The sequence below is a fragment of the Hyperolius riggenbachi genome, chromosome 8, assembly GCF_040937935.1.
Source record: "Hyperolius riggenbachi isolate aHypRig1 chromosome 8, aHypRig1.pri, whole genome shotgun sequence".
Classification (NCBI taxonomy): Eukaryota; Metazoa; Chordata; class Amphibia; order Anura; family Hyperoliidae; genus Hyperolius; species Hyperolius riggenbachi.
The window spans coordinates 266,732,739-266,804,827 of NC_090653.1; the positions used below are offsets into that span (position 1 = coordinate 266,732,739).

Consider the following 72,089-nt stretch of genomic DNA (forward strand, 5'->3'; position numbering starts at 1 on the left):
CACTCTGTATGTTTCTCTCTGCACTCTGTCTGCATGTGTCCCTCTGCACTCTGTCTGCATGTGTCTCTCTGCACTCTATCCGCCAGTCTCTATCTGCATGTCTCTCTTTATTATATCTGCCTGCCTATCTGCACTCTGTCAGCCTGTCTCTCTCTGCATTCTGCTGTCTGGGCCTGTTTCCACCACCAACAAAAGCACAGTGTTTTTCCACATGCAAGCCGGACAATAGGCTTGCCGTCCGAATCGCATGACGGTGCGATATTGGATAGCATGCCACAGTTTTCTGTAGCATGCATTCGAATCCCTATAACCGTGTATGGTTATAGCAAGCATGGGTGCCATGCCAAAGGGACATAACACCCAATGGAAATAGGCCCTCACTCTCTGCACTCTCTCTGCCGGGCTCTCTGCACTCTGTCTGCCTGTCTTCATCCGTACTTTCTCTCCCTGCCTCTCTGGACTCTATTTGTCTGACTCTCTCTGCGCCCTGTCTGTCTCTGCCATTAAAATTATAATTACAATTACAGTCTGGGCTCAGCCCACATTAGCTGGTATCACTCATCACCAGCCCCCTCATTATCCATCTTATAAAAACAAGGAAAAGCCACACAGGTCAGCATTTTATGGTTTTGGTGAAAATGTGCCAGCGAAACTCACCATAACAATGAAGACTGGTAAGAAGTTATTCCACAGAAAACACACAAAGTTTTCCCATCATAAGCTTGTGAAAGCGTGGAGAACAGGTTGGGTGCCTTTGTGTCACACTCACCCCTCCAGCATTGGACTCCTCGGATCCCACAGCGATTTCCGACGCTGCTCCTCAAAGTCTTCAGGGACTACCATGGATGCCATCAGCTCACCTCCCCACCAAGCGCACTCCTGGGCATCAGGTCTTTTGAGCATGCGGGGGCGATGGGGGATATAGTTCTGGGGGAGGGGCCAAGCAACAGCACTGGTGTGAATGCCTGGGCTATTTAAACCCCATTATTCTTGTGGGGGCACACCATTTTGACTTCCGGTAGTTATTCTGCCAGTCTGCCCTGTCGGTCCATCCCGCCAGTCCTGTCCAGCCTCCCCTACACTGCACTGTTCACTCTCCTGTTCTTCCCTTCTCCAGTGGGGCAAACCCAGGGGTCAAGACCTGGTGGATACCCAGCAGCAAAGTAATCTGGCCCCCACTAGGGGTGGCGACCCATTACCCCTTGCAGGGTGCTCTGGTGAAGACCCTTGGCCACTTAGACTTCACGCCCTGGGAGTGCCCACACCAACCACTGGTGCTAAGTACAAGGCTCTCACACATTGCTTTTTGAGATAATGGAACACAAGGGACCTGAAATGTAACTTACAGTATCCACACCACAGCTTTGTACAGATGCTCAAATACTGCTACCTAAAACAAATATGTGTATGTGCACCATGAACCAATGAGAATCCTTCCTGGTGCTAAGGAGGATTCCCATTGGTACTTTGCAATCCAATGGGAGCCCTATGCTTCTGACTACATGTTCTCATAGGCTTTCATGGATTCCATGAGCATTTGTAGCATCTGTGATCTCCGGAAAACAAAAGTGTCTCATCAGGAAAGTATGCTTTTGCTCCCCCTCTAAGTGTAAATGGATCCTATGCTTAATATAGGATGCAATTACACATCTGCTTTTGATAGCACGGGGTTGGGGCTAGAACTTCTGACAGGTCCAGATCCGTGTACCATTCCCCCCTCACTTCCTGCTCCAGTCACTGTAGAGCAGGGGTAGGGAACCTATGGCTCGGGAGCCAAATGTGGCTCTTTTGATAGCTACATCTGGCTCACATACAAATCAGTAGGGGATTCAGATTCACTAAGCCACTGAAGCAGTGCAGCTTAGTGTGGCAGCGCAAGTAACATGTTCAAAGTAGGCACGCTAGTGTTGTAGCATGCACCACTAACTTACTTGCGCTACCCCAAAACGAAGAAAGGCTGCTCCAATTGTCCCACTCTGGACCCTGTCAGGTCCAGTGACTTTGTAGGACGAGATCCACACACTTTGATTGGGCCAACAGGCTGCCTGTCACTTGACAGGCAGCCTATTGGGCCAAAGTGTGGGGATCTTATCCTACAAAGTGAATCAACCACCAAGTCAGCTAGCTAATTGTACAAGCTGTTAGTCGGTATTTCTCCTCTCTGGCTCTCGGGGAAATCGCTGATGTTGATGAAACCCAAGAGAAGCTAAAGACGTGTCTGACACTGTTGCTGACCAGAGGATCAACTCTATACACATCTCCATGGCAAAAGGGATGTGAGCCCTAATGCCCCAGTTTGAAACATATTGGGTATCATTCATAAAGCATTTCCGCATGCGGAAATGCTAAAAACAGCTGACTTTACCGATCACTCGGCAAAGTCAGCATTCATAAAGGCTCTTTCCGCATGAAAAAAAGACATACCGAGCAGAGTGATAAATCACCGCCTTGTGCGGTGATTAACGGAACAAATGTAGCAAAATGTTAATTCATAAAGAATACCGCCAGCGGTGTCAGGTCGGAAAGTCCCGCTCCCTCTGATGTGGCGATACCAATGCAAGTGAATGGAGACACACAGACCTCCCAGGCAGCTGCAGCAGAGCGGAACACGGAGAAATGTATCAACTCGGCAGCTTCCGTGTCTCCGCCTGCCTACCGCCAGCCTAGTTCGGGGAATCTCCGCACTGCCACCGCACCTACACACTTCTTTATGAATGCCCACCCAGAAGTCTAAAGTACCGGTTGCGGAGAAGAACGGTGTTTTCCCCCACTACCGACAGCCTCTTTATGAATGATACCCATTGTATGGCTTTCACGGAATTACATTTTAAAATATGTGGCGTTTATGGCTCTCTCAGCCAAAAAGGTTCCTGACCCCTGCACTAGAGGAAGTGAAGGGAGTGTTTCAGTATAGGAAGAAAAAAAGGTCACAGTCAGTTTCACTTTTACTGGGTCAGGAAGGAAATTAAACCGTCACTAAAGGAGACACAGACAGCAATTAAAACCTTACAGAATTTCTACATCTACACATTATCACCCCCAAAAATTGGATGAAGCCACACTTACGGTAAAATGGTTTTGCTTCCATTTTGGAAGGTAGGGTTATGCCTGGTACACATGATGTTATTTTCCTATCAGACGGGAAATTAACCATCATATGATCACTTCCAGCATTTTCGAACTGCTTCTGATAGAGAAATAGATTGATTAAATGCAGATCTCAAAATCAATCCCTTCGTCGATCGGATTCAGATCAGATATTTTGGGAAATTATCGAATGACAGGAGACTTCCCATCCATCGATCTGGCGGTAAAATTGTATTGTGTGTACTGGGCCTTGTAAGCTATGTGAAACTCCAGTGGGGAGAAATCCACCTACTTACCTGCACCAGTGACACCTAAACCTGAATTATGCCCATGGGTGTCACAAGGGAAGGAAGTGAGTGATAGCAGTTAAAGCATGACAGACCCCACATCTTCTGCAGTCAGTACAAGCCATATGTAGCCTCATTACTAGCCATATTGATATCTTCACGCGTCCTGTTTAGAAGTGAGGGCACAGGCAGCGGTAAAACCCACAAACTGATGCCTTTTACAATATATTAAAAACTAGAAAAGAAAAGCTGTGCTTCCCTGCCGCTGACAGCCACACAGGTTCTCTTTAGTGGAGCGCATGCTCCTTATGGTTGCCGTGGCTACGCGCGCCACCTGCTGGACAAGCGACCGCGGAAGCAGCCTGCTGCTATAACAAATTCCTGTCATAGGTTGCCATGGTGCTCAGCTCCATCTACACCCGGCTGGTGGAACGCAGAAGTGACTCAGGAACTCGTCAATGGTTGTCATAGCGCCTGACTCCGCCCCGTTCCAATCCCTGGAATGCGGAAGCCGACGTGAAGAGAATCTCAATTGGTTGTCCTACCGCTCGGCTCCGCCTTCCACTTGGTCCCTGACACCCGGAAGCCGCTGACAGCTACTGTTGCCATGATGCTCTCTTAGGTCCGCCCTCTCGGCGCTCCAGCTGCTGGCGCGACTGACGTCACCGGAAGTGAGCTGGCGCTGCCGCTTTAGTGTGGCGGACCCGGAAGTGCGGCAGTGCCGGGAGGGTATGGCGGCTGCGGCTGCTGGAGTTGGGGACGAGGAGCAGGAGATGAAGCAGCTGCAGGCGGATATGAGGGAGCCCGGTAGCCCCCCGGGGAGAAGCCCCGCTGACAGTAAGTGTCATGCACTACAAGTCCCAGCCAGTCTCCTGTGTGGGGGGCGTGATAATGGGGGAGGGACTCCTGAATAGAAACATTGTGTCTCTTGCAAGTGACAGCAGCACCTCAGTATCATTATATGATTGCAATATTGTCACTGTTCTCATTTTCTGCGGATTTTACTCATTTTGTTGCAATGGTTGTATTTCGTGGCAATTTATAATATTTTATACTGAAAAATCTCAGTAATAAAGCCAATGTCAGGTGACAGAAATAACACTGATCATGCCACAATGGGCTCTATTTACAATAACATGTGCAATAACTTTTTTTGGGGGTGAAAAATTACCTCCAGTGATAATTACCGATTTTTTTTTTTGTAAAGCATTCACTAAAAATGTATGGAGTGTGATAAATGTTTAATAAAAGTGCGGTAAAAAAGCAGGTGATAAAACAGTCAGTTATAGCCTCAATTCACTAAGCAGTTTAGACTAGTCTACAGATGGTTGTTAGTCTTCTGATAAATTGGTGTAATGTTTTAGACCTGGTCTAACATTCAGTAATTACACAATTCTGAAAGGCAAACAAGGAGTAACCACGCCCACTTTTTCTGACAGAGATTAGACCAGCTGATTTCTGTAGGTAAAGTAATTATGTGAGGTATTTTAGATGTGAGGATGGAACCTTTTGGATTAATTATGCAGGAGTTTAATTGTATGCAGAGGAGAGCTCATCAGAGGAGAAGGATGTCAGTCATAGCTACCCGTTTGTGAATTGCATCTTTTGATCATGTTCCCTGATTTACCAACCTAATTACCAAATGGTTTAGACCAGGTCTAAAACATTTGGCAATAGTGAATTCCCCTTTGATGCAACTGACCAAACCATCAGTAGACTAAAAACCATTAGTAGACTAGTCTAAACTGCTTAGTGAATTGAAACAATATGTACGGAAATAAAGCTTTTTTTGACCATTGTAGGGCAGCCCATATACTTGCCACCCATTACACAGAGACGACCCAGGAAAGCCTGGCACATGTAAAGTGGGACCTCAACTCTTGCGCAGGACAGAAGGAAAACATATAGAAATACACCCCGTATGTATATAATTTAGCCTGTCTAATTTCCTCACATCTGTGAATAAACCAGGGCTGTGGAGTCGGGACAAAAATCTTCCAACTTCGACTCCTCAGTTTATGAAACCACGACTCCGACTCCAGGTACCTAAAATGGCTCCGACTCCTTAGCCTAATACTTAACAGGGCTGTGGATTTTGTACAAAAATCACCCGACTCCGACTCCTCAGTTTATGAAATCAACGACTCCGACTTCAACTCCGGGTGCCCAAAATGGCCCCGACTCCAACTCCGACTCCACAGCCCTGGAATAATCACAACTGTAATTTGAGCTCTCAGCTGTGCCGCTGGCTGCCTCAGCAGAGTACCTAATTTGTAAACACAGGATGTTAACCCTATGTCTGCTTCCATGAAAGCAGGAAATGCATACACTGGAGATTTTTTTGCTGGATTTTTATCAGCTGTAACAAAGAAATGTTTTTCTTTAACGCCTCTTTCACACCTAGACGTTGCGTTTTAAGGGACGTTAAGGTCGCATAAGGTGCCCCTAACGCAACGCATGGTGGTGTTGAAGTTGGACGTCAGATTGAGCCGCGTTATGAGGCTCTTGGTGCTATCCCGGGAAGTCTGGATCTTTTCAATGATTCGAATCGATTCATTGAAAAGATCCGGATCTTTGAACAAATCTTTGAATCATTTTACTAGGGAAGCAGGAAGCAGGGGTGCAGCAGAGTGAGAGGTGCAGGAGAATGAGGGCACATTGAGGGTGCTAATGGGGAAGGAAGAGATGCAGCAGGAAGATTGTGCTTGTGCACAGAAGCTGCAGTTCCTGTTACTTCCAGACATTCACTGTGAACCGAATCCTTCATTGTGATGATCCGGATGATTCGACTCACAAAAAAGATCCAAAGATCCGAATTGTTCATGATCTGGACAACACTACAGTGCAGTGAATATTAATTAGCCATGTGGCTAGGAACAATAGCGACTCTCCCCTTACTGAGCATGTGCAAACACAACGCAGCTAAAACCACCTATAACGCACAGCATGCTGCACTTTCTTTCAACATGCAGCGTTACACTGTAACACAACGTGGGCACTGTGAACAGCCCATTGATTTTTTTCATTACTGTGAGTTGTGCTGCTTTACAGGCTGCTCTAACGTGCGCCTGTAACGTCCCACTGTGAAGGCAGCCTTAAGGTTATTACAGGGCTGTGGAGTCGGTCCAAAAATCCACCGACTCCGACTCCGACTCCTCAGTTTAGGATTCCACCGACTCCGACTCCGACTCCTCTAATTTGCATATTACAATTTTGTTGATTAAAAGTATGTAACATGAAATTCGTCTCATAACTGCCAACGCTTAGGAATTTTACAAGACAACTGAAGTGAGAAGGATATGTAGACTACTATATTTATTCCCTTTAGACTAAAACTAGTCCTTAGTAATAGTACTTGTAAAAGGTACAAACCGGAACAAAGAACATCTATCAGGCCCTAGGCAATGTAAGTGTGGGTACATGTAAGAATGATGTGCAGGTACTCTGCAGGGGAATGAGGAGATTGTAAACAGACAACACCTCTGTGTTCAATGTGCACAGCATTCTCAGTGGATTCCCTGCAGCTCTGTGAGGAGTGCATATGTAGAGTATAGTACTACTGTGTAACAAAGTAAACCTGAGACAGATGAAATTAAAGTTTTGTACATACCTGGGGCTTCCTCCAGCCGCCTTCAGGATAATCAGTCCCTCGTTGTCCTCCTCCACCACCTGGATCTTCTGCTATGAGTCCAGGTACTTGAGCCAGTCTGGCGTAGTGCGCATGAACACACTCCACCGCTAGGAGCATACTACACCTGTGCAGCACTATTGCGCAGGTGCAGAATGTTCCTGGCTGTGGGAGTGGCATGCGGCCGGACTGCGCTGACTGGCTGAATTACCAGGACTCATAGCAGAAGATCCGGGTGGTGGAGGACAGTGAGGGACTGATTAGCCTGAAGGGGGCTGGAGGAAGCCCCAGGTATGTATAAAACTTTACTTTTCATCCGTCTCAGGTACCCTTTAATTTGTAGTCACCAAACCAAATTTTAATAACATATCAAATTATTTGATTTCAGTGCATACATTTGCATAAATCAGCATCAGTGCAGAATTATTTCCATCTCATTGACCATCTCTATTAGTGACACAGCTACACATCAGGCTTTATTCTTACAGCATAGATGTTATTTAGTATATATAAGAGATTCCTGTGTACTCATCATATATACAGTCACAATCAGATATGTATATCTGACCTTAACAATACGGGGACTGCTTTATTGAAGCAGCACAAGTAACTAATTTTTATTGGTTTATTTCATTTTTGTGGACTAAGCACAGCTATTACTGTATATATACATTATTTTTAATGACTATTATCTGAGAAATAGAACATTTTATCATATTTTCTATTTTAATTACAGTTACAAATTCATTAGGAGTCGGAGTCGGAGTCGGTGCATTTTTTCCCGACTCCGACTCCAGGCACCCAAAATTGCCCGACTCCACGACTCCGACTCCACGACTCCGACTCCGACTCCACAGCCCTGGGTTATTATGCTGTTGCTTATCTCTTAGAGCAAAGAGGAGTTTCCTTATCGGCATCTATTAAATCATCTAAAAGACTGTACGAGGTCTGAAAGTGCGCCTTGAGATTAGACACACTCGTCTTCTTTGCTTTATAAGTAAAATTGACATAAACTCATGCAAACAAAGCTTAAAAGGCTCCATTCTGAAGGCCAAAAGCAGAGAAGTGAAAATTATCACCTACCATTTGTAGGTGATAAAAAAAAAATCCTTAACACCAACTATTCAATTGAGAATCTCAAACTAGAGATACATTTTGAGGTAATTACCACACTTTTACCGCATGAGGTAATTTAGGGAGAAAAAAATGGGTGAATTTCAAAATGGAGATATTTGGTCGGTATTTATCACTACCTAAATTACCTCATGCGGTAACTCATTGTGAATAGAGCCCATTGTCACCTGTTAAGCTGGCCATACACTGGCCCGATTTGCGCCCGTTTCGACAGCAGATTCGATCACTGGGATCGAATCTGCTGCCAATTGTTCACGCTACACGCCGAATTTCGATCCATTTCGTCCGATCCCGTCGATCGCGCCGTGCGGAAAATAACCGTCGATCGCCCGCGGGTAAAGAGCGCATCGCTAGCGGCGCTCGATTGCCCGATGACCGACGCAATAGGGCCCGCATACATTACCTGCTCCGCCGGCGCGACTCCAGTCTCCCGGTCACCGCTGCTCTGTCTGCGCTCTGGTCTCCAGGTCCGGCATGCCTCACTTCTTCTAGCCCGGCAGGAAGTTTAAACAGTAGAGCGCCCTCTACTGAGTATCATCTGCATAAAGGTGGTAATTGAAGCCCAGGGAGGAGATAAGCTTGCCAATGGAGGAAGTGTATATGGAGTAAAAGAAGGGGGCCTAGAACAGAGCCCTGAGGGACCCCAACAGGTAGGAGGAGATTTAGGCCAAGGCAAGACCATGGGTGCCCATAGACTGTAGTGATTGGAGGAGGAGGGAGTGGTCAACAGTGTCAAATGCTGCAGAGAGGTCAAGGAGGAGCAGGATGGAATAACTGCCTTTGGCCCTGGCAAGGGTAAGGTCGTTGACCACCTTGGCGAGGGCTGTTTCAGTTGTGTGCAGGTCGGAATCCAGACTGTAGGGGTTATTACTGTTCAGGTTATTATATCTTATATCCAATCAAGTATGTATATCATACTGATTGCTAGCAAGCAGTCCCAAGCTAAAAATGTGTATCTTGATCAGAAGCAGTTGGGACCTGCTGGAAATATTGATTAAAATACTGGCTATCGTTTCATGTGTAAGTCCTTTTGATTCATTTTTGTTCAGTATGCAATTGGAAATCTAATCTGAATAAGAAAAATTGCATATGTGTGCGCAAGCTAGCTTTAGCTATATCTGATTGATATCAGATCTGAATATCGATCTTATTACTCGTTCGCAAAGGATCTGAAATAAAAATATTGTGATGTCCAGAGCATCTCCATAATGACAGGACTTGAGGGATGTTTTATGCAGTCAGCCAAGGAAAGAAAGATGACAGGGTCATGGGTGCCGAAAGCTCACAGATACACACAGGGAATAGAAGAGCAGAGACTTGATGTTCATGAGGGAGAGATGCCAGAACATATAGTGCATCATAGCTTGCTACATAGCTACCGACCAGATTAGATCAGATTGTCCATGCTTCCCCCATGCTGCCAAAGGTGCCTACAGTGTGAGCATCAGAGTTGGACAATGGAAGAAGAAAGTGATGATCTCAATCTGATTGAGCATCTGCTGGATGTGCTGGAAAATTTGTTGTGATAGTTTTTGTTTCTCCTGTTGCTGTATAGTCAGTATAGATGTGAAGCCAAATTTGATAAAGCAGTGATTCTTGCATTACAGTGAGTGGAAACTTCCCTGGGCTGAACCGATTCTTTCACCAATTTGGTCAGATTAGGAAGGTAAAGGTGGCCATACACTGGTCGATTTGCCATCAGATTCGACCAACAGACAGATCCCTATCTGATCGAATGTGATCAGAGAGGGATCGTATGGCTACCTTTACTGCAAACAGATTGTGAACCGATTTCAGCCTGAAACCGTTCACAATCTGTGGTGCTGCTGCTGCTGCTGCTGCCGCCGCTCCCCCCCCCCCCCCCCCCGCCGCCGCCGCATACATTACCTGCTCCGCCAGCGCTCTCCGCTCTTCTTCTCCGCTCTGGTCTCCGGCTCCAGCTTGCTTCACTTCTTCCTGCCCGGCAGGAAGTTTAAACAGAGCGCCCTCTACTGTTTAAACTTCCTGCCGGGCAGGAATAAGTGAAGGCATGCCGGAGACCAGAGCGGAGACGAGGGGGGGCAGTCGCGCCGGCGGAGCAGGTAATGTATGCGGGCTCTATTGCGTCGGTCGTCGGGCACTCGAACGCCGCTAGCGACACGCTCTTTACCCGCAGGCGATCGACGCTAATTTTCCGCACGGCGCGATCGACGGAATCGGACGAAATGAATCGAAATTCGGCGTGTAGCGCGAACGATTGGCAGCAGATTCGATCCCAGTGATCGAATCTGCTGTCGAAACGGCGGTAAATCGGGCCAGTGTATGGCCAGCTTAAACGATTGGTACTTGGTCCTTTCACACTGAGGCTAGGAGCACACTAGGCAGTGCAGAAAACCATGTGTTTTCTGAATTTCTATATTTTTGTTTTGTTTTTGTTTGCATTTTGTGTTTGCATTTTTTTTTTTTTAACACATTTTTATTGGACTGAAATATAAACAGTACAGTGAAAATGATCAACTAATCACATAGTGCAGCTAATCAAGATATTCCAGCAGTATATACTTGAAGGATATAACAGCATTGTTTCTTAAAACAGTAACTGGTAGGTGGCACTACATGAAGATAATGGTCAGCCCATTTTTATATAATTTTTTCCTTTTAACTAGCCTGCACATGGCAAAGCCTCAACCTGAGGGAGCCATGGCAGGAAACCGTTAGGCTATTTCTAGCCTAATACCGCAGACGTCCTGATCTCCAAGCAAAAGCCCCTGGGAAGACCCAGATAAGACCAAGGCCCCAAATTCCAATAAAGGAATAAATGTTGTTTTTGCATCCCCCAAGTGACTTATGTAAAGGTAAGACGGGAGATAGACTGAATCTCAATCTCCTACATCAAATATACCCAGGTTTCCCTCTATACGTCCCAGTAGATACCATCTTGTCCATTTGAATGGTTGCATAATATTATTTAACTGCGTTCTTGGAACATATTTCTTAATAAATTGTCCCCAGAGTTTAAAGAATTTAGCAGTTGCCTTGGTCTTATGTTGCTCTGCATCAAACTTAGATATATACATTAAGGTGTGTAATGTATCCACCAGTTGTTTGTGGGATGGTGGAAGAGAGTGGACCCATTGGCTCATTATGCATTTTTTTGCTGCCACAAGAATAAAATGTTCTATAGGTTTAATATTTCTATCCGCCGTTGTTACTGAAGGGTTACTAGCGTGGAATAGGGCCTCCCAAAAAGTTAAGATTCTTTTCTTTGATGTAGTTATAGAGCATATTTGTTCTACCCTTTTCCAAAAACATTGAATCTGGGGACATTTCCATAGTAGGTGGGCCAAATCTGGTAGATGTAAGTTGCATTTTGGGCAGCTAGTAAGATAGGTAGAGTTTGGAGGGAGGTGCTTGAAATTAAAAGCATAGTAGCCTTTTGTCATAATTTTCAACTGCATCTCCCTCCATGTCTCCCCCTTTACCACCCTTCTCATGTCTAACCAACCAAGCTCCATTGTTTTACTTAGTTCATCTATATCACATCCCAAGGAGTCTGCCCAAAACCTTAGATATGTTTTAGCTGGTGATTTGATCCTGAAGGAGCGCAAATCAGAGTATAGCTCAGATATGGACCTATGGTCCTTCAAATTGCCCAAGATTTTCCACAACCCCCTGTGATCTGGCATAGGAGACCCCCCCAGAGCATGAGAGACATAGGTTCTGATCTGATGGTGTAAAAAGTTTTGTGGGTCTGTCATCTTGAATCGGGTTTTTAGCAGATCAAAGTCCAGTATTTTCCCGTTGGGATCTATTACCTGAGACAATTGAGTTATACCCTTAATTTTCCATTCTGTTGCCATAGCATTCCATCTTCCTCCTGGGAAATCGGGAGACGACCAAAGAGGCGCAAGAGGGGATAAAAGGCCTGGGAGACCCAAGAATTTACGAAGTTCTCGCCAGGCGATACATGTATCTCGGAAAATTATATTGTTCTTAATATGCCAGGGGAGGTGTGCTAATTTAGTATGTAGGACTCCAGCAAGAGACCATGGTTTAACCATTTCCTCTTCTAAATGGGTATTGGTAACTGATTGCTTATTTCCTAGCCAGTCTCTGACATGTCTTAAAATCGCTGCAAGATTGTAGGCTCGTATATTGGGAAAATTAACTCCTAACTTTTCTATAGGATTTTGTAGTAATGCTAGAGGAATCCTTGCCTTCTTCCCTTGCCATAGGAATCTCTTGAACGCCCTCATCAGTCTTTGATTATCTTTGTGTTTAATCAATAAAGGCAATGTTTGTATAGGATATAATAATCTCCCAAAGCTTATCATTTTTATGAGGTGGCTCCGGCCCAATAGGGAAAGGGGTAGTTTCTCCCAGCCCTGTAGCTCTAGTACAACCTTGTCTACTATGGGGGTAATGTTAAGTTTATATAGTTGTGTGGGTTCTCTTGGAATTTTTATTCCCAAGTACTGAAAGTAGGTGCGGGCTATATAGATACCTAATGCATTAGCTGTTTCTGGGCCCCTACCAGTACTAATAGAGCCTGAGAGAAACATGATGACCGATTTGGATCTGTTAATGGACAAGCCTGATAATGTGCGAAAGTTATCTAGGAACTTAAAGACTCTGTCTAAATCATAGTGTGGATTGCCTAGATAGAGTAAGATGTCGTCTGCGAAGAGAGAGCATTTAATTTCCTGTGTACCAATGGATATACCCGTAAAAACTTGGCTGGTGTGTTTGCATTTTTAATGCATTATTTTTAATAGTTTCTCCTTTTAAAGTGGAGTAAAATCAGGCTTCATATACACTGTAAATCACAATTCCAATTTGCAATTCATTTTCATTGCACGCTAGCAACACAGGCAGAAATAACATAGCACGCAGGACTTCATTTTTTTTTATTTTTAGGGCTCTTTTACACTACATGCAACTCAGATTTTGATGTGATTAAAATTTTCGATGCAATTAAAAAAAAAAGTCCTGCATGCTGCGTTTTTTCTTTTTGTATTTCTAGCTTCCAGTGAAAATCAGTATTGCGGTTTTGCTTTGTAAAAGAAGCCTCATATTTAATAAAAAGGGGAAAAAAATCGCATATGATTGCGCAGTCCTCATCACACTCGCACCCAGGGACATTGAAATTCAGTGAGCAGTGTGTGGAGGCAATTGAGCAGGTAGATCCTCTCTCTGATTAGATAATGATCGGAGAGGGATCTATCTTCTGGCCATATCAACCAATGTATGGACAACTTTAGAATAATGTGATTAGCTACAACGCAGAACTATGAACAAACCCCTACAGAATTGTATGGGCATTGTACATGCAGAATTATTCTGCAATGCAACTGAGCACTGTGAACAGGGCCTTTAACATTTGCAAATGACATTATAACCACTGTTAAGGGCTGCAATCAATGTAAAGACCGATTCCCAATGTTGGTCTTTGGTCGGTCATAAAATAATTTATCATTATATCATTTGTAATATGGATTGAAAACAAAAATGAGTGGTAATTGTACAGTTGACAGGTAATGATTAGTTGACAGGTAATGAATCATTAGTTTCAGAATCGCATTAGCAAAGTTTCAGCTCTTCCCATGCTAATTCAAATTCGATGGAAGAAGTATCGGTGAAGTAGAAAACACACACACACACACACACACACACACACACACACACACACACACACACACACACACACACACACACACACACACACACACACACACACACACACACACACACACACACACACACACACACACACACACACACACACACACACACACACACACACACACACACACACACACACACACACACACACACACACACACACGTTTTAGGGGACGTTAAGGTCGCATAACTGTTTTGCCTGTTGTGTTGTTAATTTAGGGCTCTTTCACACAGAGACGTTGCGTTAGAGGGGACGTTAAGGTCGCATAACGTTCCCTTAACGCAACGCATGGTGGTGCTAAAGTTGGACGCTACATAGACGCGTTATGCGTCTCTTGGTGTGCCGCTTTCGTTCGATACTGATAGAACGAAAACGGCGCATGCTTCAAGACTGTGGAGACCACGTGATCGGAACACTCCGCATCACGTGGTCCCGCCAGCCAACCGTCGCACAAAGCGGCCGCTGCAGGAAGAAAACACGTTACTTCAGCACAGTGCAGTGAATATTAATTAGCAATGTGGCTAGGGACAATAGCAGACTCTCCCCTCCTCCTCCTCCTCCTGCACTGAAAAAAAAAAAAACATTACTGAGCATGTGCAAACAGTCTAACGCAGCTAAAACCACCTATAACGCACAGCTTGCTGCACTTTCATTGAACGTCCAGCGTTACACTGTGATGCAACATGGGCACTGTGAACAGCCCATTGATTTTTCATTACTGTCAGTTGGGCTGCGTTACAGGCTGCTCTAACGTGGGCCTGTAACGTCCCACTGTGAAAGCAGCCTCAATCGTATTATATATTGAGTCTAGTTTACACTTGATTCCTTTAAGATGACCTTGACAGAGTGATTTCACATTTGGTTGATTTGATGGTTCGATCAGAGTTGCAGGTACTTGTCACAATTATAGGAATTTGTTTTTGAATGATGGCAATGGACTGGAAGTGCAGCAGTCAGCTATGGCTGAAATGTTGGTTGGTTTTTCACCCCATCAAAATGCTGATGTGTTGGGTTGTCTGATGTGTGGTGAAATTGATTGGTTGCCATGCAAATATTATGGAGGCATCTTCATGCAGGAAGTGGCAATGCAGTAGTAAGTCTGTGACGTTCAGAGTGCGTGTGATGCGATCCGATCCAATGGACTTTGGTATCCCAACAGTGTCACCGCATAATGCGCATATTAACAGTGGCAATGGAGAGTACTTTTCATTGACTGTATGTAACGCAACGGTCGGATAACGCGCAGAGTGATTTTTATTTTTTTCCATTCTATTGCGTTTCTGTTTTAACACTCCCATTCCCCCAACTGAGAGGTTTCTGCCAGATGATGACACTGGTGAAGGTATACATTATGTGTGTATACCTTTGCCATCATGTGCATTTATTTGATGTTTTTCTTTCATATGCAAATGCATAAATAGTTCAAGTTAAAAGATTGCTTTCCCTGCAGCTTAAATGTACGTACAGATATGCAATAATTACTGTTTCAACTGACACGTGTGCGTGTGTATACAGGGGTGGCTCGATCCATCCCGCTCGTGTGTTGGGGGTTGTTAAGAACAGGGCTGTGGAGTCGTGGAGTCGGGCAATTTTGGGTGCCTGGAGTCGGAGTCGGGAAAAAATGCACCGACTCCGACTCCTAATGAATTTGTAACTGTAATTAAAATAGAAAATATGATAAAATGTTCTATTTCTCGGATAATAGTCATTAAAAATAATGTATATATACAGTAATAGCTGTGTTTAGTCCACAAAAATGAAATAAACCAATCAAAATTAGTTGCTTGTGCTGCTTCAATAAAGCAGTCCCCGTATTTTTAAGGTCAGATATACATATCTGATTGTGACTGTATATAATGTGTACACAGGAATCTCTTATATATACTAAATAACATCTCTATTAGTGACACAGCTACACATCAGGCACTAATAGAGATGGTCAACGAGATGGAAATAATTCTGCATTGATGCTGATTTATGCAAATGTACGCACTCCCTTTGCTGATGAAATCAAATAATGTGATATGTTATTAAAATTTGGTTTGGTGACTACAAATTAAAGGGTAACTGAGACGGATGAAAAGTAAAGTTTTATACATACCTGGGGCTTCCTCCAGCCCCCTTCAGGCTAATCAGTCCCTCGCTGTCCTCCACCACCCGGATCTTCTGCTATGAGTCCTGGTAATTCAGCCAGTCAGCGCTGTCCGGCCGCATGCCGCTCCCACAGCCAGGAACATTCTGCACCTGCGCAATAGTGCTGCACAGGTGTAGTATGCTCCTGGCGGCGGAGTGTGTGAATGCGCACTACGCCTGACTGGCTCAAGTACCTGGACTCATAGCAGAAGATCCAGGTGGTGGAGGACAATGAGGGACTGATTATCCTGAAGGCGGCTGGAGGAAGCCCCAGGTATGTAGAAAACTTGAATTTCATCTGTCTCAGGTTTACTTTGTTACACAGTAGTACTATACTCTACATATGCACTCCCCACAGAGCTGCAGGGAATCCACTGAAAATGCTGTGCACATTGAACACAGAGGTGTTGTCTGTTTACAATCTCCTCATTTCCCTGCAGAGTACCTGCACATCATTCTTACATGTACCCACACTTACATTGCCTAGGGTCTGATAGATGTTCTTTGTTCCGGTTTGCACCTTTTTCAAGTACTCCTACCAAGGACTAGTTTTAGTCTAAAGAGAATAAATATAGTAGTCTACATATCCTTCTCACTTCAGTTGTCTTGTAAAATTCCTAAGCGTTGGCAGTTAAGAGACGAATTTCATGTTACATACTTTTAATCAACAAAATTGTAATATGCAAATTAGAGGAGTCGGAGTCGTGGAGTCGGAGTTGGAGTCGGTGGAATCCTAAACTGAGGAGTCGGAGTCGGTGGATTTTTGGACCGACTCCACAGCCCTGGTTAAGAAGCAATCATGCTGAATCCTTAAAGAGAAACTCCGACCAAGAATTGAACTTTATCCCAATCAGTAGCTGATACCCCCTTTTACATGAGAAATCTATTCCTTTTCACAAACAGACCATCAGGGGGCGCTGTATGGCTGATATTGTGGTGAAACCCCTCCCACAAGAAACAAGAAAACTACGTACTCTTGGCAGTTTCCTGTTTGGGAACATTGCTGCATTGTGGGAAATAGCCGTTTCCAACTGCCAAAAAAGCATGCAGCAGCTACATCACCTGCCAACAGTAAAAATGTCACCATGTAATAAATGTCAGAATGTAAACCAGGGATTTAAAAGATTTTACAATGGGCAAACACTGACTAAATCATTTATACATAATTATTGTAAAAATGAAGGACTTTTTTTTTTTTTTTTATTTAAAATATTTACACTGGAGTTCCTCTTTAAAGGAACTGTCGTGAAAATCTTCAAATTGATGTAAACCTATACTATTAAGAAGTATGTTTCTTCCAGAGTAACATTTAGCCATAAATTACTTTTCTCCTATGTTGCTGTCATGTACAGTAGGTAGTAAAAATCTGACAGAACCAGCATGTTTTGGATTAGCCCATCTTCATGGGGGGTTCACAGAAATTTCTTTATTTTCAAAATGCACTTAGTGAATGGCAGTTGCTCCATCCAACTGCCAAAAAAGTGTACGGTGGACAGGGAGGCTTGCCAGCATATTTGTATAAATCTTTTTCAGGGAGTGTCTTTATAAAGAATAAAGGCCATGCTGGGAGTCCCCTATGGAGAGATGGACTAGCCCAAATCCTGTGGGTAATGTCAGATTTCTACTACTTACTGTAAGTGACAGCAACATAGGAGACAAGTAACTTATGTTTCATTTTACTCAGGAAGAAACGTACTTCTTATTTGTATGTGTTTTTTTTTGTGCTTCAAACTGACTTGTGGAAGGTTCCTATTAACACTGATTCAGTCCACATGTCTGTTTGTCCACTGCCCACCCTCCTGGAGCTGTGTGTGTCTGTGTGTGTGTGTGTGTGTGTGTGTGTGTGTGTGTCTGTGTCTGTGTGTGTGTGCACATTTTATACTGGGGTTTCCATTGCGTTTGTCGCTTGTCCCTTCTCCCGATATTGCATGCCGTTACCGCCGCCCACCCGATCGAGCACATCAGCCCGAGATTTAGCAGCATGTCTGATCGAGTATGCTCATGCTCAAGTCGCCGGATGTTGGCAGCCGTTAATGCCTAATACACACAATGAGATTTTATGGCAGATTTTTGCCAGGTCGATTATTTCCAACATGTCCGATCTGATTTCCGATCAATTTTTCCATTCACTTCTACGGAAAATGTATCTGAAATCAGATCGGGCATGTTGGAAGTAATCGATCCGGCAAGAAATCTGCCAGAAAATCTTATTGTGTGTATTGGGGATTAGAAGGGACATAACGAGTGGATGGCAAGCAAGAAACACTAGTCACGACTGCATTTGTGCTACTTTGGTTGTTATGCTGGGTACACACGTTTCCGTTCGATTGATAAATTCCGTCATGTCCGATATTACTTTCAATCGTTTTACCGCTTCATTTCTCATAGAAGTGAATGGAAAAAAGATAAAATTTTATTTTTCATCTATTTTAAAATATCTTTTTAGCAATTTGCAATAAAAAAAAGAACCAAAAAGTTGGTGAAAATGTACCGTCAAAATTATTTTCAGCATTTGTTTGCTTGTTGGTAGTTAAAAAGGCCTTTTATTTACAAGTTGTGAAAATATCAGCGAGGAGAAAGCTCAGGTGAAAAAGTGAATTGCATATGGGCCCATGATCACTTCTACCAAGGAAAATCTAGCTTGTGTGTGCAGTGCTCTGGCTGCGTTCAGTGTATAGAATGCATTGGCTGCTGATGTGCTGGAGATGCCAGGTGTTGAACGGTCCCCAGATTGAACAAATATCCTGCTGCTGACACTGCTGTGTATCCGGGTAGATTTGTCATCAATTTCACATTGTTTGACAGGTCATATCATCACCACTGAGCCGGTCATTGAGTCAATACACAAAGTGTGGTTGAGTTGGGCAGAAATTCCTGGAAGAAAAAATGCAGTTCTATGATGCTGGCAATTTCCACACCACTTTACAAACATGTCACTAAAGGTAGCCGTACACTTATTATTATTTTTTTCCCCCCTGTCGATATCTGGCCAATACAGTTACTCGGAATCTGCTAGAAAACTCATGGTGAACCAGAACTCATTGCAGTGTGTGAGGGGCTACAATGGTCCTAAAAGCCCCCTTACTAAAATACTAAGGAAAACAAAAGTTTGCTTTCTTAAAACAGAATTTGCGATAATTCAGGTTGGAGTGAGCTTGAGATGTCTTCCAGTGCATCACTGCTGAATATATTGAAATTAACCATTGTTACTCCATAGAGCCAAATTAATCCATGCCATGCACTGATACGGATCAAACAATCCAAAACAGTCTGTACGCATGTTGGATTATTCTGGCTCTGTACAAATTAACAAGCTGACACATCATTGCATTCCAGCGGTTCTGGAGGTGTGTTTAGCTTCTAAGGGTAACAATGGTTAATTTGCATATATTCAGCAGTGATGCACTGGGAGACATCTCAAGCTCACTTCAACCTGAATTATCGCAAATTCTTTCTGTTTTAAGCAGGGCTGTGGAGTCGGAGTCGTGGAGTCGGGCAATTTTGGGTGCCTGGAGTCGGAGTCGGGAAAAAATGCACCGACTCCGACTCCGACTCCTAATGAATTTGTAACTAATGAAAATAGAAAATATGATAAAATGTTCTATTTCTCAGATAATAGTCATTAAAAATAATGTATATATACAGTATATATACAGTAATAGCTGTGCTTAGTCCACAAAAATGAAATAAACCAGTCAAAATTAGTTACTTGTGCTGCTTCAATAAAGCAGTCCCCGTATTTTTAAGGTCAGATATACATATCTGATTGTGACTGTATATATGATGTGTACACAGGAATCTCATATATACTAAATAACATCTATGCTGTAAGAATAAAGCCTGATGTGTAGCTGTGTCACTAATAGAGATGGTCAACGAGATGGAAATAATTCTGCATTGATGCTGATTTATGCAAATGTATGCACTCCCTTTGCTGATGAAATCAAATAATTTGATATGTTGTTAAAATTTGGTTTGGTGACTACAAATTAAAGGGTAACTGAAATGGATGAAAAGTAAAGTTTTATACATACCTGGGGCTTCCTCCAGCCCCCTTCAGGCTAATCAGTCCCTCGCTGTCCTCCACCACCCGGATTTTCTGCTATGAGTCCTGGTAATTCAGCCAGTCAGCGCTGTCCGGTCGCATGCCGCTCCCACAGCCAGGAACATTCTGCACCTGCGCAATAGTGCTGCACAGGTGTAGTATGCTCCTGGCGGCGGAGTGTGTGCATGCGCACTACGCCTGACTGGCTCAAGTACCTGGACTCATAGCAGAAGATCCAGGTGGTGGAGGAGGACATCGAGGGACTGATTATCCTGAAGGCGGCTGGAGGAAGCCCCAGGTATGTATAAAACTTTAATTTCATCTGTCTCAGGTTTACTTTGTTACACAGTAGTACTATACTCTACATATGCACTCCCCACAGAGCTGCAGGGAATCCACTGAGAATGCTGTGCACATTGAACACAGAGGTGTTGTCTGTTTACAATCTCCTCATTCCCCTGCAGAGTACCTGCACATCATTCTTACATGTACCCACACTTACATTGCCTAGGGCCTGATAGAGGTTCTTTGTTCCGGTTTGTACCTTTTACAAGTACTCTTACCAAGGACTAGTTTTAGTCTAAAGGGAATAAATATAGTAGTCTACATATCCTTCTCACTTCAGTTGTCTTGTAAAATTCCTAAGCGTTGGCAGTTAAGAGACGAATTTCATGTTACATACTTTTAATCAACAAAATTGTAATATGCAAATTAGAGGAGTCGGAGTCGTGGAGTCGGAGTCGGTGGAATTCTAAACTGAGGAGTCGGAGTCGGAGTCGGTGGATTTTTGGACCGACTCCACAGCCCTGGTTTTAAGAAGGCAAACTGTTGTTTTTCCCCGGGCGGGGGCGGAGGCTGCTGTGCACAAACATGCTACAGTTTCTGCCGAGGTGACCCCCACTGTTCTGTCATACGTCTCTACGTATCTTTTCTAGGTAGGGGTACATACACATCCAATTTTGATTGGCCAGTGATTGACCAGTTTTACCACTTCCATGAAGGCTTTCCTACACAATCTGCTCATAGTATTCAAATTCTTTTGCCACTCATGCTACATGTAGGTGGTAAAATTGGTCAGTGATTGGCCAATCAAAATGGCACGTGTGTATGTACCCTAAGCAGATCACTAAAGGGGAGATGCCAGAAATGGATTATGTGTATGTAGGTCATATCCTCGTACACACATACGTGGCTTGGCTGTGCATTGGTACCCCATCCCTCGGGCGACACTACAAGGCCGAGGCTGTACAGACGCGTCTCTAGCTTGAAGCCTAGCGACATGTTCTGTACACACACTAGATTCTCGGCAGGGGCAGTCGTTATAAGCCACCTCTGCCGAGTTTAATCTAGCGTGTGTACGAACGCCCATATAATTAAGCTGCTGGGAAATTTGGGCGCAGGTTAAAGCCGAAAAAAAGTCTCACCCTGATCCTGCAAAAGTCCCGGCGGCTGTAATTACTAATCACCCTCCAGGTCGCCGTGGACTCGACGACCGTATTACGCCGTTTTTAGGGCCTATTCTCACTGTCGATCGCTAGCGCAAAATAAAGTATATGGCAGTGATATCTCACTGCCGTGATTGCCGACTGTTTGGGATTAGCAGCAATTGCAAAACGCGCTACATGCATTTTACCGCAATGGTAGAGCGATTAAAATGCTAGAAACCGCTAAATGTGATCGCTCAAAATTTGTGAGTGTGCAGTGATTTTTTTTTTACCGCTCTAATCGCGGTAAAATCACCAGCGCTAATCACTAGCGTTTTGTGACTACAAATGAGAACAACTCTTAGGGCTCTTCCACACTTGGACATTACGCCTGCGCAGTACAGCCCGGAGGACGTCCGATGCCGTCAGCGCGCACCAGTGAGACGCACGTTGGAGCGCAGAAGAGTCCGGCCTGGCCGGCAACACCAGAAGACCGGGAGCCTCCGGAGCGGCGCCGAGGGCACATCCTGGCTGCCATGGGCTGGAGGAAGCCCCAGGTAATGCGCCGGTGGAGACCACGTCATCGGAACACTCCGCATCACGTGGTCCCGCCAGCCAATCGCTGCACAAAGCGGCCACTTCCAAGTAAACACTGCACGTCAGCACAGTGCAGTGAATATTAATTAGCCATGTGGCTATGGACAATACCGGACTCTCCCCCTCCGCCTCTCCTGCACTGAGCATGTGCAAACAGTCCAACGTGGCTAAAACTGTTTATAACGCACAGCATGCTGCACTTTGTTTGAACGTGCAGCGTTACACTGTAACGCAACGGGGGCACTGTGAACAGCCCATTGATTTTGCATTGCTGTGAGTTGGTCTACGTCACAGCAGCCTGTGTAACGTAGACCAACTCACAGCAGCCTGTGTAACGTAGACCAACTCACAGCAGCCTGTGTAACGTCAGCCTGTAACGTCCAACTGTGAAAGCAGCCTTAAAGTAATTTGCGCTCCGTCTTTTGACAGCGCCCAAATTACTTTCTGAGAGCCGCTTTAGCCGTAATACCTATTACGGCCCATGGTGGTGCCGACTGCGCCCAAATCTCATGTGCGGTTTTCCTTTGCATCGTATGAAGCCTATGTTTAGCTAATATGCAGTGATTATTTCTGTAATCTCATGCAGGAGAGGGAAATCCGATGCAGAAACTATTCATAGCCTTGAATATCAGAGAGCGGCTGCCTCCTAATCTACTAGCACAGACAACCCCTTTCCTGCACACTGCAGCCTTCAGTACTGTGTGTTTGCTTTATGAATGCCATCTGTGTTGTACAAACCCTCCAGAATGCGGCTGTCCCTGCTGGGTGTGCTTCATATACAGTGTTCACCTTTGTATTCTCTCTGCATAGGTTACTGATAACTGGGCCTGTTATCATTGCAGCTAACCATTGAATGCAGGTGCTATGGGTGTGTGCATACCGTGATCCATTCCCTATCACCAATCCTTTGTGCCTTGCTTGTTTTACATAGTCTTTATCCTCTAGACTGAATGTTCCTGTTTGTTAACTCATCAAGCTGTGACTCAGACGGTACTCAGGACACATCCATAAGTACACTAGTTACATGTTTGTGCCACGTCACACCAGAGACAGTATTAATGATCATTCTTGTACAAATATTGATTGTTTATAGGAAACCTGGGAGAGCCTTAGGTAGAAAATGTAAATACTTAAAGAGGAACTCCAATGCAAAATAATGTAATGAAAAAGTGCTTCATACAATAATTATGTATAAATGATTTAGTCAGGGTTTGCTCATTGTAAAATCTTTTAAATCCCTGATTTACATTCTGACATTTATCACATGGTGACATGTTTACTGTTGGCAGGTGATGTAGCTGCTGCTTGCTTTTTTGGCAGTTGGAAACAGCTGTAAACAGATATTTCCCACAATGCAACAGGGTTCACAGACAGGAAACTGCCAGGACCATGGTACTCAGAGTTTCTTGTGGGAGGGGTTTCACCACAATATCAGCCATACAGCGCCCCCTGATGGTCTGTTTGTGAAAAGGAAGAGATTTCTCGTGTAAAAGGGGGTATCAGCTACTGATTGGGATGAAGCTCAATTCTTGGTCACGGTTTCTCTTTAAAGGACAACTGAAGTGAGAAATATATGGAGGCTGCCATATTTATTTCCTTTTATACAATACCAGTTGCCAGGCAGTCCTGCTGGTCTATTAGGATGCAGTAGTGTCTAAATGTCAGAAACAAGCATGAAGCTAATCCTTTCAGGTCTGACAATAATATCAGAAACACCTGATCAGCTGCATGCTTGTTCAGGGTCTATGGCTAAAAGTATTAGAGGCAGAGGATTAGCAGGATAGCCAGGCAGCTGGTATTGCTTAAAAGGAAATATGTCAGCCTCCATATCCCTCTCACCTCAGTTGCCCTTTAAAGCGGACCCAAACCAAACATTTTTTTAAATTAAAAATATTTAGTTGCACCACTCTGACACATACAAAGATAAATAAACACTCCTTCAAGCCTATGAGCATTTCAGTGCATGCTTTTCATCCTGCTCTTTTCATAACTAGGATTATACTGGGGGCAGACATTAGCAATTCCTGATTTTGCCGGACACCACCTACTCCACCAGTTTGCTGGATTTTGTCCCGGCAATTTGAAAGGAAGGGAGGGGTTCCTCCAATAAACGTAAAATATTTTATAATTGTCATCATGCAGCTGAAAAAAGGCTGCTATTTATTATTATAATTTAGAAAATAGATTTTATTTCTGAAAGCTTGTATTTTTAATTTGGGTCCACTTTAAGGTGCCTATACATCAGAATGTATGGTCAGATGGACCAAGATCGGAGAGAGATCTGTTACCTGCTCATATTGTAATGCTGTCCCCCAATGGTCAATGTGCCCCCCCCCCCCCCCCCCCCCCGGTACCCAGTGCACTACACATTACATATCCACGTGATATCACACATGCCCCCACGTGTACGCTGGCAACCACGTGGGGCGTGTGTGTGGACAGAAGATGGTGCCGGAGGCAGCGGTGGACACAGACAGGTAATGCAAGCACTGGGCACCCGGGGCGAGGTTTGGGGCACATTGACCATATTGGGGGGACAGCATTGGGGATTTTCGTCATTTTGGTTGCTCGTCCTGATATCTCTCACCGTAACCGCTGTGTGGCCATCCGACCATGATGGCCTTACATCTTACAGCATCTTCAAGTGACCAATTTCAGCCCAGAATTGGTTGAATCGTTGATTGGGCATGCACTTGGCTGCACCGATCTTCGTGCAATTCGCTTATAATAGAATCAGATGGTCCATTTCACCTAATCTATGGCCACCATTACCTCGGGAGAGTGAAGCCTCTGGATCCAGCAAAGGCTTCCAGTGCTTGGACCCCAGAAGTCCCACGGAGCTCACCTGCACTGCGGTCAGGTGACACACTGGGGAGGAGTTTGAGGATGCCGCAAAGGCGCCCGGAGCATTTGTAAGTCACTTTCTCTACTCGGCCCCTTTCTCCAATTGGGCCCTTTTTAAGCCTATAACACCCCCCCCCCCCCCCCCCCCCGAGGTTTACTTTAAAGCGGATCCGAGATGAAAAGCTAACTATAACAAGTAACTTGTCTATATATCCCATCTAAAGTTTAGATAGTTTACACAGCAAATCTAGCTGCAAAACGCTTTAATAGAATATGATTATTTCTTCCTGTGATACAATGACAGCAGCCATGTTGTTTGTAAACGTTACAGAGGCAGGCTTATCTGCATCTTGAGCAAAAAAACCTAATTCCCCCTCCTCCCTTCCTCCCCTCTGCCTCTGAAATCTCTGGCTAGTAATACCTCCCCCTCCTCCTGCCCAGACTGAGCTCCCATGAGCCCTTGCTACTGTCTGAAAGTGCCCTGGTTCTCTGGAAACCTGTGGGCGTGACTTGTTTAGTTTATAGGGAATTAGAGTATTAAAACAAAAACAAAAAAAGTATTTGGCTTGAGGAATGCCCTATAAACAATAGGAAAGGAACACAATTATGCAATGAGTAAAAGTTCATCTCGGATCCACTTTAAGCTTTTAGCACACTGTAGCTTGGCACAGACTGGTACTCGATCCCTCAGGCGATAGTTAAGGGGTGAGCCTGTACAGACACCTTGCAGGGTGTCCTTCACTAAGGAAAGGACGATGCGCAGAGTGGCTTCCAGCAGGCGAGTGGAAGGACGATGCAGTCTGGGGTCGCTCGGGAATTGAGTGTCACTATAGATCTGGCATGCTAGCTCTTTAGGCGACGTCGGTCAGGGTGTTTTCTCCCGTATACACACTAGATTCTCCTGCTAAGGGGGTCTATATTGGCAGCGGTTTGTGAGCTAGTATGTGTACTTTACCTGGTCTACCACTTTGCAGCAGTATATACAATTATATTAGACAAGATTTCTGCTGTACGGAGCCAAGCATGAATTGAGGAAGGGAATGATCAATATTCAATCGATATTTTGATCACTTGTGTTGAATGTGGCCATATAATGCAGTCCTTCATTTCACTTGCGTGCACGGTATGTGAATGAGTTGGTCGTTCAGTTGCTTGGTGCGTGTAAAATGCAAGTCGTGTAAACGGTTTGTCCTGGGGTCAGTTGTGTACTTTGTTGGACGTGTGCGCGTAGCTTTAACGTCACAGCAGACCTATATCAGATGTGAGCAGCGGTTTCCACCTCATCGTAACGCCCTGCTTATTAATCCAGCCATAAATCTGCAGCTGGGTGTAGCTGAGCGGATCCAAAAACTGCCATTATTGGCAGTTGTAGGATTTATTTAAACTGGTCTGGCTGGCTTTTCCTGAATGCCGACGTGGGATAAAAAGTTTAAGTGTAACTAAAGTCTTGAGACCAAAACTGCTGAATAGATTACCATAAGTTTGTTTCGGAAGGAATGTCGTAAATGGTTTAATGCTGGATAGTGTAATGGTTAAAGGCTCTGCCTCTGACACAGGAGACCTGGGTTCAAATCTCGGCTCTGCCTGTTCAGTAAGCCAGCACCTATTCAGTAGGAGACCTTGGGCAAGACTGTGACACTGCTACTGCCTATAGAGCGCGCCCTAGTGGCTGCAGCTCTGGCGCTTTGTGTCCGCCAGGAGAAAAGCGCTATATAAATGTTCTGTGTTTGTTTGTTTTTATTAATGCTGGGAACACATGATACAATTTCCTGTCTGAGCAGTAGGTGATCGGACAGGAAGTTGTGCCGTGTTACTGTTTACAACTTACTGTCCGAGTGGCTGGATAGTGTGCTGGTTAAGAGCTCTGCCTCTGATATAGAATTCCCGGGTTCAAATCTCGGCTCCTCTTGTTCAATACGCCAGCACCTATTCAGTGAGGAGTCCTTGGGCAAGGCTTCCTAACACTGCTACTGCCTATAGAGCGCGTCCTAGTGGCTGCAGCTCTGACGCTTTGAGTCTGCCAGGAGAAAAGCGATATCAGTTTTCTCCCCAGAAATTATTTCCAGCTGGGTGGCAAGAAAAAGTAGCCGGGTGGGGCAAGATGAGAGAATGCAGGGCCGGTGCTTCTGTGAGGAACTCTGCTTACAGCAGAGGAGGTGGTGAGCTGATAACAGCCGGGTGCTCACCAAAACTAGCCGGGTGGAGCACCCGGCAAAAAGTGTCTGGGGAGAACGCTGGCTATATAAATGTTCTGTATCTTGTCTTACTTGTCCAGACTGCTCCCGATCGATAAAGGGATTCTTTTTTTCTTAATGATAACTTTGCAAAATCGATCCCTTTCTCAATTGGAAACAGATCGGACATGACGGAAGTAATCTGTCGATTCCCGTAGTTCAGGTAGGAATTTGCATTCATGTGTTCCCTGCATCTTCTTTGTAACTATTGCCATCAGTGACTCAGGGTGGCCAATAGACATGGTTATAAAGCCAGCCAATCAGATGTACACCCTGCTGCATTTCCAAGCTGCATACAATTTAAAAAGAATTTACATGCAAGCCAGAATGATTTGACTCTCACTGACAGACATCGCTAGTGACCATATGCTCGATATTTCTGACAGATGTGAGCACCGTGTAGACTCGAATATAAACCAAAGTACTTATTTTTTTTCCTTGAGAAACAGTAGAAACCTAGAGAAGAAACCAAGGCTGCTATTTTTATCACCCCATATTGCTTCTCTGCTGGTCTATTACCCCCCCCCCCCTTCATTCTAGTGACCCTGCCCCTTATATAGTTTCCCTGGTGGTCTTTGATTACATCCAGGGCTGTGGAGTCGGAGCAGTTTTGGGTACCTGGAGTCGGTTTTATAAACTGAGGAGTTGGGGTCAGATGATTTTTGTACCGACTCCACATCTCTGATCACATCTGCCATTGACAAGTTGCCTGCGCAATAAACTACATCAGTCACTTTTGCCTTATATAGAGTCAGTTTGGCTCAGTCCAAGCAAAAGATGGTCAGTTGGTCATACATCTATCGATTTCTGATCGACCATCTGATTAGATAGTTTTAGCGAACTGAAAGACAATTGGGGCCGCAACAAGCATGCCCAATCGACGATTCAGTTGATTTTGGGCAGAAATTGGTTGAATGTATCAATTGAGCATTCTGGAAAATCTCAGGCCGATATGCTCAATCTGGTGCGTTAATGGCATGTGATATCGCAACAACTGAACATGACTGACCCCCGGCTGCTGTCCCTGAAATGTAGATGTGCCCATGCATTCATATCTCGCCTGCTCTAGATGCCGCCACTGTCCAGCTGTTCCCATTCTCATTCTGCTGCTAGGCATGTGCCCCAAGACAAGTCCTGAAAGGGACTTGGTCTGCTGGTGTATGGGCAGCCATCAGATCTCTCTCTGATCAGAGCGAGATCCGTTTCTTGGTTGTTCTGCCCATACATCACTACATGTATGGGCACCTTTCCAGGCAAATGGTTAGCTGTTTGATAAAGCAGCAAACACCTCCACCTTTGGCTACATAGATAAATACAGGCCATTATCCCTGAGTATACAGGCAGTAATGACCAGTACCACACAACAAGAAGTAGTATACACAATGGTATCTTCCCTGACATAGTACCTTGCAGATATCATTGTTACATTGTTCTATGATAATAAATGTTAATTAGCCTTTAAGGGGGTGGTAACAACAAACACATCCCCACCCCGCCCACTAAGAACAGTCACAAGCAGGATCTGTTGCTGTTCCTGTCCTGCTAGCTGCTGTGCAGTGTGGAGCCATGGACTCTCTGCAGGAGGATTCATGTGAGTACATTTGTTTTCATTTCAAAACAATGGAAAAAAATATGAACACCCTTTAAATTTCTGTTTAATAGAAGTCCCTTGAAAATAGCGTAATGATTAAAATCGCTTATTTTGTACAAAATCCACTTATAGATTATTTAGTCTGTTTGCCCATTTGAAATACTTTCTTCTCATTGATTTACATTCTGAAATGTATCACTGATGGTGACCTCTAATGTTAGGAATACATGGCTTGATTCTGAGCTGATTAGATGGTTGGATAATTTCCGACATGTCCGATAACCGCTCGATGTGCCATTGAAGTGAATTGAAAAAAGATAAGTAAAATGAGCGGAAGGTGAATCAAAACGATCGGGTGCAGAATCGAGCGCCAGAATCGACCCTTGTATTACCAGCATAAGTTCTGCCAGGTGATCTGTATGGAATGTTCATTTACTGGGAGTTCTATGCACAGAGGGAGATATTCCTTGCTTGGCAGTTGGAAACAGCTGTTATTTCCTGCAATGCAACAAGGTTCATAGGTGGGCAAATTGTCAGGACCAGGGTCATGACATCACACTGTGGGAAGAGTTTCACCACAATATCAACCATACCATGATCTATTCCAGAAAAGGTAAAGATTTCTCGTGGAAAAGGGGGTATCAGCTACTGGTTGGGATGAATTTCAATCCTGGGTTTAAGTTCCTCTTTCAAGGGTGATAACTGTTACTCAGTGGTAATCCAGCATGATGGATTATTGGTGGAGGAAGGGGGTTACTGTAAGTATTTCCATTGTACCCCTGGGGGGTGTAATCATACTGACAGTTGAGCTTCATGGTGACCATGTGGTTCGGTCAGGGAAGCTATATGAGGGGGAGGGGGGGGGGGAGGGGAGGGGGGTTGTCCACAACCATTCCATTGCTATGTAATGGTGCCAAGTGGCATCATTCATAACCACAGGTGATAACTGTTGTAATGCGGTACGATTGCTATGTAGGTGACAGAGTACCCAGCAAGCTCATGATGAACCAGAACTCCTAGGAGTGTGTAAAGGGCTACAATGGACCAAAAAGCCCTCTTACTAAAATGCTATGGAAAACAAAAATTTGCTTTCCTAAAGGACAACTGAAGTGACAGGGATATGGAGTCTGCCGTATTTATTTCCTTTTAAGTAATACTAGTTGCCTGGCTGTCCTGCTTGATACTCTGCTTCTAGTGGTTTTAGCCATAGACCCTGAACAAGCATGCAGCAGATCAGGTGTTTCTGACATTGTCAGATCTGACAAGATTGGCTGCATGCTTGTTTCTGGTGTTATTTAAACACTACTGCAGCCAGATAGATCAGGAGGACTGCCAGGCAACTGGCATTGCTTAAAAGGAAATACATATAGCAGCCTCCAGCCTAAAGTATTTGCAATAATTCAGGTTGGAGTATACACTCCTAGGAGTTCTGGTTCACCATGAGCTTGCTGGTTAGTCGGTAACTCTGGGTGTTTCAAGTATAGAGCCACATTTATCCATGCCATGCACTGATGAGGATCAACCAACCAGAAACACTCTGTATGCATGTTGGATTATTGTGGCTCTGTATATTTAACAAGCTGACGCATCATTGCATTCCAGCGGATCTGGAGGTGTGTTTAGCTATCAGGGGCAACAAAGGATAATTTGCATATTTCAGCAGTGATGCATTGTGGGAGACATCTCAGCACTCACTCTAACCTGAATTATTGCAAATACTTTCTGCTTTAAGAAATAGAATTTTGGTTTTCTATGTAGGTGAGATAGGGTGTGTGTGTATATATGTTACGGCCAGAACCCGAAGTTTGGCCAGAACTAGAAGTGGCCGGCCACTTCGGGTTCTGGCCGGCCAATGCGCGAACTGGCCGCTGCGCTGCGGCCAATGTGAGAAATGAAACAATTCCTGTAAGGTTAATGTGATGTTGTGACCGCAGCGCAGCGGGTAAATGTATCACACATCTTACTTTATTCAATGGCATTAAGCCGCCCGGCTTTTTCCTCTGCCTCTCTCTCCTCCCCCCGCCTCTCTCTCCTCCCCCCGCCTCTCTCTCCTCCCCCCGCCTCTCTCTCTCCTTCTCTTATGGGCAGCCGGCGGGGACACGCGTGTCCAGGAGAGTCGTTCCTCGCGGCAGGAGAGCAGAGCGGGGAGGCTGCAGACATCGCTTCTGCCAGCACCCGCTCTGCAAGAACGGCAGGATTCCCCTGCCGCGACGAACGACTCCGGAGGGACACGCGTGTCCCCGCCCGGCTGTGCCCATAAGAGAAGGAGAGAGAGAGGCGGGGGGAGGAGAGAGAGGCGGGGGGAGGAGAGAGAGGCAGAGGAAAAAGCCGGGCGGCTTAATGCCATTGAATAAAGTAAAGATGTGATACATTTGCCCGCTGCGCTGCGGCCACAACATCACATTAACCTTACAGGAATTGTTTCATTTCTCACATTGGCCGCAGCGCAGCGGCCAGTTCGCGCATTGGCCGGCCAGAACCCGAAGTGGCCGGCCACTTCTAGTTCTGGCCAAACTTCGGGTTCTGGCCGTAACATATACACGTCTTGTGTGCAGCTGCTGCTTCTAGGTGTACATGAATGGGTTAAGCGCCATGTCACCTCCAGTATCCAATGCCTGTAGTTGTCTGCAGACTCCTGGTGCTTCCACTGGATTGGTTGCCAGGCGATGAATGCACCACTGTCATCAGTCTGTGTCCTTATGGTAACTGAGCCTCCTTGGTACAGACTAGTGATCAGAGATAATTTGTTTCAGTGGAAAACAACCACTGATCATGAGGTTACTAAATATATCACTATTCCATGCTGCTGGACAGTGGAGTTTGTTGGACGGTAACCTGATATAAGCCGTTGGATCAACACAGAGGTCTTTATGCACTGTACACCTCAATGTGTATCCTGTATTATTTATAATGGGCAGCACGGTGGCGTAGTGGTTAGCGCTCTCGCCTTGCAGCGCTGGGTCCCTGGTCCGAATCCCAGCAAGGGCAACATCTGCAAGGAGTTTGCGTGTTCTCCCTGTGTCTGCGTGGGTTTCCCCGGGCACTCTGGTTTCCTCCCTCATCCCAAAGACATACAGATAAGTTAATTGGCTTCCCCCTAAATTGGCCCTAGACTACGATACATACACTACACGATATAGACATATGACTATGATGGGGATTAAATTGTGAGCTCCTCTGAGGGACAATTAGTGACAAGACAATATATATACTCTGTGCAGCGCTGCAGAAGATGTTGGCGCTATAGAAATACTAAAAAATAAGAAAATCTAAATGTACTGCCTCTCTGGCTCTGCTTTGTATGAAACACACAGTTTGTTAAAGAGAAGTTACCTTCTGTGTCAGTTCATTGACCCTCCTCAGTAATCCTCCACCCCCTTCCGTTATATCAGTTACTGTAATTATGGTAATTGTAACTAGCACTCTTGCCTTGCAGCGCTGGGTCCCCGGTTGGAATCCCAGCCAGGGCACTATCTGCATGGAGTTGGTATGTTCTCCCCATGTCTGCGTGGATAATGTCTCTTGTTTTCATTGGCTTCCCCCTAAATTGGCCCTAGACTGCATGGATGTATGACTGTAGAAGGGATTAGGTTGTCATCCCCTCTGAGGCACAGTTGGGGTTTTTTCTAAGCATTTGTGTGAGTTCTCACTTGAGTGATGTCCTTTTATAAAAATCCCCCATAGCATTGCATTAGCAAGAGCTTTTCAAATCACTAGTACTTAAAAAGCTCTTGCAACGTGAACCAGCTATAAGTGAAATTACTTTACTCTGTGAAGCTGTGCAGAAGACGTTGGCGCTTTATAAATACTAAATAATAATAATTTAGGGGGCTGCGATTAAGTGTGCTGAAATATATGGTGGCATTGTGCTTTTTAATGTGCATGTTCAGTGTTACGTGGTGCTCTGATACTTAATTCTATTGTAGTTTTCTAGTTGTGTTTGTCCCACTGTGTGGGATGATCTTGCGGTGTTGCTTTTATCTCTACATTATGCCCAAACTGAGACTTTCTTACTAGGTGCCGCTGAGCTGAGTGTTCGACCATCATAGCGACCACATCCAATTCCTTGTGATCTAAATCTAGCAGTCCTGTTGTAATGCCTCTTGTTATCTCTTGCAGGGGTAAACCGACGCCTGAAGTACCTGAGCCTGGCAGTGCTAGTGGTCCAGAATGCCTCCCTCATCCTCAGCATCCGCTACGCCCGCACCCTGCCCGGCGAGCGATTCTTCGCCACCACCGCCGTGGTCATGGCAGAAATCCTCAAGGGCATCACCTGTCTGCTGCTCATGCTGGTCCAGAAGAAAGGTACAACATGGGATGGGTTGTTATATAGCATGGAGCTGATGCCCACATGTAGTGAGAGGTCGGATTGATCAGTCCAGACAGTCTCTACCACAGTAGTATTGTAGGTTCTACTGCTGGGTAATGTCTGCTTAAATCATGTACAACAAACCTATACTAAAAATCTAAAGTACATGTATGCAGAGAACGAAAGCGCAGTAATAAGGACTTCTTAGATACAGTAGCTACATAGTAATTTGGGTTGAAAAAAGACTTGCGTCCAAGTTCAACCAGAACTGTGTGTTCTGTGTTTGTTTTTTGTGGTGCGAAGCTGCCGCGTGTCTAGCTTGTGTACGGCAGACCCCCCAATCCTCCCCGATGCCCCACTGATAGCTTTGCGCTGCTTGATGCAGTATAAAGCTGTAGTAATGTCTGCACCCACCTAAACCTGAAACCGGGCTGGGAATTTGGGTGCACCTTTCCCCAGCAACAGGTTTGCTTTACTGCACAGAATCTGTGCTAAAAGTGGAAAATCTAGTTTTGTTGGGCAGGACTAGAAGGGTTAACCTCTATGATGGCTTTAAAGCAACACCCACTGTAATCCTCACTGGGGAAGCAGGTCCTGCTCCGGTATGCTCTCCAGGACACATAGGCAATGATGAATATGTGGGTGCCGCACCCAACCAGTGTGAACTCTCATGATGCAAGCTGACATTAAACTTTGATAAATGCCTCCACCTCTCATAAGCCACACACTACTCGCTGAGGGCAAAAGATAGATCGCTGTCAGAGATCAGAAAGGGATGTAGCTGATCGAGTCCCTCCACACACTGCACAGATAACTATTGAACCACGGTGACTGCTACTTTCATGTTTGATGCCATACAAGACTAAAGTTGGTCATACATCTCTTAATTTGGCAGCCGATTGACTTTGATAATTATCGTACTGGATGAAAATTGGTGTCGCCAAATGCATTCCTGGTCAAATATGCAACCAATTTTGGTCCGAAATTGGTTGCATGTATCGATCGGAGATGCTGCAAGATGTGGGGCAGTCGTGGTCGATCGGGTGCGCGGTGGTAGTGCCGAGCGATATCGTGATGGGTGATGAAGGTAGTGAAACCCCTGGCACTTTTCCCCCGGTGTATAAACGTACCCCCGTGTGTGCATTTATACATTACCTGTCCCGTGTCCAGTGCACATCCGTATTCAGGCGCATAGCTTGCAGCGCATGTGTGACATCACACATGTGCCACAGGGGTACATTTATACAATAGGGGGGGCAGCGCGGGGAGGTGGTGGATTTGGCTGATTCCTGAGAGATTTCATGCTGAAATTGATCAGGAATTGGCCTGCGTTGTATGGGCAGCAGACAGATCTCTCTGTAATCAGATTCGATTAGAGTGAGATTTGACTCTTGGTCGATCTGCCCATCGTCGCTAGATGTGTGGCTACCTTAATTAATTAAATGATTCCACTGCCACTCTTTCCCCAACCTGACTTGCGTTTCAGTAAGTCAGGTTGGTGAAAGAGTGGCAGTGGAATCCATTTAATTAATTAAGGTAGCCACACATCTAGCGACGATGGGCAGATCGACCAAGAGTCAAATCTCTCTCTAATCGAATCTGTGATGGGTCAAGGCAGTAATTCCAATCTATAAACTGTCCTGAATCTATTTGCTTATGGCAGTAGATCTCTGGAATATCGAGCTCTGTTAAAACAGTGCAGGTGATTTGGCCACAGCCGGCGCCACCACAGGCCATAATAGGAATTACGGCTATAGTGGCCCACAGTGAGTAACTTGGGCACCATCAAAAGACTGAGCTCAAATTACTGTATTTTTTTTGGACTATAAGACTAACTTTTTCTTCCCCGAAAGTGGAGAAAAAAAAGTCACTGCGTCTTATAGTCCAAATGCAGGGAGTCCCTGACTTGTGAACGCCTGCCAATACGAACCTCCAACCTGCCGGCATGTCGGGGACTCCCTGTACTGTGCCCATGCAGAGGAGGGCACGGGGGCAAATGGAGGACACAGGGGGGGCACAAAGTGGCATAGAGTAGGACACGAGGACAGAGGTGGACACATGGGGGACACAGGATAACAAGGGGGTCAGAGAAGGGCTTAGGGAGACACAAGAGGAACAAGGGGGCCTGAGGTACAAAGGGGGCATAATCCACAAGATGCCCCTTAACCATGGGGGCACCAGGTTTAGAATATATTTTTTTCCCCTGGTTTCGTCCTCTAAACTTAGTTGCGTCTTATAGTCCGAAAAGTATGGTACTTTTAAAACACTATAATTCAGCTGCCAGCAATAGCTGGAAGCTGAATTACATAATTCCCTTACATCCACGGTGACCTGGAGGGGGAATAGTAATTAACGCTGCCGGAACTTGTGCAGGAGCAGGGTGAGCCGTATATCGGCTGTATCCTGCGCCCAAATCTCCCCCGGCGGCATATTTATAGGTATGCCTGGAATATTGGATCAGCGGGATTGAATCCGCCAAAATGTGTCCACCGTAGTGGATGAAGTCATATACAGTAGTTAAAGGACAACTGAAGTGAGTGTTAAATGGAGGCTGCCATATTTATTTCCCTTTAAGCAATACCAGTTGCCTGGCTGTCCTGCTGATCCTCTGCCTCTAATACTTTTAGCCATAGCCCCTGAACTAGCATGCAGCAGATCAGGTGTTTCTGACAATATTGTCAGAATAGACTGGATTAGCTGCATGCTTGTTCCTGGTGTTATTCAGACAGTATTACTTAAAAAATGAATACGGCAGCCTCCTTATCCCTCTCGCTTCATTTGTCCTGGTTGCAGTATCCAAGGTGAGGACAGTTCAAAGAGTCTTTGCTCCCTTTCGGTCCTTTACGTGATTGTGGCCACACTCCAGGCTGTGTTATATATGCATTTCTCTAGCTTGTGCTAGTATTCTGCTGCCCTACTGGGGAGGATTCCTGGAACTCTGCCTGAATGTGGTGACCTTTGGGGCGTCAGAGATATAGAAACAACATTAATAATGCCCTGAAAGGCTTCCAGATGAAGTCCTTTGTCTTGTAGCTTTGTGGTGACTCCGCACTCCTCTCCCATCTGTGGAGGCAGGTTTGCTTGGCCTTTACAAACCGTCACACCTTCTGAGGAGACAAACCTGCGAAGTGCTTCCAGCCTTCAGGGAGGAAAGTGCTGCAGAAATCTTACAAGCTGTTCCTTATTGCTCTAATTCATCCTCCCGGACTCTCCATGGCAGTAAAGCCTTGTGCACATGGGAGCTGGATCGAGGGCTTCATTTTGGGCTTTTTCACATCTAAAGGCAAAACTGCTGACGCCATTTTTTTTTTTTTTTTTTTTGGGGGGGGGGGGGGGGGGGGGGGGGAGGTCGGGTTTCGTGCACCCCCCTCCACCCCCCCCCCCCCCCCCCCACTCCCGCTGGTGCTTACCTGCACGCTTCGTTTTTGTATAAAGCACTTTTGCAGAGCGTTTCTGATTATTCACTTCCTGCCGTCAGTCAGGAAGGGAACTCTTTTTCACCCAGAAATGAATAAATACAATGTATTTATTCATGAAAGCACTCAGGAAATCACTATACAAAGTGCTTTGCGATTTCCTTATACCTTCCATTGAGGCAAATCGCCCCAAAAAGTTATTTTTGAAGCAAACTTGTGAGGTTTCTTTGGGGGAGGGATAAAGATGCTGGCTTTGGTAGCAGGAAACCTTAATTACTTAGAGGCTTCCCACCACCCCCTCCTCCAGGCTGCTCCAGCGCTGGGACTGAATATGAGAAGCGGATATGCACAGGACGGCATGCTGCCAAATCACTATAGCTGTGCGCGGCACGGGTTACTTAGTCAGGCTGCGTCTTCTCTGGACAGTGGAAGCCGTGGCCGAATCGGAAACTGCCACGGGTCCTAGTGGAAACAGGCCCTTAAAGTGGACCTGAACCTCTTGCACAGGACAGAAGGAAAGCAGAGAGAAATGCACCCTGTATGTAATTAGAAAGTCTAGCCTGATTTCCTCCCCCCCCCCCCTTTATCTGTGACTAATCACAACTTTAATTTGATCTATCAGCTGTGTCAGCTCAGGAATCTCCTCTGCCATGGCTGAGCTGGTAATTTGTAAACACAGGATGTTAACCCTATGTCTACTTTCCTGAAAGCATGAAAGTAGACACACTGGAGATTGATTGCAGTATTTGTATCAGCTATTCGCGGTGCAATGCGACACAGCTTAAATTATAGATAGCACGCCTCTGAGTCCCATAGCAGTAGTATTTAGCCACGCCGCATCGCGATCGCAACTACCCGTGGCTGGCTGCGATGATTGCATAACAATGCGACTAGTGGAAAGGGGCCCTAATGCTAGGAATACACCATGCGTTTTTTAGGCAAATAGATGGTTCAATAGATAATTTCCGACATGTCTGATTTTACTTTAGATTCGTTTTATCGCTCGATTTCTGATAGAAGTGAATGGAAATTGATAAAGTCGAGCAGAAAAACGAATCGAAACATGATCGAGCGGTATATCGACCAACAAAAACCCATCGTGTATTCCCAGCATAAAGGTTATTGTGCTGCTGCGTATCTTTTATGCGAAGTACACACCGTACAATGTTCTGTTAGATTTACCAGCCAGATAGATTTCTTCCAACATGTTGGAAAAAAATCTATCTGGCAGGTAAATCTAACAGAAAATCGAACAGAAAATTGTATAGTGTGTACCTAGCATGGGAATACAGGATGAGATTTTTCAGTCGATTTACTGTCTAATCTTATTTTTGATTGATTTTCCTGATCGATTTTCTTATCTTTTCTTATCCATTTCCATTCACGTATATGAGAAATCGATCAGAAAAGATCAAAAATCAGATCTGGCATGTCGGAAATTATCTATCGAACCAACTATCTGCCGAAAAAAAAAAAAAAAAAAACAACCGTATGGTGTATTCCCAGCATTAGAGCAGAGAGGAAGTTCTGAGTTCAGGCCTGCTTTAAATATCGTTCTCATTTCTATGTATGAAGTCTCTTTTCTGTGCTTTGATCTGTTATCAGGAGTCTCTGTACACAGCGATTCCTTTTGCTGTGTTTTGTGACGTTATCTTATCCACTCTCTGCACTTTCATGATTGCATTAAAACTGTTTACAGAACATACTCTTTTGTTCCTATTTATTATTTTATTTACACACCATTCTATTTCTGTTTAATCAGGCCTAGCTGCAGATAGTGTTATGCTGGGAATACACGGTTCGTTTTTGCCTTCGTTTAAACCTTCGATTCGTTCGGTAAACGAATCGAGTGTTGAAAACGTATGTGAAAATAGTCATAATCTCATTATAGTTTCGATTAATAGACCCCAAAAACGAACGACTAGTGATCGAACATGTTTGATATTATCTCTCTTTATCCATCTAATCGAGCCATTGGTAGGCTTGATGGCTGTTCAGATCGATTATATATTCGTTTATGCTAGTCCGTCCCTGTAAAAAGGGATTTTCGTTTCGTTTCTTTGCAGCCTTCGATCATTGGAAAAACGAAACCATCAGAATCGAAAAAAAAAACGAAACCATGGGTGGTGATATTAACCGTATGATCGATTATTTCGGGATCGAAAAGGACAAAAGGCACAATCGAAACGAAGGTTTAAACGAAGGCAAAAACGAACCGTGTATTCCCAGCATTAGATGGCGCATCTAGCATTGTTCCTGTTCAGGGGCAATTGAATTAATTCCCTGGAACAAACATTGCCACCCAATCATAGCATTGCCACATCAATCAGTTATGTTAGCATGGGCTCTATTCCCACTAGAGCGGAGAGCGGATATTTTTTTGTCCATTATTTGCTCAGGTCTAAATGAACAGCGAACAGATCCTATTCTATAAACAGGAGGTGTTCACACTTGTCAGCCTGTAATGGATCTGCGGGATCCATTGTGGTAAGTGGACCGCACTTCTGTGCAGTCTGCGATTATCCTGGGCAGGCAGATGAGTTCCCCCATATAGCATGTGAGGGTAATGCAATGCATCTGCCCCGGGCTATAGCAAGATGATCGGAGCTGACACTACGCTGTCCAATCCCGCTGATCCGTAAGCCTCAAGGCCTTGACACACGCGCAACCAAACTGCCCAATTGTCGTCTGATTTGGTCTGTTAGACCTCAATCAGGCATGTGTACGTGTGGCAAACGACTAGATAAGCGTCTGATAATAGGCAGTTTGCCCGATCCATCCGGCGGATCCACTCACACAACTGTTGGGCTGATATCAAGCATTTGGCAACGTGTACAACGTTGTTTGAACCGCGTACTTGAATGCGACCTTGCTTTGCAGTCTGTTGCTTCGATTGCGCACGTAGTATGTAAATGAAGTGGTCGTTCATTTGGTTGGTGCGTGGAAAATACAAGTCGTTTAAACAATCGTCGTGATGTTGGACGTGTGTACGACGCTTTAACACTAGCTTTTTTTTGAAGCTAGTAAACCATGAAGTTTAAAGGTGGCCATACATCTGCCGATTTTGTGGTCAATCAACCATTCGATGTTGAATTAGATTAAAATCTGTACCGCAACAAACCTATCAGGCTGAAATTGATCAAATGTATCGATCGGATATGCTGGGAAATGTCAGACCGACATGGTCGATCAGGTGCGCGGCGGCAATGCCGTGTGACATCATGACTACCAACAAACATCAAACTCTTGGCAGCTGTCCCCGCCTCCCTCCCCCAAATGTCAAATGTCGTTGCACACACATACCCCACGTGCTGTAACCCTGACAACCACATGGGGCGCTGATGCAGAAGTACAATGGACATTCATGGGTAGGTAAAGTGTTTACATGCATGTGCACCAGGGGGGCATCTAATGCTGGGAATACACAATGCGTTTTTGCACCAGATAGATTGGTTTGATAGATAAATTTCCGACCTGTCCGATTTCACTTTCGATCCTTTTACCGCTTGATTTCTGGTAGAAGTGAGTGGAAATTGATAAAAATAGATAAGAGAATCGAGCGGAAAAACGAATCCAAACACGATCGAACGGCAAATCGACCGCAACAACGCGGCGTGTGTTCCCAGCATTACATTTGGTGGGAGAGTAGCCGTGGGTGCTGAGGAGGTGTCGCAAGCCTGGGGAAACGAGAAACTTCATGCGATTGGGGCCAAAATGCCACATGCAGTGCGTTATGCAATTTATAATCTGCATAATAATCTGAACATTTGTATAGCGCTTTTCTCCTGTCGGACCCAAAGCGCTCAAGAGCTGCAGCCACTAAGGACACACTCAGGAGGCCACCCTGCAGTGTTAGGGAGTCTTGCCTTGAACTCCTTACTGAATAGGTACTGACCCTAACCAGGATTTGAACCTTGGTCTCCCATGTCAAAGGCAGAGCCCTTAACCAGTACATTATCCAGCCAACATTTATACACATCTGACCAGTCCTGCACAAAGCTTTTTTTTTTTTTTTTTTTTTTTTTTTTTTTTTTTCCCCCTGTTGATGCAAATTTTGGTTACATTTGATTTTTGACTTGTATGTCCATCAGGTGTTTATCTCCCCACTGGCCATGATGTGAGCATGGCTGGCCATGTATTGTATATGTGGGGTGTGGGACAAAGGTTTGCAGACTCTGTAATACTTCTCCATCTCTTTGCAGGTAACGTTAAGGAGCTTGTGGTGTACCTGTATGATGCCATCATTATTCAGTACATGGACACCCTGAAGCTGGCAGTGCCCTCCCTCATATACACATTACAGAACAACCTTCAGTATGTGGCCATATCCAACCTGCCTGCTGCCACCTTTCAGGTGAGATTCCTCCACTGACATTGGCTGTTCAAACTATCCTTTTCCCATCCCTCTACCAGGCCCAAAACTGAACACAACAAAGTTTAATAGCAACCTGGATACGTCTGTGTGTGTGTGGTTTTATTTTTTGGGAGGGGAGGGGGTGTGGGCTGACAGCAAGAGAATGCTCCATGAGCGTGGCATTTGTCTAGCCGTGGTGTAGTGTAGTTCCTGGTTACACCCGCCAGATCCTGTGTAATTAGTACACAGTTAATTGTGTTGATTAAAGAGAAACTGTAGTGAAAATAATATAGTGAATACAATGCGTTTTTTTTTTTTTTTTTTTTTTTTTTTTTTTTACAATATTCATTTATAGATTAGTCAGTATTTGCCCATTGTAAAATCTTTCCTCTCCCTGATTTACATTCAGAAATGTATCACTGGTGGTGACATCTTTAGTCCTGTCAGGTGATCTGTATGGAATGTTTGTTACTGAGAGTTCTATGCACAGCGGGAGATACTGCTTGCTTGGCAAGACGTTATTTCCCACAGTGCAACGAGGTTCACAGACAGTAAGCTGTCAGTACTTTGGTTCCAACTGCCAGGCAAGCAATCTCTCCCTCCTGTGTATAGAACTCTCAGTAAGGAACATTCCGTACAGATCACCTGGCAGGACTAAAGATGTCACCACCAGTGATGAATTTCAGTATGTAAATCAGGCAGAGGAAAGGTTTTACAAGGGGAAAACTTGACTCAAATTTTAATTTAATATTAGAAAAAAATAGAAATGTTTTAGTTATTTTCACTACAGTTCCTCTTTAAAGAGAATTTGAAGTGAAAATAAACTTATGAAATAATGCATTGTATGTGTAGTACAGCTAAGAAATAGAACATTAGTACTAAAAAAACAAGTCTCACATTGTTTACAGTACAGGAAGAGTTAAGAAACGTCAGTTGTCATCTATGCAAACTAGCTTCCCGGAGCTCTCTGTGGAGACAGTCCTATTTTCTGAAGCACTTATCTAAATCTGTCTGTTTCTTTGATGTATACGTTTTTACTGCAGGGAAGTTAAAAGGGTCATCATCTCTGCACTTTCATAGTTTAAAATAGTGTGGTCTGTAATTGCAATTGTAAGAGAATGATGCAATGTAACCCTCTCCCCCCCCCCCCCCCCCCCCACTAAAAAAGTCTCTAAGTACCAGACCCGAGCATTATGATGATCTACTATCATTGGTTGCTTTATTCCGTCTCACATGCCGTCATCTATCTGTCCCGTTTTAGGTCACGTACCAGCTGAAGATTTTGACCACTGCTCTGTTTTCTGTCCTCCTCCTGCGGAAAAGCTTGTCTCGCCTTCAGTGGGGGTCGCTGGTTATCCTTTTTGTGGGAGTGGCCGTCGTACAATCCGAGCAGTCAGGTGCAAAGGAAACCGTGTCCGCCACTGGGCAGAACTACATAGTGGGCCTCATCGCTGTGTTCGTGTCCTGCCTGTCCTCGGGCTTTGCGGGAGTTTACTTTGAACGCATCCTGAAGGGCAGCTCCGCCTCTGTGTGGCTGCGCAACGTCCAGCTCGGCATCTTCGGCACGGCGCTGGGACTCCTGGCCATGTGGCAGCAGGACGGAGCCGCCGTGGCTGAGAAAGGCTTCTTCTTTGGGTATACGCCGCTCGTGTGGTGCGTCATCTTCAACCAAGCCTTCGGCGGGCTCCTCGTGGCCGTGGTGGTGAAATATGCTGACAACATCCTGAAAGGCTTCGCCACGTCTCTGTCCATCGTGGTCTCCACGGCAGCCTCTGTCCACCTCTTTGGATTCCATGTGGACCTGCCCTTTGCCTTGGGAGCCGGCCTGGTCATAGGGGCCGTTTATTTGTACAGCCTACCACGGACACCCGACCCTGCCACAGCTAACGGCAGTCAGACTTCCTCACATAAGGAGGCCTTCTCACCAAAGTCAGTACTCACCAAATGAAGGAATTCATTGCCATTGCCTAACCTCTATGCCCTGCCTCCACATTTGCCCCTCCCCCCTTTTCCCCCATTGGTAAAGCTAGGTGTACGAGGCTAAGCACCCAGATGAAGAGAGGCCTCTAGAATGGTGTTCACAGCAATCCAGAAATGGCCTCTTGAGGGGAAGTCCTCTAACGCCCCCTCCTGGTATTAGTTATGCTGCTGGAAGACTGACATCCTTATGGGGGACTCTGTCCTATAGAATTATGTATATACATGCCGGTACTTTTTTTTTTTTTTTTTTTCCCTCCATTCGGTGTCAGTCGGTCCTTTCTATACTACAGACTGTGAATCTGTGTATTATACAAGATATCAGTATGCACATGTGTATATACATCGGAGTACTCGGCAGGTCTGTGTTTGTACATAAGATACGAGCGTTCAGATGATTTCTATGCGTGCTCTGCTGTAAATAGGATTCCATACGTATGCGTGTGTCTATGGGGTCTTGTCTCGTTTTAATGAAGACCTGTTGCTTTTGAAATTCTAAAACCATTCGCTGTTATGCAGTCTATATTTTTTTTTTCTCTTCTTGATATTTCAGCGTGAATTATTTTGAAGTCCACTTAAGAAAGAAAACTTTTTATCTATATCATTTATATATCCTTTTTGTAATGTAAAGTAAAACCCTAGATATCCATTTGAAAATGGCTGCAAGTGTTACTATATTGATAAGTTTAAGTGCCCCCCTCCCACCATTATTAAACTTTATTTATAAAGTGCTAACATTACGCTGCGCTGTACGTTAGATAAGGGGGACCTTACAAGTCTATTGTCTCACACTGCCCCCTAGTGACAAGTGGCAATAAATACACAATACAGCAGTACTAATTACAAGCAAGGGAAATATAATATAAGAAATTTAAAAAAAAAAAAAAAAGTGCTAAATAAATTGGCCTGGAGCACTTGCAAGCTTCTAAATAATTTGTTAAAGGCTTAAATAATCGTACCCAAAATAGTGATAAAACAAGTGTAATCAGTGATCGGAAGTCTCTGCTGTGCCAGCTGAAGTCTGAGGGTCCTCTTACACTTAATCAGTTGGTATGCGTTAGTGTGCGTTAGTACGCGTTGGTGCGCGTTTTTTTCCATAGCAGTGCATTGGGAAGAAGATTTCAGTTAAAACGCGTGTAAAAGAGGCCATAGGAAAACTTGGGCATTACTTTGAAAATCAGTTTTCTTTCAGTTAGTGTAAAAGGACCCTGAGACTCTGAATTAACACTTGCAGACCAGATGGGCAGGAATCTGTTACAGCTGAATGTAACTCTTTTGTTGCTACTGCTAAGACCAGCAGATGTATACTTTACATACTTATACTAATACTGTCTGCTGAAGCATATCCCCCCCCCCCCCCCCCACACAGATAAACTAATTTTAACATTACAAACAATATATTTTCTATTTAAAGCGACATTTATTCAATGGGTTAATTCTTGCTGTCTTAACACCACCAAATGTCATGTGCACTTTGCATGCATTATTTGTTTTTAGCACGCACGTATGCAGGCACCAGTGCACTATGTGAAGAGTTGTGGACTTTCCTGAGGAACCAGTAAGCAGAAAATGTCTTTACAACTTGTCCTGGTAACCGCTCTTGCCTTTCTTTATCCTCATTGGTGAATTCAGATTCACCCTGACAAGTAAATGTATTGGCTAGCTGCACAGACCTCACTGTACACACACACACAACCGCTCCTCACTGCACTTTTCAGGCTGGACTCATGGCCATGACCAATACATATAAATAGTAGGTTATATTTTATAAGCTATTCTGCGGTCCTACTCCTCTGGACTGTGAGTCAAACTGATCACCTCACGCATGTAGGTTTGGAGCAGTACCTCTACGGTACATGGCCTTGTCAGTCTTACTACTCTGACAGTATTACTTTAATTCTGCATCCAGCGGCAAAAGATTCTAGTAGTTATGGCAGCAGTCTGTGGTTTAGTGGATGGAGTGGCCCCAAATGCCTGTTTTATTGCTTGGTTGCATTCACAAGCAAACTTCTGCATTTCCACTCAAAAACCTTGGGTGTTCTCGAGAAAGAGCTTCAGTTTCATTGGTAGGCGATAGTGGAAAAATCTCCTAACATGCAAACATACACTGTGCCATTAAAGCAGGGGTATCAAACTCAATTTACCTGGGAGCCGCAGGAGGCAAAGTCAGGATGAGGCTGGGCCGCATAAGGGAATCAATCAATCAGCAGCTCCCGCGCGCCCCCCACCCCCGGTCCCTTGTGCATTAATTTTTATTTCAAAATCAAATTCACACTGAAAGAACTATTTTGCCTTTTTTACCTTATAGTTCGCTTCAGTGCTCCCATTACAAGTAATCCGCCGCGTCCCCGCCGCAAAACGAGGGCTGCAGAGTCCCCAAATTGCCCTGGGGGCAATTTGCCGGCATTTCCTGGAAGGGGCAGAGCTTTCAACTTCAGCTCTGCCCCTCCTGACGTCAATCGCGGCGCATCGCCGCCTCTGCCCGCCCCTCTCACTCTTCCTTCACAGAGAGGGGCGGGCAGAGGATTGACGTCAGGAGGGGCAGAGCTGAAGCTGAAAGCTCTGCCCCTTCCAGGAAATGCCGGCGGATTGCCCCCGGCAATTTGGGGGCTCTGTAGCCCTCGTTTAGCGGCGGGGATGCAGCGGATTACTTGGGAGCACTAAAGCGAACTATAAGTAAGCTTTTGCCGGCGAGGGCCACAAAATATTGTATCGAGGGCCGCAAATGGCCCGTGGGCCGCGAGTTTGAGACCCCTGCATTAAAGTGATCCTGAAGTGATAGAAAACAAGTTAGGCACTTACCTCAGTACTGGGAAGCATCTGGTTAGTCCAGAAGCTTCTGTAGATCCACCCACATGCCACAGATCAAGCACTGGGTCCCTCTTTAAACCATTAGCAGCTTCAGTACAGTTCTCTCTTTTGAGATATTCAGCTGTAAATTCTTTGAATGCTTTGAGGTCTCTCTGCTAGCAGAAAATGTAGAAACTGAAAGCAGATGTCGTATGTTATTGTCTCACACTCCCCCCTAGTGGCAAGCGGGCATAAATACACATTACAGCAGTACTAATTAGAAGCAAGGAAAATTTAACAAATAAGTAAAAACGTGCTAAAATTGGCCTGGAGCACTTGCAAGCCTTTAAATAAATTGGCTGCTAAAGGGTTAAAGGACCACTATCCTGTAAAATTTAAAACACATATAAAGTGTTGCTCTCTCTGAGTGACATGCACTATAAATTATCTTTTTTTTTTTTTTTTTTTTTCCTATGTTGCTGACACTTACAGGAGGTAGTAGAAATTTGAGATTTTGGACTAGTTGATCTGCTTATGGTAGATTCTCAGTATTGCCTTTATTCTTTTCAAAAGCAATCCCTGGAAAGGATCCTTACAAAAAAAGATACTGACCAGCCCTCCTAATTGCTTACATCCTATGTTGGCAGTTGGACTGAGCAACCGCTGTTTAGTAAGTGCCTTTGTAAATAAATAACTGAGAGTCCCCCATGAGGAGATTGACTAGTCTAATATTTGTCAGATTTTCAGTACTTACTATTAAAAGTAATTTTATTGTGCATTTTACTCTAGGAGAAATCTCATTTTGTATTTTTATGTATTTTAAATTTTATAATTCGTTTTGATAGTGGTCATTTAACCTCCTTAGCGGTAACCCTGAGTCAGGCTTGGACTGTAAATCTGTAGCTCAGAGCAGTAACTTGAATCTGAATAGCCACTGGGAGGTATATGCAGAGGCTGTGCGCAGCGGGAGATTTATAGTGGATCCGAGATGAACTTTTACTCATTGCATAATTGTGTTCCTTTCCTATTGTTTATAGGGCATTCCTCAAGCAAAATATTTTTTTGTTTTTGTTTTAATACTCTAATTCCCTATAAACTAAAGAAGCCACGCCCACAGGTTTTTAGAGAGCCAAAGCACTTTCAGACAGTAGCAAGGGCTCATGGGAGCTCAGTCTGGGCAGGAGGAGGGTGAGGTATTGCTAGCCAGAGATTTTAGAGGGGGGGGTTTCGGGGGGAAATTAGGTTTCTTTTTTTTTTTTTTGCTCAAGATGCAGATAAGCCTGCCTCTGTGTAATGTTTACAAACAACATGGCTGCTGTCATTGTATCACAGGAATAATCAATCATATTCTATTAAAGCTGTTTGCAGCTAGATTTGCTGTCTAAACTTTAGGTAACATATATAGACAAGTTACTTGTTATAGTTAGTTTTTCATCTCGGATCCGCTTTAAGTGCTGCCCACAAGACCTTTGGCTCCAATAGAAACATAAGTTGCCATACTTTTCCCCCATAGGCTGAAGCTGCACTAGGTACACAGTGCGGCATGAAGCTGGGGGATGTCAAAGAATATGAGGACATTGCAGCAAAGAGGAGGATGTAATGGTTGCAGGGCACAGGGCAGCGGAGGACACAAATATGTGCTGCTAGGGCTTACTTTCAGGCTGGGGCTTATATTCGGAGCATGCTCTAAATTTTAGCCAGGGCTTATTTTCAGGGTATGTCTTATTTTCGGGGAAACACAGTAGTACAGCTTCCACTTCCTGGCTTAGTGGACATTTGCATGTAAGGAGAGTTTTACCTCTTGTGTTTAGTAGAGAGAATCAATAGGATTAACATCTGTGGCCAAGGCAAGCTCTAGTTTGACAGGAACCAGGAATTTGGCTTGAGCAACAATGAAGAGTTGGGCAAGGTTTTTCTAATACAGAGACTCCCGGGCGATTAACAGTTAATTGATGGGCGTTCATTTATTTGGGTTCTGAATAGGACTAGCATATTTTTTTAGTTCTGCAGATGCAGTTCAGGATTCCGTCACTGAGGGGCAGTATGGATGCCCAAGGGGATCAGATTGAGCTTTGTGTCACAACCCGGGGCAGGTGCTGTACAGATTCTCTCTACTACCCCTTCCTCACCAAAAATTAACACAAACTATGTTTACAGTCTAAAATGACGAATGGTCTGAAGTAGGCTTAGAAAAATGACATATTTGAAGGAAAAACTAATTGCCGAATAGCCGATTTCAAAAGCGCCTCCTTGTAACATGAGAGCAAAATAATTTGATGCTATGAGCAGATTGTGTAAGTAAGCTCTCATACTAATAATAATAAAGTGGTAAAATTGGATGCGAGTACCAGGCTTAAAGGATACCCGAGGTGACACGATGAGATAGACACGGGTATGTACAGTGCCAAGCACACTAATTACTATGCTGTGTTCCTTCTTTTCCTGCATCAGGAATGCAAGTAGCAGTTTCTGTCCGGCTTGGGTTGTACTCTGTAGCATAACCCTCACCTTTCCTTGCAGAAAAATGGGTTCTTCCTGCAGGAAAGAGATATAAAGGATCAATAGTTCATATATTTTAGCTCGGGTATAGTTCAATGAATGTATCATTGAGCAGAGATAATGAAAGAGTAAAAGCTTAAAAAGTAGATTTAAATAAAACTGGGATATGTAAAAAAGTCATTTTTAGGAGGAGGGTAGATGCAATTGTTTATCTCATTAGTTGATTTTCACCTTGTGTCCTTTAAGGGATGAAGCTTGAAAAGCAGACGGCCTCATGTATGAGGTGTCTGATTGTCTAACAGGTTCTGTTACTCTCCTAACAGTCAGTCGCTGCTTGTTCCTGTTACTTTTGTGCGCAACACACAGGTGCAGCGGCTGGTTGCTAAGAGAAGGGTAGAAAATGTATGCAAGTCAGGCACTTCAAATGTATCTCCTAGAAGCTCCGCCTCTTCTGCAGCCAGACCTCTGACCCACTTTTACGTCCTATTTGCACGTGATTATGTGTTTATAGATTTCCATATTCTTGTATGTAGACTGGTACATGGACAGAGGATCTCTGATCAGGGACCTCACTGCTAGTGCCTAAAGATAAAGCATTGGGGTGCTCCTCTGCATAGATTTCACTCCCCTCCTCCACATCCCGTGGAAAGTCTGTATTGTATCCGCCCTGACAGTATATGTGCTGAATGTTTTACAAGTTTCTAAACTTTGCTGCATTCTGAGTGTCAATCACCCCCCACTCTTCTCTGCCCAGTACTGACATATCTGTCAATGGTGCATCCTGATTGGCCAAAGTACCATCAGGCTTTTTGATGACACCATGGTGATGCTTTGCTGTTGTCACAGTGCTGATCTCGCAGTAGGAAGTTACAGAAAAATCAACGATGGAAGCGTGTGGCCCCTTGCTTCAAAATTCCATCCTATGGCACCATCAAAAGTTTTCAAAGACTGATCAGATGCTTTGACCAAAAATGATGCGCAGTACTGAATAGAGGTTAATTGGTCTGGTTGCAACATTTCCATGGATTGTACAATCGCATTTAAAGGTGACAGTGGATTTGATGGAATGGACTGCTTGATCAAACAGATAAAAATCGACTTGTGTATGCTAGGGTTAAATGATTGTATGGCAGTATGCACCGTCTGCGTATGGATATCCAGTTGGTGGTTCAAGTCCATATAAAGGCTCATACACACGTCCAACATAATGCACAACAAGTACGTACACACAGGCCTACCAACTAAATAACCACAAAGTCATTGGTAACCGTAATAATAAGAAAAGCCAGATACTTTTTACCTAAGGAGAGGGAAGGCTCAATAGGACCCAGAGCCTTCTCTCTCCTTAGGCAACTACACAACATGTCCGCATTCAAAAATAACGTTTTTCAAACGACTTGTGCTCATGTTCCAACCTGCAAGATAGTTGTGCAGGTTGATCGCTTAATGGATCTGGCAAATAACTGGTTATCAGTTGGACGTCTAGTTGTTTGCCAGCTGTACATGTGCCCAACTGTCTTCCAACAGGCTGTTTGGATGATAGTTGGGCAGATTGTTTGGATGTGTGTACGAGCCTTTATGTGACTGTTAGTAGGGATTGGTAATATGGTGGTTGGTTAGTGTGTGTGTGTGTGTGTGTGTGTGTGTGTGTGTGTGTGTGTGTGTGTGTGTGTGTGTGTGTGTGTGTGTGTGTGTGTGTGTGTGTGTGTGTGTGTGTGTGTGTGTGTGTGTGTGTGTGTGTGTGTGTGTGTGTGTGTGTGTGTGTGTGTGTGTGTGTGTGTGTGTGTGTGTGTGTGTGTGTCTGACCAAAGCATTCCTCATGTTTTTCACACTAACGTAGGCTGCTAATATGCATTGATCATGGGTGTGTCTGTGGCGTCACTAGGTTACACTAACTCATTGGTTCATTGTGTTAAAGAGACACAAGCGAAAAAAATTATATAATGAATTGGAGGTGTAGTATGGATAATTTCTAGAATATTAGAAGCAAAGAAAATATGCTCATGTTTTTATTTTCAGTTATATAGTTGTTGTTTTTTTTTACATTGCATCATTCTGCAATATTTGCAGTTCACACACTACTCAGCATTCTGAATGATTTTACAGAGCAGGCCAGTAAACTTCCCTCTGCAGAACAAAAACAAAACAATGACTGACAGTTGAGATAACAAGCTTCAGAAGACAGAGCTCTCTGTGATTTTGAAAGTCGTGGAGCTCAATGGCTCTTTTGCATAGATAACTGGAGTTTAACTCTTCCTGTACTGGAAAAAATTTTAGACTTATGTCTCTGCTCCTAATGTTTAATTTTTAGCTGTACTACACATACCAATCATTGTCATTTTTTTCTCTTCAGTGTCTCTAAGTGGTTGTTCAGGGGGGCATTTGGGCCTAGAGTACAGAAGTGACCTGGCCTGGGATTGATCTTGACTCTTGCCTGTTAGGTGGCCGGCATTTGCCGCATTGAGGCCATATCAGACCAAAGAGAGGATCGCTGCATGGTTTGTGAACTAGCGTGACTGCTGCTTCACCCTGTAGCAGGATCTTTTTTTTAATTTTTTTTTTTTTATAAATCCAGGACTGTGTTTGTAGGGTCACCGACAGTGTTGCGTGCCAGTTTTCGCTTTCGAGAAAATATTCACAAAAATCCATTGTATTTTTGTAATATGGTCAAAGAAGAAACCTCTTTCCTTCCTACGCGATATCCACTATAAAGGTTATTTTAACTGTGAGCGTTTGTGAAGAAAGCTAAAATAATGTTTTGTTTTTTTTAGCGCAAAAAAAAAAAAATCAAACTTTTTAGAAAATTATTTTTGATGGCGTTTTCGCTCGAAAGTCGAATCTGACATTATTATTACAAAAAATTAATGCGTAAAGCACATCGCCATTTTCGCTCCTCAATGGTCACTGATGGTCCTTTGGGCCGGAAATGCCTTAGTAAAACGGGCCAAGTGAGTGTGAATGTTCTGTATGACTATTATTGCATTTTATGGACCGCTAGGACGGGGTTATTCTGAAACGGACATACATGCTTGAGATGGGGGTGGGGCTCTGAATGGTGTTGCGTTTCTTTGGGTTAAGGGAAGAGTTTTTGTTTGTTCTTAACTTTTTGTTTTGTTTGTGCACAAACTCCTCCGCCTGCTTCTTACCCACTAAATCTCCACATTGTGTGAAGAGCTTTCCCCGCCCCCTTGGTGCTGCTCTCCTCCTCCTATCTCTGGCACCGCCCCCTCTCTACCGCATGTCCCCTTTTTTTATTTTATTTTTTTATTTTCTATTTTATTGCTCATTCTTGTACTAAACATTTAACTGTTCAAATGTAAAATAAAATAAATATTTTGTATTTATTACCATTTTCTTTTCTCCTTTTTTTTTTTCTTGATGCCTTCTGAGTTTTAATAACTGACACAACGCTAACTAACCTGACCTCTTTTTAACCCCGGACACATCTGGGAAGACGGGACGTGGTGCTGTGCATGCTGGGAAATACGTATGTACTGCGCAAAGGAGAAACTAGATAGAGAAATGCAATTTTCTTCTGACGGGTAGAAAAATGAATTGGCAATAAAGAGTTTTTTATTACTCTGTACTTTGAACCTCACTATCCAACTGACATATGCTGTAAGTTCACAATGTAAGGTGCTGAACTAAAAGGGCACCTGTCTGTTTGGGACTAGTGATGGTCATGTCTAGGAGAACTCGTGGAGAAGCATGTGATCAGTTTGGCCAGGTAATAGATATGTAAAGGTAGCCATACAGCAGGCGATGTTGGGCAGATTCGACCAAGAGACAAATCTCTCTCGGATCGAATCTAATTAGAGAGAGATCTGTCAGCTGCCCATACATTGCAGGCCGATTCCCGATCAATCTCAGCATGAAATCTCTTGGGAATTAGCCGAGCACGCCGCATCATCGACGCTGTCCTTTTAACGTGTATTGTACCCTATACCATGGGCGTCCGCACATAGGGGAGAAATGGGGCAGCCCCCCCGACCATCAGCCTCAGCCACTTCCCTCGGCCGTCCCCGCTGCCTATCATGTAACATGCAGCGTCAGACCTCCGATCAGCCGGCGACCAGCGAGAAGCAGGCGCTAGTACCTTGCAGACACCGCACTGATATGTGGAAGTGACGTCAAATGTCACTTCCACATATGCAGCGTGGTGTCCACAGGGGGTAAACAGTGCCCGCTTCTTACTGGTCACTGGCTGATCGTAGGTCTGACGCAGACATGCTGCCTGTTACATGATGGACAGCGGGGATGTGTGGGTGAGGTTGAGGTATTCATCACGGTGAGTGTGGTAGGAGTCCCTGTCACTACCTAAAACTGGGCAATCCCTGTCACTAAACATAGGGCCCTCGGCTCTGCCTTCATTCTCCGAGCGGCTTTTGCTGTTTGGGAGACTTTTAGGCAGCGAAACCGCCATCTTTACTGTTATTACAGCGCTGCGATCAGCAGCAGCGCTGTACTGGGCACAGCCGTGTGACACGGCTGTTCCCCTGGGGGTCAAGAGAGCGATCGCCGTGATTGGCCGGCTGGGGGAAGTGAGGGATTGGAAAATAAATAAATAAAAATAGTCAAACAGAAAAAAAAAACAAATATTTATAAAAAAAAAATAAACTGGGGTGCGATCAGACCCCACCAACAGAGAGAACTGTTGGTGGTGGTGGTGGGGGGGGGGGGGAGGGGGGGGATTGGGGGAAGGAATCACTTGTGTGCTGTGTTGTGCGGCCCTGCAGCTTGGCCTTAAAGCTGCAGTGGCCATTTTAGTAAAAATGTGCCTGGTCTTTAGGTGGGGGTTTACCACTGTGGTCCTCAAGTGGTTAAAGTGGACCTGAACTCTTGCACAGGACAGACGGAAAATGTAGAGAAATGCACCCTGAATGTATTTAGAGAGTTTAACCTGTTTAATTCCCCCTCATCTGTGACTAATCACAAGTTGTAATTTTACCTCTCCCCTGTGTCACATGACTGCCTATGGCAGATAAGCAGATAAGCCCATTTGAAAGCACAGGCTATGTGTGCTTCCATGAATCAGGAAATAGAAACTGCAAATTTATTTTAGGATTTGTAAAGAAATTTTTTTTTGTTCAAAGGTTATTATGATGATATGTATCTTTTAGAGCAGAGAGGAGGCCTGGGTTGAGGTCCACTTTAAGGGCCCTTTTACACTTAATCCGTTGCTCCCAGTTAAAACTGAAAGAAAACTGATATTCAAAGTAATGCCCATGCTTTCCTATGGCACAGTTCCCACATAACGCATTTTAACTGAAATCTTTTTCACAGTGCACGGCTATGGAAAAAACACGTACTAACACACAGAGCTGGGACAAGGTCCTCCAGCACCCAAGGCTGAGACACCAAAGTGCGCTCCTCCATCCCTCCCACCCCAGCTGTCACACACTGATTGCTATTAGACTATGAGGCACCCCAGGGCCCCCAACACCTTAATCTCTAGTTATCTGGCTTGCAGTCACTGCCATGTATCTCCTTTTCCTATTTCTTTCTGCTTCAAACACAATTAGGAATGACAGCTCAATCAATTATGCGCCCCCTCCTACACTGCGGCCTGAGGCTGGAGCCTCTCCAGCCTATGCCTCGGCCCGGCCCTGCACGCAGTACCAACTGATTAAGTGTAAACGGGCATAAGTCTCTGATTCGCTAGTCATGATTATGTTCTAAAGCAGGATGTGACCACAGCAAATCAGAACTTAGCACATCTATCAGCTGATCAAACCAATCACATGCTTCTCCATGAGCTCTCCTAGACATGACCATGACTAGATGGTGCCAAATCGGAATTTAAAAGAAACCTGAATTGAGAGTGATATGGAGGCTGCCATATTTGTTTCCTTTTCAACAATACCAGTTGCCTGGCTGTCCTGCTAATCCTTCTGGATCAGTAGTGTCTGAATCATAGACCAGAAACAAGCGTGCATCTAATCTTGTCAGATTTTTGTCAAACATCCGATTCTGCATGCCTGTTCAGGGTCTATGGCTACAAGTATTTGAGGCAGGGGATCAGCAGGACAGCCAGGCAACTGGTATTGTTTAAAAGAAATACATATGGCAGCCTCCATATCCCTCTCATTTCAGGTTCCCTTTAAAGCAAACCTTAAAGAGAATCTGTAACGTCAAAACGTCCCCTGGGGGGTACTCACCTAGGGTGGGGGAAGCCTCAGGATCCTAATGAGGCTTCCCACGCCGTCCTCCATCCGTCAGGGGTCTTGCTGCAGCCCTCCGTACAGCGGTGACCTCAATATTTACCTTTCCAGGCTCCAGCAGGGGCGCTCTGACGGCTGTCGGCTCCGAAGTAGGCGGAAATACCCGATCGCCGTCGGGTCTGCTCTACTGCGCAGGCGCAAGTTTCCGGCGCCTGCACAGTAGAGCGGACCCGACTGAGATCGGGTAGTTCCGTCTACTTTGGAGCCGAAAGCAGCCACAACGCCCCCACTGGAGCCAGCAAAGGTAAATATTGAACTGACAGTCGGGTCTGTCGCCGGCTGTTCGGAGGGCTGCAGCGAGACCCCCGTGGGACAGAGGACAGCGGGGGGGGAAGCTTCATTAGGATCCGGAGGCTTCCCCCACCCGAGGTGAGTACCCCCCAGGGGATGTTTTTCATGTTAGAGTCTCTATAAAAGAAAATAGTGTCTCCCAACTCCTTACTGTTCAAATGGCTAACCTGCCTGACTTTGTGCGAGAATAATGCTATCTCTAGAATACAGTTTATAACTGTATCCCAGTATAGTTAATGCTGGCAGCATCCATTTGCAGTTAATTGCAATCTCATGAGCTGCAGCTATGGGTTCAGAGGAGGATTCTATGTGAGGGACAATTGTCCTTACTAACATCAGTGCAATGACAGTGCCAGGCAAGCTTCCTCCTGTGGCAGAGGATAGACAGTTTGGGCAGCAAACAATGTAAGGCTGGGCATACATAAAGTAGATGTGGAAAACTATCGCCATCTACCACTTTGCTACATCAGGGTGTATCTCTGCAAAAAAAATCAGTCTTAGGCCTGGTGCACACCAAAAACCGCTAGCAGATCCGCAAAATGCTAGCAGATTTTGAAACGCTTTTTGTTATTTTTCTATGGCGTTTTGCGGATTGTTGCAGCGGATTTCAGTATAGTAGATTTCATATATTGTTACAGTAAAGCGGTTACTGAACAGCTTCTGTAACAAAAACGCCGGCAAAACCGCTCTGAACAGGCGTTTTTCAGAGCGGTTTGCGTATTTCCTATACTTAACATTGAGGCAGAAACGCACCCGTAATCCAAAATCTGCAGCAGCCCGGGAGTATGTGTTTCTGCAAAACGCCTCCCGCTCTGGTGTGCACCAGCCCATTGAAATACATTACCCTAGCGGATCCGCACCCGCAGGCGGATCGCAAACCGCAGCGGAAACGTTCTGGTGTGCACTAGGCCTTACTGTTAGAAGAATACCACCTTTTCCATCACAGAACAGAAGCTGAGATGAAATCAATGTTACCCATCACCAGTGATAAAGGGAAAAAAAAATTTGAGTATGTAAATTCTGGTTTCACTAGAATGGGTGTTATGAGTCTGTGGAAACCAGTTATTCAACAGCTGATTTATTCTGGCAGTTCCACAATTCCCACTGATGCAAATTCTGGTTCCCGCCAAACCGGAATTTGGACATTTGTCAAACTTTCTCTTAAAGGACAACTGAAGAGAGAGGCATATGGAGGCTGCCATGTTCATTTCCTTTTAAAGGACTTCCGAGGCCAAAACTAAGAAAATTACACTGTACCTTTTTTCTTAGCCAGATCCACGGAGGACGCCCTGCGCGTCCTCCGCTCCGTTCTGCCGTCAGTGTCGGCCTATTCGTTCCCCCAGGGCAAGCCCCGACCCCACCGAACGGGTCGCATCAATGCCACCCCTAAGATGGCCGCCGCCTTGATCCGCGGCTGCGCAGTACGCTTTGCCGCGATTGCGACTGCGCAGCCTTTAGCCCGCCTCTCGCCGCGTATGGGTCCCGGCATCCTCCTGAAGCGTGCGGCGGGAGGCGGGCTAAAGGCTGCGCAGTCGCAATTGCGGCAAAGCGTACTGCGCAGCCGCGGATCAAGGCGGCGGCCATCTTAGGGGTGGCATCGATGCGACCCGTTCGGTGGGGTCGGGGCTTGCCCTGGGGGAACGAATAGGCCGACACTGACGGCAGAACGGAGCGGAGGACGCGCAGGGCGTCCTCCGTGGATTCGGCTAAGAAAAAGGTACAGTGTAATTTTCTTAGTTTTGGCCTCGGAAGTCCTTTAAGCAATACCAGTTGCCTGGCTGTCCTGCTGATCCTCTGCCTCTAATACTATATTAGCCATAGCCCCTGAACAAGCATGCAGCAGATCAGGTGTTTCAGACTTTAAAGTCAGATCTGACAAGAATAGCTGCATGCTTGTTTCTGGTGTTATTCAGATACTACTGCATAGAAATAGACCAGCAGGGCTGCCAGGCAACTGGTATTGATTAAAAGGATATAAATATGGCAGCCTCCGTATACCTCTTACTTCAGTTCCCCTTTAAAACTAGTTTACTCACAAATGTTTCCCCATATGGCATTTCTTGTGGTGTCATCTGTTTTCATCTGCTGACTTCCTGTTGGGGGACAGGAAAAAAAAGGTACGTTCCCCTAAAGGAGACACAGCAGTCGTCTGCTCCCTGTGCACTGCGTGCGATTCTGATTTTTTTTTAATCGGTTTTTAAATCAGATTTCAATTTTTAATCGTTGCTGCATGCTGCGTTTTTTTTTTCCTCCGTTTTTCTGTTGATTGTATTCAGGGAAAATTGGAATTGCAAAACAGATTTGCAGTGTACAGGGAGCCTAAATCTGGAGGGTGGGGAGAAGTGTTTGGGGTATGATTAGGGGCTACTACAGGTGAAAGCCAAAAAAGACTATTGTGCAAAAGTCAATTTATTACAGTAACTCAACTTAAAGAGAACCCGAGGTGTGTTTACAGAATGTTATCTGCATACAGAGGCTGGATCTGCCTATACAGCCCAGCCTCTGTTGCTATCCCAAACCCCACTAAAGTCCCCCTGCACTCTGCAATCCCTCATAAATCACAGCCATGCTATGAGGCTGTGTTTACATCTGTAGTGTCAGTCTCAGCTGCTCCCCCGCCTCCTGCATAGCTCCAGTCCCTGCCCCCGTCCCTTCCCTCCAATCAGCAGGGAGAGAAGGGATGCAGGCGGGGACTGGAGTTCTGCAGGAGGCGGGGAGGGGAGAGCAGCAGACTGACACTATAGAGATAAACACAGCCAGCTCTGACAAGCTGTTTGTCAGCAGCGTGGCTGTGATTTATGAGGGATTGCAGAGTGCAGGGGGACCTTAGGGGGGTTTGGGATAGCAACAGAGGCTGGGCTGTATAGGCAGATCCAGCCTCTGTATGCAGATAATATTCTTCAAACCCACCTCGGGTTCTCTTTAAAAGGTGAAACTAATATATGAAATAGTTATTACATGCAAAGTGAGATATTTCAAGCCTTTATCATTTTGATGATTATGGCTTGCAGCTTATGAGAAGATCAAAATCTTAGACAATTAGAATATTCTGACAATGTTCAATATTCTAGGCTCAGTGTCATCAGACTGCTAACCAGGGAGCCAGCTAGGGCTGTGGAGTCGGAAGCAATTTTTGGGTACCTGGAGTTGAAGGTTTCATAAACTGAGCAGTCAGATGATTTTTGTGACAACTATACAGCCCTGGAACCAATGCAGGAACAATAGGACCAGGAGAGGAACGGGATTCTTAAGGCTCATACACACATCAGACTATAGTCTTTGGAAAATGAAAGATCACAGACCAATCTTACCACCCTTCATGTAGTATAAGAGCCATACTCTACACAGTCTTTTCTATGGAGCTGAACTCCACATCAGAAAAAAATCATTGCAAGATGCTGCACACACAGATGCTGTACAGACACAAAAGATCAGTATCTGCAAAAGATCTGTTCCTGCCAAAAATCCATTCCTGCAAATTGCAATGATAGTCTGAGATCTGCAGATCATCATACACACATGATTTAACTGACATTCATCTGCAGATCAAGCAATCATCCGCGAATCTGAAAATCCATCCTGGTGGATCTGATCTGCAGATGAATTTCAGTTAAATCATGTGTGTACGATGATCTGCAGATCTCATAGACTATCATTGCAATTTGCAGGAATGGATTTTTGGCAAGAACAGATCTTTTACAGCTACATATCTTTTGAGTGTGTGCAGCATCTTGCAAAGATTTTTTTCTGTTGGGGAGTTCAGCTCCATAGAATAGACTGGGAAGGTATAGCTCTCATACTACATGAAGGGTGGTAAGATTGGTCTGTGATCTTTCATTTTCCAGACTATAGTCTGATGTGTGTATGCACCTTTAGGGTTTTCTTTGCAACTGCTGTTCAGGAAATGCTGCTGAAAACAAAGTCTAACTGGCAAAATAATGTGCAGGTGAGTAGGAAGGCTGGCTGGTATCTTACTATTTTGGCAGTTAAACCGCTGTTCAGGAAATGCTGATGAAAACAAAGAAAACCCTGAGAATCTCTCATGAGCAGATGGACTGGCCCAAAATCTGTTGGTTCTGTCAGATTTTAACTGCCTACTTTTTTTTTTTTTCTTTTTTGCAATAGTGGTCTTTTAAAGAGGCACTCCAGTGAAAATAATGTAATAAAAATTAAGCTTTTTTTTTTTAAATTACATTATGTATGTATAAATGATAGTCAGTGTTTGCCCATTGTAAAATCTTTCCTCTCCCTGATTTACATTCTGACATTTATCACAGTGACCTTTTTACTGCTGGCAGGTGATGTCAGTGAAGGGAGGTACTTGCTTTTTTGGCAGTTGGGAACAGCTGTAAACAGCTATAATAACCTACTATCTGTGCCTGACACATAACCATATAATATAACTACATCACTGAGAGATCACACTTTGATTCAAAAATGCTGTATTATTATTCAAAAACAATCAAATACACATCATACAAATAATCCCTCAGTATTGCACAACCCTATAAACCGGAACACTGGCTACTCCCAAGTAGTAGGAGGGACAACAGATTTTGAAATCTGTGTACAGATTGTGTAGGTATGCTCGCCTACTACATGGAAGTGGTGAAACTGGCCAATCATTATCCAATCCAAATTGGATGTGTGTACATTTGACATTGCTGCATTCCGTATTGTATTGTTTGTCAGTTTGACCTCACTTTGCCCCAGATTAATGCTTGTGTTCTGCATTTCAGGACTGTTTCAAAGCAGAAAGGCTGCTGAGCCACCGGATGCCCAGCAGGGTGCAGCGTGCGCCAACATGTCAGCAGATATAATAGGCTTAGTAACACTCCAGATATTGGATCTCGCGTATTACACATCCGTGCAGCAGGATCGGCCAATCGCAGCTACCCAACCAGGAAAACACAGTAATCGCTCCAAGATCTCTAGTATTAGGTGCAATGCTTTTGTTACCAGTATTAATGCGATTTCATGCCTCTAAATGAATGAAGTGTGCGCTGTGGCACCAGCCACTCCCCTTTAAGGGGAGGAGCACAAGGCAGATAAAACTCTGCTGCTCCTATGGTTGTAACTGACAGTATTACAGTGTGCAAAGTGTATCATAGCAATCCTTAAACTGGTTTCTACGGAAAGTATCAATTTTTGTAAAATTCATTAATAAACCTTTTGTAATGCAACCAACAGTTGGCCATTGTAATGCTACCACACTTGGTCACAGAAAATGACTCTTTATTGCATTTTTTTACATTAATTTTTAAGTCCCTTCTGTAATATTCTTATTTATATAGCACCGACATCTTCCACAGCGCTGTACAGAGTATATAGTCTAGTCACTTAACTGTCCCTCAGAGGAGCTCACAATCTAATCCCTGCTATAGTCTTATGTCTATGCGTGTATGTATCGTGTAGTGTATGTATGTATGTATTGTAGTCTAGGGACAATTTAAAGGATACCCGAGGTGAAATAAGATAGACATGTGTATGTACAGTGCCTGGCACACAAATAACTATGCTGTGATCCTTTTTTTTTTTTTCTTTCTCTGCCTGAAAGAGTTAAATATCAGGTATGTAAGTGGCTGACTCAGTCCTGACTGAGACAGGAAGTAACTACAAGGTGACCCTCACTGATAAGAAATTCTAACTATAAAACACTTTCCTAGCAGAAAATGGCTTCTGAGAACAGGAAAGAGATAAAAAAGGTAAATAGTTCATAGATTTCAGCTCTGTCATACTTAAATGAATGTGTCATTGAGCAAAAACAATTAAAACTTAAACATTAGATTTAAACATAAAATAAAAATGTGGAATATCTTGTCATTTTTAGGAGAAGGAAGATGGATACAATCGTTTTTCACCTCGGGTGTCCTTTAAGGGAAAGCCCATGAACTTGTGTACATATTTTTGGGATGTGGGAGGAAACCCACGCCATCTTGTGGGGGACAGAACAGCCTGAAGGGTGCTGGAGGAAGCCCCAGGTAAGTATAAGTGTACCTGAGAAGAATAGTGTCTCAGGATTCAAAGAGACACTGAAGTGAAAAAAAATATGATATAGTGAATTGGTTGTGTACTATGAATATTTACTAGAAGATTAGCAGCAAAGAAAATATTCTCATACTTTTATTTTCAGGTATATAGTATTTTTTCTAACATTGCATCATTCTATAATATGTGCAGATTACACAACACTCAGCATTCAAAATGAGTCTTTCAGAGCAGTCTGTGAAGTAATGACCTCTCCTCTAGCAGAGGAAAAGTAAATAGTCCAGGAACAGTTGAGATAATAAAAGTCAGATAACAGCCCTCTCCACGACTAACTTAGTCGGAGAGCTTAATGGCTTGTTTGCATAGAGATAACAACTGGAGTTTCTCAACTCTTCCTGTACTGGAAACAATTACACTGATGTATCTGATCTTAATGTTTTATTTCTTAGCTGTGCTACACATACAAATCATAATATCTTTTTTTTCGCTTCAGTGTCTCTTTAAGCCTCATACACACGAGGCACAAATGTCTCACAAGAGACATTAAAAAAAAAAAAAAGCGACAGTTCATCGCCAGGTCCCCTCTGTGCAGCAGCCGTACACACGGCGCACAGAGGGACAGAGATGCTGCGGAAGCTGTCGCCGAAGGTTGCATGGTGTGTGGGTTGCTGTCACTAGTCCGCATACACACGCAGTACGCGTGGTGGACTAGCGACCGTTGCGGCGACAGCTGTTGCCGGCGATTGGGCACGTTAATCGCCTGGCGACAGCTCTGACAGGCGACTGTTCGTGGCGCATGCATCATACACACGGGGGACCTGTCACCGCAGCATGCGCGTGCCACGTGTTTGTGGCGACAGTTGTGCCCCGTGTGTATGAGCCTTTAACGTGTTTTAGGTTTCCTGAAGGCTTCTGGCCGCTCGTCCCTCGGCTTCTCCCCGGCTTGCTCCTGTCACTTGAAAGTGCTGAATTGCAAGTGACAGGAGCCACCCGGGAAGATGGCGAGGGACGAGCAGCCTCAAGGGGGCTTAAAGGGAACCTTAACTGAGAGGGATATGGAGGTTTCCTTTTAACCAGTTGCCTGGCAGTCCAGCTGATCTCTGTGGCTGAATGACACCCTGAAACAAGCATGCAGCTAATCCAGTCTGACTTCAGTCAGAGCACCTGATTTGCATGCTTGTTCAGGGGCTGTGGCTAAAAGTATTAGAGACATAGGATCAGCAGGCGATTCAGGCAACTGGTATTATTTTAAAAGGAAAAATCCATATCCTCAGTTTAGGTTTCCTTTAAAGAGACTCAGAGCTGAGTCTTCCTGCTGATTTTTTTTTTTTTTTTTTTTTTTTTTTTTTAACTTACCCCGGGCTTCCTCCAGCCCCATAAGCATGGATGCGTCCCTCTCCGTCCTCTTCAGCTACTGTTCGGCCGCAATCTTCCCCGGTCAGCGGCGGATGTCACTCAGTCAGTCTGAGCCGTGTACTGGGAGTTGTCTGTGGCTGAACGGAGGACGGCGAGGGACACATCCATGCTTATGGGGCTGGAGGAAGCCCTGGGTAAGTAAAACAGGAAGACTCATCTCTGAGTCTCTTTAAGGAAGCCCCAAGTATGGAATGTGAAACTCTTCTCGTCTCAGGTTCCCTTCAAGTTTAAATGGATTTGCCACATGCTTGTTTCAGGTGTGTGATTCACACTCCTGGTGTATGGGCTCTTTCACATCAGAGCTGGCGTTGGAGAACGCTCAACGCATACGTTGTTGTATGCGGTTTAATATGCGTTGCACTGCAGTGAGTGTGCGTTTTTAATGCATTACAGCACATAGGAAAACGCAGGTAATTTTTTTTTTTTCATTTTTAGTTTTCAACTTTATACTACGTTCCTCTGTTGCATTCTGGGATTTTATGCCTGTGTTGAAGACATTTTTAAAAACGCGCATAGATTGCGCTTTGCATTGAATAACATTGTAACGCTAGCGTCAGCCGACAAGCAGCTCCTGGGTGCGTCGTACCGCACAAAAACGCAGCGTTATGTGAAAGCTAAAATGAAAGTATAATGGACTTTCATTTTACCTTGGGTAACGCAAACTTTAGTTCCCAATCTGTTCACAACAACTTTTGATCTTCTCAATCCACCACCACACCGCTTGTGAGATCACTCACCAGCTCTTTAGATCATAATAAATCATCATATGCGTGTAGTCAAAACACCAGCCCGTCTGGTCATATGTGGGCTCTTCTCAGCCACCTCCTCAAATCCTCATGTGTAAAAAACATAAAACACGCTCCACATAGCATAATCCAGTTCACTCTTAAAATTTATTGCATTAAAAACACAGTTTGTTACACTCACGTGTCAAACATGAATGTCTATGACAGGCATACAAGTAAGCGCAGTGTTGGAAAAGGTAGCGGGCAGCGTCCGGCCGTTCACTCCACGCAGCACCGCCGTCCGACTGACATCCGCGCACTTCTGCAATCCTCCACGCGACCTGTAGCTCCTTCCCAACCGGTTTCGTCCACATGACTTTCTCAAGGGGTCACCCGTTGGGGAGGAGCTACAGGTCACGTGGAGGATGGCAGCTTCCATATTCCTCTCACTTCAGTTACCCTTCAATGGGTGGTTTTAAATATAGATACACTTCTCTTTTTAAATAAAAATTACATTAACTGAAACTTTCAAAAGAATACCATTACTTGCATCATTTAACTTTATCAGTTAGCCATTAAAAAGTATTACTTTTACAAGACTTTTTGCTTTTCTACCTAAATAATTTGTTTGTCTAACACAGCACAAAAACATTTTTACTACTAAAAAAAGAAAAAAAAAAAAATACCCAAACTAACAAAATTAGTTATTTCTCTTTACTAAGCGATGCTTCAGAATCGCCACTAGATGGCAGTGTGGCACAGCATGAGTTATACAGGTTTTAATGGAATTTGCAGATTGCCTTAAAAACACTGTTTACATTTGGATCATTTTTGCTTGGCTCCTCATCTAATAAAACAGTACAAAGCATTTCTGAACTGATCCAGCGGAAATCTTGCAGATACTTGTGGTTTTGGTTGCCGCCACACAGTTTATAGCGCTGTGCAGTTCTCAGGCCAGGCGTTTTGGAAGAACGGTGTTATACAAAACCAGCAGTGAGGGGAACACAGGGGGTTGCCAATCCTTCTCCTCTACAAGAAAAAAAAAAAACCCTCGCCCGGCTGTGGTGCTGAAGTAGATGAAACTGGTCCAACCCAAAGTCACTTTTTCTATGCTACTCATAGGCCCCCCCCAGGCCCGCTCAAGGTGAGGGAGCGGGAGGCCGTCCCCGCCAACGTGCTACCAAGCTCCCCCCCCCCCCCCCCCCCCCCAGCCCTCCAAAACAGCCCTGAGTTTTTCTTATCTTTTTCCATTCACTTCAATCCGGAATTGGGTGGGAGATCAGACATGTCGGAAATTATCGAGCCATGTTAATGGCTCAGAATCGAGCCGTGTATTCCCAGCATTATGCTAGGATTAATGCTGGGAAGACACGGGTCGATTCTGAGCCATTACGATGTCTCAATAGATAATTTCCGACATGCCCGATCTCCCGCCCGAACGCTTCGCCACTCGATTCCGGATTTAAGTCAATGGAAAAAAGAAAAACGAGCGGAAGATTGACTGTGGAATCGAGCCGTGTATTCCCAGCCTCTATAATAAGACTCTATAATATGACTTTTGATTGCGGTGCATTTGCCCCTTTTAAAGGGCATTGGAGGATGTATAGAGGGGAGATTGCCACATCCCAGGCTGGACGCTCCAAAAATGCTATGGAGTCCAAGTTTGCCATTTTGGCAAATTGCTCTGTGGGCTCCACTCCATTGACTTTAACTTACCTAGCGATTGCAAAGTGCTGTTTATAAATGCATCTGGGAATGTTTCTTGCAGCCTCCAGTCAGATATTGGGCCTGAAGCACAAAATTGCAGTAATACTGCTATGCATGGACAGCACGCAGCAATATTACTATCAGCAGCAGGTACGCTATTTGCGTGACCAGCTGTACTCGGGAAGAGTAACCGTTACTGCAGTAATAAGCATTACTAATGGTAACGTTCATTACCACAGCAACAGTCACACTTAAAGTACCACTGGTCAGGCGGTGCTTAAAGAGAAACTCTGACCAAGAATTGAACTTTATCCCAATCAGTAGCTGATACCCCCTTTTACATGAGAAATCTTTTCCTTTTCACAAAAAGACCATCAGGGGGCGCTGTATGACTGATATTGTGGTGAAACCTCTCCCAAAAGAAACTGAGGACTGTGGTACTTCTGGCAGTTTCCTGTCTGTGAACCTTGTTGCATTGTGGGAAATAGCGGTTTCCAACTGCCAAAAAAGCATGCAGCAGCTACATCACCTGCCAACAGTAAAAATGTCACCATGTAATAAATGTCAGAATGTAAATCAGGGATTTAAAAGATTTTACAATGGGCAAACACTGACTAAATCATTTATACATAATTATTGTAAAAATGAAGCACTTTTTTTATTACCTTATTTTCACTGGAGTTCTTTAAAGCTGGACTTAAGGGCTGTAGTACCCATCGCCTTTTATTGTTCTTGTAAAATGATAGTTTTTATTTTTTTTTTTCCAATATAAGTATATGCATGGCTCAAGTGACAATTTATATGGTAAATGATGTGACAAGTATCTGGTTCGGGAAGGAAGGAAACCTTGCACATACCTCCCAACTTTTTGAGATGAGAAAGAGGGGTGGCTGGATAGTGTACTGGTTAAGGGCTCTGCCTCTGACATGGGAGACCAGGGCTCGAATCTCAGCTCTGCCTCTTCAGTAAGCCAGCACCTATTCAGCAGGAGACCTTAGGCAAGTCTCCCTAACACTGCTACTGCCTATAGAGCGCGTCCTAGTGGCTGCAGCTCTGGCGCTTTGAGTCCGCCAGGAGAAAAGCGCTATGTAAGGATTTATCTCTTTTGTCTTTAAGCCACGCCCCCAACCATGCTCCCATCACACCCCTAGTCACGCATACCATAAAGATTTCATAAGAAAAATGTTTTATAATTCAAACCACACTGGTCCTCTCTACCTTGGTTCATTTTCCTTCATATTAACATTTTACAATTAGTAATATATCAATTTAAAGGATGGCAACAAAGTTTAGAGTCAATTAAGCACAGTTTTTAGTAGATAAATATATATATTTACATAGAAAGAGGGACAAAGTTCTGAAAGAGGGACAAATTAAGAGGAAAGAGGGACAGGGCTCTCAAAGAGGGACTGTCCCTTCAAAAAAAAGGGACAGTTGGGAGCAATGCTTGCAGCATTAGAACTCTGGATTGGGTACATAGGAAGTTGCAATGTACATTACTTCTTTCCGCTCACTCCCACTGGGATATAGATTGATAGTGGAGCTTTGAAGTGGAGCCTGAGGCCCACAGTCTTTTAGAGAAAGAGCTGGTTCCCCCTCATCGGTGTTTGGGCTGGCTGGGTCACGTGACACACTACATCACAAGGTATGGAAACTTCCTGCAGTGCCGCATGGGAAATAAAGGCCCATAACCGCCACATGGAGAGATTGATTTGAGGGTGATACCATTTGGCTGGGTCATGTGACATTCTCCATCACAAGTTGTGGAAACTTCCTGCAGTGCAGCATGGGAAATACAGGCTCACAACCTCCACAAGGAGTGATTGATTTGGGGGTGATGGCATTTGGTGGAAGGTCTGCATAAGTTTGGGAGAATCCATCTGGTGGTGACAGGAATGGTTCCAGGAAGTGAGATGTCAGATATCCTGGAATGTGTTTAGTGTGGAGAACGTCTGCTCACATGTGACACAATCCAGTCTCCTCTCCTGGCTGCAGGAATGTGTGATAGTTTACACTCCGTCCATGTGGAAACAGTCTCCCTCCACAGACCTATGTCTGGACGGGACCCAACGCCAGATCTCTTTTAGGAGAACCTGTCTGGAGGGATTGGTTTGAGATTGCCAGCTTAAAGAGGAACTCCAGTGAAAATAATGTAATAAAAAAAGTGCTTCATTTTTACAATAATTATGTATAAATGATTTAGTCAGTGTTTGCCCATTGTAAAATCTTTCCTCTCCCTGATTTACATTCTGACATCACATGGTGACATTTTTACTGCTGGCAGATGATGTAGCTGCTGCTTGCTTTTTGGCAGTTAGAAACCCACAATGCAATAAGGTTCACAGACCGGAAACTGCCAGGACCATGGTCAGAGTTTCCTGTGGGAGGGGTTTCACCACAATATCAGCCATACAACGCCCCCTGATGATCAGTTTGTGAAAATAGATTTCTCATGTAAAAGGGGTATCCGCTTGGGATGAAGTTCAATTCTTTGTCGCAGTTTCTCTTTAATTGCAAATTGTATGCAGCTTAGTATTGGGCCAATCAAATTCATACCCTGATGGTTTTGTATGCAAACCATAATTATATTGCATCTCATTAGTTAGAGACACTGAAGCGGAAAAAAAAAAAAAAGATGATATAATGAATTGGTTGTGTAGTACGGATTATTACTAGAACATTAGTAGCAAAGAAAATATTCTCTGTTTTATTTTCAGTTATATAGTTTTTTTATAACATTGTATCATTCTCTAATATTTGCAGTTTACACACTACTCAGCATTCTAAATGATTTTACAAAGCAGGCCAGTGAACTTTTGAAGTGTGCTCTGTAGAGAAAAAGAAAATACAGTGACTGACAGTTGAGATAACAAGCTTCAGAAGACAGCACTCTCTGCGACTCATGGAGCTCAATGGCTCTTTTGCATAGATAAAAACGGAAGTTTCTTAACTCTTCCTGTACTGGAAACAATATTAGACGTATGTGTCTGCTCCTAATGTTTGTTTCTTAGCTGTACTACACATACAAATCATCTTTTTTTTTCGCTTCAGTGTCTCATTAAAGGGAAGATCCGCGCATTATATAAAAAACAAACAGCACTTACCTGGGGCTTCTTCCAGGTCCTGGTAGTTGATCAGTGCCATCGCCGCAGCTCCTCTCCCTCCCGGCGTCCAGCAGTGAAGAAGCCGACCTCACCAGGTCGGCGTCATGTGCGTTCCACGGCACGGGCCACGTGGTGTACGTGACGTCATCGGGTCTCTACTGCGCAGGCGAGACCCGATGACGTCTCTACACCACGTGACCCCCACCGTGGAGCGCACAGAAACCGACCTGGCGAGGTCTGCTTCTTCACCGCTGGATGCCGGGAGGGAGAGGAGCTGCGTTGAGGGCACCGATCAACTACCAGGAGCTGGAAGAAGCCCCAGGTAAGTGCCATTTGTTTTTTGTAATCTGTGTGAACCTTCCCTTTAAGGAGTGAGCAAAACCATGGCACTCTAAGTGTACCTGTAGGGGATAAAGTACCCCATTTAGATGCCTCAGTAGAGGGAATCTCCCCCCCCTCCCCTACAATCCAGTATTCGGCGCGTATAAATGAAATCGCCACCAGGAGACTTGGGCACAGTATACAGCCCGTATGGCTTATCCTGCTCCTGCACAAGTCCCAGCAGCGTTAATCACTATTTCCCCCTCCAGGTTGACGTGGATGGTGGGAAATGATGTAATTAGGCTGCCAGCTATAGCTGGTGGCCGAATTAGTGTTTTAAAAGTCATTTCAGCTCAGTCTTCTGACGGCGCCAAAGTTACTCTCTGTGCTACGCTATAGCCATAACTCCTTTTATGGTCTATCCTGGCATTAGCTGCTCCCAAATCTCCTGCGATGTAATCCACATTTTCCGTACCGGGTCCCCCTGTACGTCTTCAACACGGGCATGTCAAGTGGACACAGCCGCTCTCCCGTCCACGAACAAGCGCAGCCGTCCTGCACAGTAGCATGGAGCCCGAGGCTAGTTTCACACAATTTTGGCGGTAGTGGTGCTGTTTGGCCCGGGGGCCGCACCACCAAAAACAGCCTTCGAGTATTACCACATTAGTACGCGGTAATCCGTGCCTGGCAGCAGGCCAAGTAGGAAGTACCGCTCACTTCCTGTTAGCGAATGTGCGCAGAAGCGTATTGCTAAAATATGCTTCAGTGCAATACTCAACATGTAAAAATGCGGCGGTCAGTATTAAAACACATGCGTCGCCATAGACTTACATGAATTCCGGTCTGCTACAGGTCACCGCATGGGAACGTAGGTATGCGCACGCGTTTGATAGGGTACTATTGGTGCAGCGCAGCGCACCACAGGCAATGTGAACTACCCCGTAGACTTGCATTGCCCTAGCAGTAGACTGCGGTAAAATGCTGTACTGCGCCACAGTGAAAGGGCCCTCAGTCTCAGCAGAAAAAGCTGAACCCAAGCAGCTCTGGGCTGCTGTACTGATTTAAGGCATCCTGCGCCTGTTCATTGACGGAATCACAGCCATGAACTTCCAGCGGGTCCCAGTGCCCAGTGGTGGTCGGAAGAAGGACATGGGAAGTCTCTGGAGGAGGCAGAGGCTTCTCTATACTGGAGGTAAATGAAAGTGATAGGGATATGGAGGCTGCCATATTTATTTTCTTTTAAACAATACCAGTTGCCTGGCAGCCCTGCTGATCTATTTGGCTGCAGTAGTGCCTGAATCACACCAGAAAAAACAGCATGCAGCTAATCTTGTCAAATCTGACAATAACGTCAAACACCTGATATGCTGCATGCTTGTTCAGGGTTTATAGCTAAAGGTATTAGAGGCAGAGGATCAGCAGGACAGCCAGGCAACTGGTATTGCTTAAAAAGAAAATAAATATGGCAGCCTCCATATCCCTCTCGCTTCAGTTGTCCTTTAAAGTGGGAGATGAAATCACAGAAAAGCCGGTACATAGGTGTAAAAAATACCTGTTAGACCTACCAGTAATGGGTATTTCTAGGAGTCCTCCAGGACGGCCCCCACATTGAGAGTACACCGGCTCCTCTCTGCAGGAAACACAGACTGAATAAACATTCTTAATTAGAACCACCCCACCCTCCATAAATAGGTGCACCACCCATCATGCCTCATTTTTCCCAGAGAACAAACCATCATGGGTGTACACCCCTTTTATAATATATTGCTTCCCCTTTTGTGAATAGTAGGGCAGGGTATCCTGGGGGCCGTCCTGGAGGACTCCTAGAAATACCCATTACCGGTAGGTCTAACAGGTATTTTCTCTTTTCGTCCTCCAGTACGGCCCCCACATTGAGAGACCACAGAGAACTAGTCTTACTCTTAGGGCGGGGTGACACTTTACAGGATTGACGGTTTCAATCATGTCGTAAGAAAAATCCTGAGTGTCTTCTGAAATTACTCTGGTGGAATTTGTTATAACATCAATTCGGTAGTTTTCTACCTGCTGGGGTGTAGACATGCTGTATGGTTTGTCTAAACCCCCTTGCCACTGAGCTTTAACCACTTCCCAACTGAGGGGTTTTACCCCTTCAGCATCCGAGCAATTTTCACCTTTCAGCACTCCTTACATTCATTCGCCTATAACTTTATCATTACTTATCACAATAAAATGAACTATATCTTGTTTTTTTCACCACCAGTTAGGCTTTCTTTAGGTGGGACACTATGCCAAGAATAATTTTATTCTAAATGTGTTTTAATGGGAAAAAAGGAAAACATTTGGAAAAAAAATATTATTTTCAGTTTTCCGCCATTATAGTTTTTAAATAATGCATGCTACTGTAATTAAAATTCATGAAATGTATTTGCCCATTTGTACTGGTTATAAAACTGTTTAAATTATGTCCCTATAACAATGTTTGGCGCCAATATTTTATTTGGAAATAAAGGTGCATTTTTTTCAGTTTTGCATCGATCACTATTTACAAGCCCATAGTTTATAAAGTAACAGTGTTGTACCCTCCTGACATAAATATTTAAAAAGTTCAGTCCCTAAGGTAACTATTTATGTATTTTTTTTATTGTAAATTTTTTAATTTTTTTTTTTAATTACAAAAAAAAAAATTGGGGAGTGTGGGAGGTAATGAGTTAATTTTTTGTGTAAAAGTAGTCTATTTGTATGTGAAAAATGATTTAGGGTGTAGTTTTACTATTTGGCCACAAGATGGCAACAGTAACTTTTTGTTTAATGTGACCTCCAAGCGTCCGGAACAAGCGTCCTTCCGGACGCTTGGAGGAAGTACTAGGAGGCTGAGAGAGTTTTTTTTTTTTCACAATGATCGCGCTTGTTTAGAGGAAAAGCAGCGGATCATTGCGGGGCTTAGATCAACGAACGGGAATGGATTTTCCCGTTCATTGATCTCCGGGTGAGCGGCCGGCGGCGTGATTACGAGCGGGAGTGCGAGCGGGAGCGCGGAGAGCTGCGGGGGGTGCGTATATCTACGCTCCGGGCGGGGAACTGAAGTCCAAAGGAGCGTAGATATACTGTACCTGGGTGGCGAAGTGGTTAAGGTGTATGTAAAGGCCATATCTTTGCCCTGCAAAGAATGAGGAGGTTGTTTGATCCACACCAGCCTTTAGTACTCTCTAAGTACCCTAAAGCTGCTCATCTCACATAACATTTTGTGAATTATTAAGCTACTCACAGAGTTCAGCCTATGCAGAAGAATGGCGCACAATTCCCTGTTCTTGTAGAAATGTTGGCCAAACCAAGGCCAGATAGATCAAGTCTGAAAATGGTAATGGTGTACTGTATACACCCAGTTGGCAGCAAGCAAATAGATGAGCCTAACATTGGTAATGGCCTATTCTATGTCCAGTCTCCATTGCAGTTCCCACATCAATTCATGCAATATGTAAAGGGCAGAGTGATTCCAGCCAAAAACAATACCCAGTAGTGGCATAGCTAGAGATTACGGGGCCCCACAGCAACATTTTCATGGGGCCCTCAGATGTAGGCACTCTTAAGCAATGCCACCTGCCTCTTCCCTATGGATATCAGGTAAATGGGCACTTTGCATTATCATGTAACACTGTACCTAGTTCATGGGCCCTGAGATGACATCTTGGGGTGGAGAAGCAGCCCAAAAAAAAAGTGAATGGTGAATACATTAAGTACTATCTGAGCCCCCAATGCTCCAGGCCCCCATAGCAGCTGCTATGACTATTGTTACACCCCTAATGTTCATAGCAAGTAGCACCTGGCTGCAGGAAGAAGTTTTTTGGGGCCACTCTTTTACAGTTACCATGGACCTTATACCTTGGCACACTCCGCCACCACCGGTTGGTGTAGTAATCATGAGGATAGGAACCCACAAGAGCGTTTAGAGAACGCTTTAAATCGCTAACGACTACTCTGAACACTTTACCAATGTAAATTTAATGGGATAGGTTCCATTTAGAGGGATTGTGATTCGGCAAATAGTAATCGCGGGACATGCAGCGTTCTGGAAGCGTGTCCTTTCCAATGCATTATATAGGAGCAGGAAAATTGCTTCCGAAAGCGCTACTACAAATCGCTAGTGATTGCAATAGTGATTTGCGCTTTATAGTGAGTCCCAGTCCTTAAAGGATACCACAACTGACATGTGGCATAATGAGATAGACATGGGTATGTACAGTGCCTAGCACACAAATAACTATGCTGTGTTCCTTTTTTTCTTTCTCTGCCTGAAAGAGGTACATATCAGGTATGTAAGTGGCT

At 44.5% G+C, this 72,089-nt stretch overlaps 1 protein-coding gene across 1 annotated transcript; it reads left to right on the forward strand.

The window, feature by feature from the left end:
- The first annotated feature begins 4,044 nt into the window (after window positions 1-4,044).
- Window positions 4,045-59,663, forward strand: SLC35A2 (solute carrier family 35 member A2). Its single transcript, XM_068248810.1, has 5 exons — window positions 4,045-4,211; window positions 32,786-32,971; window positions 40,594-40,745; window positions 42,007-42,674; window positions 59,263-59,663. Exons 1-5 carry the CDS (start codon window positions 4,106-4,108, stop codon window positions 59,288-59,290), a joined length of 1,140 nt encoding a protein of 379 aa, XP_068104911.1. The 5' UTR covers window positions 4,045-4,105; the 3' UTR covers window positions 59,291-59,663.
- The last annotated feature ends 12,426 nt before the right edge of the window (window positions 59,664-72,089 follow it).

Coding starts and splice junctions, on each gene's coding strand:
- SLC35A2 (XM_068248810.1), top strand. CDS start 4,106: ATGGCGGCTGCGGCTGCTGGAGTTGGGGACGAGGAGCAGGAGATGAAG. Junction 4,212..32,785: donor GGGGAGAAGCCCCGCTGACA/GTAAGTGTCATG, acceptor TATCTCTTGCAG/GGGTAAACCGACGCCTGAAG. Junction 32,972..40,593: donor CATGCTGGTCCAGAAGAAAG/GTACAACATGGG, acceptor ATCTCTTTGCAG/GTAACGTTAAGGAGCTTGTG.